Source organism: Amia ocellicauda, chromosome 15, assembly GCF_036373705.1.
Source record: "Amia ocellicauda isolate fAmiCal2 chromosome 15, fAmiCal2.hap1, whole genome shotgun sequence".
In the NCBI taxonomy this organism is placed as follows: Eukaryota; Metazoa; Chordata; class Actinopteri; order Amiiformes; family Amiidae; genus Amia; species Amia ocellicauda.
Window position 1 is genome coordinate 2259818 of NC_089864.1, and position 53464 is coordinate 2313281.

A 53464-nucleotide genomic window follows, 5' to 3' on the forward strand; every position below is an offset into this window, starting at 1 on the left:
GACCATGTTGCAAATTTTTTGTTCTTGCTGAAGGCTGAATATTGCTGCTCTGCCACCAGCATGAGGTCATTGTGCAGTCCTATATATGACATGTAGAATTCACAAATAGATTCACAAATAGATCATGTCAGTTAATATATTGTATTCAAATTGTGCTATATTACTGTATAGTCCTCATACATACACCTTTACAATAATTAATGTATTGTTGTGAATTAAATGCTGTAACAAAAGTAAAGAATGAGTACATTTTTACCTGTTTTCCCGAATAAATGCTTGCACAATTGATGACACTGTGGACCGGTTTACATTAGGCTGTATTCTTCGACCAGCCTCTTCCATTGTCAGACCATGGTTTATGACATGGTCTACAATTGTGGCTCTGATTTCATTAGGGACTCTTATTCTTTGCCTTCTACCTCTTCCTCTATTATGTCTTCCCCTAACACCACCACCACAAATTCTTACACATCTTCTTATTTCTCTTCCACAAGCATATAGTTGCTGTTCAGGGTTGTGATGTTCCTCCATGTTCAAAAATGGTAGTGATTGTGCTGTGGGCAAGCTCCATATATGCTTCCAAACTTGATTGGTTGATTGTTAAGATTGTGATTCCTATTTCATTACTATGTCACCTGGCAGGTAATTTGCCAATTTAGCAGACGTCACAAACATTCCGTGCCATAGATATTTATGGAATATACATGTATGTCTGACAGATTTTGATAATTGAATGGATCATTTTGCATGTCATGGCTCACACGATGAAAGTGTTTAGAAGTTGTGAAGAGTATAACAATTTCACTGAGAATCAACTCATCAGTTTTGATCAGCAATCCATGTGGATGTAGTTATTGTGCAGATTGTCGACAATTGTACTTATTCTTTTGCACACATGTGCCAAAGAGATTTGAACTATAAATAAATAATTATCATTCGAGAATTGAGCCAAAGCGCTTGAGAAAAACTGTAATAAATTACAGTATTTCTCACATTACTATTTTGACTTTATCTTTATAATTATATTGTTCATATTTTTTAAAGTACTGTTTGTGCATTGCCAGTCAGTGGTGCCACTAATTTGGATCCCACTGTATATTCACACAGACAGACACATCTTGTTTATGACAATAACATGCTCATATTCCTCTGGGTCGGAGCTGGCTGGTTTCAATGGTGGCTGAGTTCCTGTCCTCAGCTCTGAGGCTGTTTGTGGCTCCCGAGTTGCAGAGAGCGGGTGGTAAGGGGGCTCAGCTCACAGAGGGTTCTTGACTGGGGACCCCTGAATTCCAGCCCAGCTTTCTGGTTTCATAGGGCTGATGACTGGAACTTTGGAATTGATTTCTCTAGACACCTCCTCAACTTAAAAAAAAAATCTGAATTTCAGGCAATTTACATGGAAAGCGGTCTGTTTACACATTGCTTACCACCCCCGCACCTGTGAAGGATGTCTCTGGATCCTCTCTATCCCCTGAAACAGAAACAGTTCTCAGTGACGTCCAGCAGCAGAATGGGTCCTCAGGCTACAACTGCTGGGAAAGACAATAGCAGCTGTTTCACACCTCTGTCCATTGGCATGCGAACGGTCATGTTCCCATGGTGACGCTCAGAGGGAGGGAGCAAGAGCAGTGTACACCCCCACTGTCTTTTTCAATCATCAATTTTATGTAATATTTGCATAAAAAATAAGACAGATATGTTTTCCTGGGAGAAGGGCACACTTTTGCTTCCTTTACCCCTCACCTCACAGGAGACACTGATATGACCTCTTCATATTTACTGCTCCAGTGTTGGAATTTCTGATTTCAGAAAGCTCAGCCCTCTACTGCGAAGAATGTGTCAGGACCGTGGGAGTGCTGTAAGGTATGGAGGATGAGGGATGGTGGGGTGCACAGGATGGTGTGAGTGACCGTAAAACTTAAATTTCCACCAATTCAAGTAATTATCAGAGATTTTTTGGCCCAAATACGTCCCACTTTTTCAATCTGTCAGTTTTGCAAATCAAAAACAATGCTGGACTCAGATTGAAGCTCGATCCGGCTGTGAGCAGTTTGGATTGTTAATTGCAATTTCTGTAGCTTTCGGTCATGGGGATGATAAGCGCTCCCTGATTATTCACACATCAGTTAATATAGGATGGGCCAACAGGTGCACCATTTAACAATCCACCAGACAATCTTAAAAAATATACAAACGATAATGATTATAAAATATTTTTTGCTGAGCTATGGACCAATTTTCATAGAATGTTGTTTGTTTAAATTCATGTCCTTTTCCCTCATGTATCGAGGGGTGTTTGAACTCATCCGCTGGTCTAATCCCTCTCCACTTGGCACCCAAACCCCACAAGTCAGCCATCTGGGCCATCGTGTTTAAACCCAACGCATTTCCAATGAAAAGTGATCAATCACAACTCCTAGTTAACAACATGTGAAACAGCCTGATCAGATGTATCCTACACACACAAGATGTCAATAAACTGAGCAAGTGTTCACTCTGAGAGCGGCTCTGATCAGAGTGTCTGTGTGTGCCTGACTTGAAAAGTATTGAAAATCTGTGCGTAAATCTCAAACATGCAGTTCATGCAAGATGACCAATGAATATTTCTGAACTAGAAGCGTTCTGCAAGGAAAAGTGGGAAAAAAATCATAAAGCAAGAATAGAAAGACTGTTTGCGGCTACAAGAAATGTTTGGAAGCTGTGATTTCTGCAAAAGGGGGTGTTACTGACTGATAGGGTGCCCAAACTTTTGCACGTCAAATGTACTGTATACTTTTAAGTGGTTAAATTCGGCAAATAAATTGTAACTGTGCATTACATTTTTGCAGAAATAGGTTAAGTTTGTTCGCTGCAGAGGTTGTTCACTTTTCACGCAGAAAATCAACAATACATGTGATTTGGTCAGGGGTGCCCAAACATTTGCATACAACTGTGTGTGTGTGTGCGCGTGTGCGTGTGTGTGTGCGTGTGTGTGTGTGAGAGAGAGAGACTGTCAGGAATGTCTTGTCAGAGTTGTTTCCTGTCCAGAGTTCCTGTCTTAATCCTGGACAGAATTAGATTTTCCCCAGAAGCTGTTAAAGCCCATCACCCCCTCCGGTGGCCCTGTACTGTCTGCAGCTGATGTATCATAGTGAGCGGTACAGGGATGACAAGTCAGCCCCGTCACTCTGATATCATCACTGTGCCACCAGTCAACCCCGTCACTGTGATGTCATCACTGTGCCACCAGTCAACCCCGTCACTGTGATGTCATCCCTGTGCAGCTCACTGTGACACCAGTCAACCTCGTCACTGCACGGTTTACTTCCACTCAATAATAACCAACCCAACCACACATTGATTTTTTTATTAATTTGCTTTAACATATAAAATACAATTTGTAGTCACAAAAGCATTTAAAAAACTGAAACATTGTTTCATTTTATTTTAAAGTTAATGCACAGGTGCATTTGATCACATAGTGATTCTAAACCTTTTTACCAACAAGGTAAAGTTTATTTTATTTTATTTATTAATATTAAAACTACTACAACTATTATTACTACTACTACTAACAACTTACATTTACTTACAGAGGGGGAAAAAAGTATTTGATCCCCTGCTGATTTTGTACGTTTGCCCACTGACAAAGAAATGATCAGTCTATAATTTTAATGGTAGGTGTATTTTAACAGAAAAACGCATTTCAAAAAAGTTAAAAATTGATTTGCATGTTAATGAGGGAAATAAGTATTTGACCCCTTCGACTTAGTACTTGGTGGCAAAACCCTTGTTGGCAATCACAGAGGTCAGACGTTTCTTGTAGTTGGCCACCAGGTTTGCACACATCTCAGGAGGGATTTTGCCCCACTCCTCTTTGCAGATCCTCTCCAAGTCATTAAGGTTTCGAGGCTGACGTTTGGCAACTCGAACCTTCAGCTCCCTCCAGAGATTTTCTATGGGATTAAGGTCTGGAGACTGGCTAGGCCACTCCAGGACCTTAATGTGCTTCTTCTTGAGCCACTCCTTTGTTGCCTTGGCTGTGTGTTTTGGGTCATTGTCATGCTGGAATACCCATCCACGACCCATTTTCAATGCCCTGGCTGAGGGAAGGAGGTTCTCACCCAAGATTTGACGGTACATGGCCCCGTCCATCGTCCCTTTGATGCGGTGCAGTTGTCCTGTCCCCTTAGCAGAAAAACACCCCCAAAGCATAATGTTTCCACCTCCATGTTTGACGGTGGGGATGGTGATTCCTCCTCCTCCAAACTCGGCGAGTTCAGTTGATGCCAAAGAGCTCGATTTTGGTCTCATCTGACCTCAACACTTTCACCCAGTTCTCCTCTGAATCATTCAGATGTTCATTGGCAAACTTCACACGGGCCTGTACATGTGCTTTCTTGAGCAGGGGGACCTTGCGGGCGCTGCAGGATTTCAGTCCTTCACGGCATAGTGTGTTACCAATTGTTTTCTTGGTGACTATGGTCCCAGCTGCCTTGAGTTCATTAACAAGATCCTCCCGTGTAGTTCTGGGCTGATTCCTCACCGTTCTCATGATCATTGAAACTCCACGAGGTGAGATCTTGCATGGAGCCCCAGACCGAGGGAGACTGACAGTTATTTTGTGTTTCTTCCATTTGCCAATAATCGCACCAACTGTTGTCACCTTCTCACCAAGCTGCTTGGCGATGGTCTTGTAGCCCATTCCAGCCTTGTGTAGGTCTACAATCTTGTCCCTGACATCCTTGGACAGCTCTTTGGTCTTGGCCATGGTGGAGAGTTTGGAATCTGATTGATTGATTGCTTCTGTGGACAGGTGTCTTTTATACAGGTAACGAGCTGAGATTAGGAGAGTCCCTTTAAGAGAGAGCTCCTAATCTCAGCTCGTTACCTGTATAAAAGACACCTGGGAGCCAGAAATCTTGCTGATTGATAGGGGATCAAATACTTATTTCCCTCATTAACATTCAAATCAATTTATACCTTTTTTGAAATGAGTTTTTCTGGATTTTTTTGTTGTTATTCTGTCTCTCACTGTTAAAATACACCTACCATTAAAATTATAGACTGATATTTTCTTTGTCAGTGGGCAAACGTACAAAATCAGCAGGGGATCAAATACTTTTTTCCCTCACTGTAAATAATTGACAACTAATCATCTAGTCTTTACAGAATTTGTTATCTACTGAGTGGTGACTTTCTAGATTTTGTCATTGCTTTAATTACCTAGTTACAGGAAAAAGATGAATAAATAAATTAATAAATACATGGTTCCAGTCTGCACAAGGGCTCTTCAGCTCACAGGAGTGGATCAGTCTGTAAACAGGTCTTCCATAGAAGTCTGAAGTTTCGTAGTGAAAGAGTACCTGCACTTGGTCTTCATTCCTCCTCCTCTCCCTCCCTCTTGTCTGGTGTTCGTGCAGCTCTTCGGTGCCTGGTGTTTAACAGGCAGAGACAGACAGTCACACACTGGAAAGCAGGAAACCACAAACACTGAGAGGACTCTTTGAATTTGCTGTAGGATTTGTTATTGTTACCATTGTTGTATGTCTAATCTCCACTTTCACTCTATTGTTTCATTCTCTAGGTATATATGTAAGTAGTTATGTATGTATGCATGTATATTCAGTCAGACTCTGAAAAAGTGCTTTCCAACCTGGTCCTTGAGATACTTCTCCCCCATCAACATCCAATCAGCATTGCACAAAAACAAGGTTATAGATGAGAGGTAAACAGCAGAATTAAATTCTTCTCTCACTCTCCCTGTAGCTGCAAAGTGGAAGCACTGACCTGTCCTGCAGAGGCAGTAGACACATAGAGAGGACAGCAGGACACACAGTGGAGGGATGCAGCCCAGCAGCCCCCAGCACACTGAGCACAGGGGAGGGGTGGGGTGCTGCAGGGAACCATCACTGGACCCTGTTTGTTAAACAAATAAGACCAAATAAACAGCAGACCTTTTGAACTGTGGGCTTCTCTCACCAGTAGCAGCCTGGACCTGCTGTTTACAGTCATAAATATACTATGAGAGGCAGCCATCTTGTTGTGTTCCTAGTTTCAGACAGTCATAACATTCCTGATTTTGTTTTATCTGCCTTAATTGAAGTTAATATTGTCTGTAATTTAAGTCCATTCAGTACAGCTGTTCAGTTGGTGAAAGTAAATAGGTTGAAGGAAAGGTGAATTAGTCAAGGACTAGCAGGATTTCAGTTAAGTGAGTTTTGCCAGGTGGATTCAGTTGAAGCTAGTTAGGTGTGAATTGGGGGTAGGTAGACAAAAGGGTACTTAAAGCTGGTGTTGACAGTTGACAGTTGCACTGTTTCTTGATGATAAAAAAAGTTAAACAGTTGACCAGGGGACAGAGACCAAGATCCCCCCAAAAAAGTAAAAATAGAAGCATGTGGCCACTACAGTGTCAGGTTTGCAGAATGATTGCCTTCCTGGATGAATTCATCCTGGATATGCCTCCCCACACCATCACTGACCAACCGCCAAACCATCATCTTGCTGGATGATATTGCAGGTAGCATAACGTTCACCACAGCAGTTCCAGACTCTTTCACGTCTGTCACATGTGCTCAGTGTGAACCTGCTCTCATCTGTGAAGAGAACGGGGCGCCAATGGCGAACCTGACGATTCTGGTGTTCTCTGGCGAATGCCAATCGAGCTGCACGTTAAGGTCCTGGAGTGGCCTAGCCAGTCTCCAGACCTTAATCCCATAGAAAATCTCTGGAGGGAGCTGAAGGTTCGAGTTGCCAAACGTCAGCCTCGAAACCTTAATAACTTGGAGAGGATCTTCAAAGAGGAGTGGGACAAAATCCCTCCTGAGATGTGTGCAAACCTGGTGGCCAACTACAAGAAACGTCTGACCTCTGTGATTGCCAACAAGGGTTTTGCCACCAAGTACTAAGTCGAAGGGGTCAAATACTTATTTCCCTCATTAACATGCAGGGTTAAACCGCAGGGTTAAACCACACAGTCACAGCTGCCCTGCTGTACAGACAGAGGCTCAGGGGCTGCCCATAGGAGAGAGAGGCGCTCTCCTCACGGCCTGCAGAGAGAGGACAGGGGAGGACTGGGGATCAGACAGAGGCAGAGCCGGGACACTGGGGCACCACTGTGGGGATGTGTGTGTGTGTGTGAGTGTGTGTGTGTAAATGTTTGAGAGTGAGAGAGAGAGAGAGACTGGAAATGTGAGTGAGTGTGTGAATGTGAGTGGGAGAGTATTTGAAGAGTGTGTCAGTGAGTGTTTGAGAGTGAGAGTGTGCGAATGTGCGATTTTGAGGGCAGTCTGTGTTTATTTGAATGTGAGTGTATAAGTCTGTGAATGTGTGTTTGATTGTGAGGGTCTGTGTGTTTACAGCACTGAGACTTCAGTTTAGGAGGCAATGTTATTAAATGAAACGGGGAATACAATCTAATCCGGCAAAACGTCCATAATAATAAAAACAAAACTCATGGAATTTGACTTACTCAAGACCCTGACACGCACTTCCCCAAGGAACATTCTCTGTCCTGCTGCACTGACCCTGAAACACTCGTACAGGTCTTCATCAGAGAGCTGGGTGCTGTGAATGGTCAGGGAGAAGTCGCCCGACTCCACGGCTCCTGCAAACTCCACTCTGCCCTCAAAGCCTGTCCGAGCCTCACATCTCCCAGAGCTGGACTCACACACCAGCCTGCCTGGAGTCTGCCAGTACACCTGGACTGTGTGTGTGTGCGCTGATCCATCACAGGGCAGAGTCACAGAGTCCCCCGCTGTCACTGATACTGTCACTGACACGGCACTGGAGAGAGCTGGGGAGAGAAAGGACGAGAGGAAGAGACAATCAGACCAAAATACAGACAAATATTAATACATTTTCCACAACCTATCCACAATATTCCTATATACCATGATGCTTTAAGTACATTATGGGACGAACTTCTGGCAAAATGTAAACAGTCAGTGGCTAACGCTTTGACATCACACAATGTTCAGAGCACAATAAAACTTTAAAAGGATGGGAAGATGATTCACGCAAAATAATACTTGCATTTCAAAAACAGTCAAGTCACTGTATTCTGGCGACGTGTTCCCAGTGATCAGAAATGCACGGAACATAGAATTTATTTGTGAAAAACAGTTACGTCTAAGTCTTGAATACATTTGAATTGGATGTCAGTGAATGTGTTAGTGAAGACATGGAATAAGATTTATTAAGTAATGGGTGTGTGGCGAAGTGAGACTCAGAAAAAGAGACTGAGAGACTGAGAGACTGAGACCCAGAAGCACAGACACTTCACTCTGACACAAAATACAGAAAGACAACAGATGGATCTGTTTAACTGCCTGTATATCCATCAGTATTTCTGTGTAAATATATCAGGTGTTCATGTCAAAGACGGTAAAATGGGTTTAAGTTCATCATTATTTTGAAAATTAGTAAATAGGGTTTTTATTGGTTTAATTACCTCTTAATTAAGTTATGGACTGATTGATTTGTTTTCCCTGCTGGAAGGTACTGATGGGGAGGTTTTTGATAAGATGCACCTGAATAAATTAAGGGATTGATAAGGAATAAAAAGGGGGAGTGAAGGCACAGCGAGACAAAGCACGGCAGAGGAGAGACAGCCCAGAGCCTGAGGACAACGCACTACAGCCGCTGGGCTGTGGCCGGGCGTAGGGGATAGAGGGCCGGTGTGCAATGCAGAAACAGGGGAAGCAGTGACGGGACGGGCGGCAGAAGAATGGAAGGGGGAGCGCGATGGTCACTCCAGAGAAGGGAGTGGAGTTTTCCTCTTGATGGATGTGTTGCTGGACTTATTGGAAATCTCAGGACTGGTGTCTGTGTTGACGGTCCCGCGGTCTGAACTTGCTGTGGGGAAAAGTAAGTCTCGGAGGTTTCCTTTCCCTCAGATATAAATAAGGATGGCGTAGTCAGGGTTTATAGGTGATTGTGGTGGGATTTCCTCTCTACCCCCACCCCCCGTCACATTGCCGTAGTCATTATTTTTTTTTTAATAAGTTTTTTAATTATGGACAGTGTTCAGTAAAGTTCTTGTAGGGATAATGTACACCTGTTTCATCAATACTATGTCTGGATAATTTGAATTTCCATTGAATTAGAACAATGCTGAATATATATATTTATATTTATGTATTTTACTGATGATTTATTTCTCTGTGGAGGTAACTCACACTAAGGAGAAACTGGTGCTGTACATATAAGAAAAAACAAAACAGGTGAACCTATCTGTACTGTACTGTATCTCAAACTTTTTGAATCACCAAGTATGAAATAATCATTATTATTATGGAAGCATATAGTGGATTTTATTCAAATGCTAATGCAAAATGGAACATGATTATGCAATCTCACAATTAAATAATCATGTATCATATATGCACACATTATTTGGGATAAAATGAAAATGAAATGTCTAACATGAATGCTAATGCAATTGTGAAAAGAGGAAAACAGTAATATTGTTTGTTTTACCGTTTAACTCCAGGAAGAAAATAATAATACAAATCACTATCTTGCATTTACAGAAGTTCCTGGGGAAGACTTTATATATTGATCCTGAGCCCTAACACACACACTGCACAGTAAGCACGCTCAGCAAGAGCCAATCACAGAGCTGCAGCCAAACCACAGCACAAACTCTTGTCAATGCATCTTTTAAATCAGAACCCACCGCAACACAGGGACAAGATGCAGGCACACGGCCACAACAGAGGGCCAGGGCCAGGACAGAGGGACACATTTTTCAGGGACTCCTGTAGAGAACGAGATGAGAGAGTCAGGGGTGTGGATGACTGGAGCGCAGAGCTGGACTGGAGCAGAACCCGCAGTTTAAACAGCCCGGTCCCGAGGGACGGACACTGTGTCTCACTGCAGCACTGAGACGTCCAGCTCATCAATCTTAATCAACATAAAACTGCAACTGCGGGAGTAGACTAATTTGGCCTCCTGTCCACTCCGCTTCCTCCAGAGCCACGAAAAGCAAGAAGCTGCAACTACAGGAGTAAAGTGACATGTTTTGTCCAAAGACATACAATCCGATAAAAATAAAGATTTAAAAGTGATATGCAAATGACCCTATTGGATTTTTTTTTTATATATATATATATAAAGTTGCTAACTTAAAACACAGACTTCAAGAGGAGCAATTGATGTACCCTATATAGAATCAAATAAATATTTAAAAGAACAATGTGTAAATGACTGTTACAGTTTGTGTTACAAACATGTAAAATGTCCGCAACTCGATGTTTTAGATGCACCAGAGTCTTCAAACAGGTCTGCTCAAAGAATTAAATGTAATAAACATTGTATTTAATTTGGTCACTCTTCAAGCTGAGCCAAAACACGGACATATCGCAATGCATTGTGGGTATTACATTTTAATCCAGTCACTATTTTTGTGCTGCTTTAAGCAATGCAAAGCATTCAAGTATTCAAATATTGATAAAGGATTGTTTATCAACAATATAATGAAATTATATTTAATTTTGGCATTAAAAAACTATGATGCTCAGAAGCAAATTCAGTTTGGATGAGAAAAAAAGCTTGTTTTGTTTAACAACTTGTGTATTGTTTTCATTACGGCACGACAAGTTCACTAAATTTTGTAACACAATACCCCGATATTGTTTGAATTCCAACATATGTGTTGTCTGGTATTTTGGCATTCATACAGACTGCTGTCCCTTCAGCTTTAGAGACCAGAACCACTGAGAGCAGAACCTCTGAACACAGACAGTCTAGAACTAGAGCTGTGAGTGTAGAGAGGGAGAAAGAGAGAGACGTTAAAACACACCACTGAATAACAGTAGAAATAAGCTGAATTCAGCAAACATACCTTTTTTTTCAGGTGGATCAAGTGTGGCTGTCTGGGTGATCGAGTCCTACATGAAAATAAATAAAATAAACATACATACAACCACAAGTGCTGTGTAAATACCCATGAGTGGGACATGGACAGCTGACATCGTTACTCTGGCCTGGGCTGGCGAGGCTCGTGTGTGTGTTTCGTTGCTCGCTGTGTTGCTGTGTGGGGTTGTGTCAGCTGGGGAAGTGTGTGCGCAGGTTTGGACACAAGGACACAGTTCTGCTGTTTTGTTCTGAATGCTGAGCTGATGCCAATGAGAAACAGATACACACACAGCCACACATACATACACACACACATACATACATACACACACACATACACACAATCACACACACACACACACACACTATACTGTGTCCTGCTGCAGTTGCCCGTCTCTTTGGACTGCCTGTGTGAAATATCTGCCCATGTGACTGGACTGACTGTTGTCTGTCTGTCTGTCTGGTTCTTATGTTGACTAACAGAGGGGGGTGGGGGGACAGAAATAGAAATACATATAACTGCCAGTTCCCAATGAAAATTACAGGGTAGCTGTAGTGTCACACGGTCAGTGGCTTCACTCACCTGCCTCCTTTACCCGGGCTGGGCACCGGCAGCACAGGGAGAGCGACTGTGCTGGCGGAGTTAAGGACACCGAGACATACCTGTGGAGAGAGAGACCCCATTAGTGCTGCTGCCCCTCACACTCGATACCTTCCCCCCTCTGGACAATTACAGACACACCAGAGCACATCAGCACACATCTCTTATGATTTTAGATATTGTATTAACGTTAACTATAAAGAAAATACTTATTAACGACCCACAGTCATATCTGTAATAGTAATCATACCTCACAAACATTGTATCATGGTAATGAAATAGTAATAAACAAAACTAAAAACTAAAAATCAACATTTCATGATCGTTATGCCCAGGGGCGTCATGAAGCTAAATGCTTTGGGGGGGGCACAGTCAGAAAACAACTTACGATTGTTACAAAAGGCTGGTATTTGATGCTGAAACATATTCGATTGGGGTTTGCTAAGGGTCGGCATCTAACACTGCTGGAGTGGGACTCTCTTATATATTCATCTATTGTTAGTTGAGCTTTTGTCACAATTATACTTGTCTCTGATTCTGATTACTAAAAAAAAAAACTCTTTAAAAATGGTGTGCATACAATATTGTACAAACTATTAGAACAGTTACTGCAACGAGCTTTTAGTCCCACTGAACAGTAACCACCTCCCACCTGTCTGAGCCTCACTGGTGCTGCTTGTGATACTAGAGCTGCTTCAGACCCCGTCTCTCTCAGGGACTCTAACTCTGTCTGCATGGAGCCCTTTCTATTCTCACCTCTTGCCAGTTGATCTTCTGGCTCAATCAAGTCTCTGTTTCTGATCATTAAAAAAAGTCCTTAAAAACTGTTTGCATAATGCCTTGTACAAACTATAGGAAGAATTAAGTCAATGTAATTGCAACTGAAGCTTTTACAAATATCCTCTTTACTTTACCACTAAAGCATGTATTTGGTTGTGTTGCTCTATTTCTGTTTTAACTGTATCACCTAAACAACAATCTCCACCTCCTACCTGTGTGACCCTCACTGGGGCTGCTACTGATACTACAGCTGGTTTAAAGGGAGACTTCAGTTACAGGGGCTTTACAAATAAATGCAATGAATATGCTTTAATATACAGCTCTGGAAAAAAGAAGAGACCACTGCAAAATTATCTCTGGTTTTACTATTTATACATATGTGTTTGGGTAAAATGAACATTTTTGTTTTATTCTGTAAACTACTGACATTTCTCCCAAATTCCAAATAAAAATATGAATGGAATGGAATGGCTGCCATACATGTAGAGAAGCTGAATTAATGAAATTTTACAGTGGTCTCTTATTTTTATTTATTTATTTTTATTTATTTATTTATTTATTTATATTTTTTAAGAAACACCGCCTGCGCCAGGTACACTCAATGACGCGCATGCGCTGATTAAGGGTCTGTTTGCTAAATTGCATACTGTAGCTCTTGTGGCGAGGGATCATCTAAAATAAATCATATTTACTGTAATGTCTCTACATAGGTCAGACATACAAAATAACAGGAGAAAGCAACCCTTGGAACACTGACAACCCAGACCAATACTGTTTAATAGGTAGTAGTATTTTACATTTTACAGATAAAAACATTCAAAATTTTAAAACTTATGATTAAAATTTTTTTTAAATCAATTGCTAAAATCACTTACATTTTTTTTAAATCTCAAAGTGATTAAATTCAAAATAACTGAACATGTGCATAAAAAGAAAGACAAATGTGCTAAAAGCAAACCTGCTAACCAACAAAAAATGTCAAATAGGTAATATCGTTGTACACCAACATTTCACTTCAGTACAGCTCTACACCGTCTTTTCAGCTTCACGAGAACCTTCTCCTCATCTAGTTTGTGGCCAGGGGGGTCTTATGCATACTTTCAGGGGTATGTTACTCAAAACTCCCTTGTAGAGGTAGAGGCAGAGGACCCCAAATGTGTGGCATAGGGGACAACACTTTGAGTGAGAAATACCAGTTCAAATCAATAGTTCCCCAGGATAACACTATTTTACTTTAGAAGGGGACACCTTTCTTCTGTCAATTGGACCTAAAATGGTTCTGGGGACTTTCTTCTCAATATTGGAAACACCCCTTGGAAAGCTAACAGCCCAATCTAAGACACAAAGCTCTGGCACTGGGGACACTATTCCCAGTATTCTGTTCCCAGTCCCACAAATAGCTCCCCAGCATGACACTAGTGTGGGTTTAAAGGGGATCCTTTCTACTATCCAAAGGACCTACAATGGTTGTGGGGACGTTCTTTTAATTAATAAAAAGCCAGCCACTGAACGCTCACACTCCAATTACATTTAGGCATGGGGGACACCCGTTTGTGTGACTATTCCCAGTTTCACAAATTGCTCCCCAACATAAAACTACTGTACTTGAAAAGGAAACCCTTTCTACTGTCAAAGGGAGCAGGAATGGTTTTGGGGACTTTTTTAAAAATATTTGAAAACAAAGGAAAAAATGGATCACATGCCACAGGTTAACAACCAGTCCAGTCAAACCCTAAGAGAGATCAGGATAAATGAGGAGGAGGTACTAAAGGGACTAGCAGAATTAAAAACCAACAAATCACCTGGGCCAGATGGGATATTTCCAACAGTATGTAACCCTCAGAGCCCCACTCCCCCATTTTCATATGTTTACAGTTAACAAAGGTTAAAGGCAGGTATTTTACATAGAATTACTGAGCACCAACTGGAGATTCAGAAAATAACATAAGTAATTGTTTGCCCCAACAAAAGTCTGTACAGATGTCAAAAACGTAAAGAAAACTAAAGGAGCTTATAAGAAATAACTACATTTATTGGAAATATTATACTTTTTAAGTGCTTCAAATACTTGACACAATTTCAAAATCTGACCCAGCTGGGTATGATCTTGTGTAAAAAAATACTATGACTCACATTTGACCTGCAGAACAAACAATACAGCCATTTATATTCGACTACCAACAGCTGCAATAACTACACTGCAGTGTATATACAATCAGACACAGGGAAACATAATTCAGACACCTGTCTTTTGAATAGTGTCACTTTAGTCATCATCACTTGCACAGTTTCTGTCTATGCACATGTCCATGTCTTCTTGCAGTGCACATTATACTGCTGTGAACACACGTGTATGGTTTGCTTGTGAGCAGCCAGGTGTTTCATATTTGTGTCAGGTTGCATTTGTCTACATAGTCTTTGGTTTCCTCGGTTTGGCCGGTGCTGCTCTGCCTGTACGTGCCAACAGTGAGTGACGGGCGTTTGAGCCAATGAGAGGCCGTGCTCGCGTAACATTTGTCAACAGTTAAAGATAGTATTTCAGCGCTGTTTGTTTGGTCTTGTGTTCAAGTCTTTAACTGAATCACGTCTTTGAGTGTCCATCTGTGTGTAAGATGCGTGTGTGTGTAGTCTGTGTGTGTGTAAGATGCGTGTGTGTGGTCTGTGTAAGATGCGTGTGTGTGTGGTCTGTGTGTAAGATGCGTGTGTGTGGTCTGTGTGTAAGATGCGTGTGTGTGGTCTGTGTGTAAGATGCGTGTGTGTGGTCTGTGTAAGATGCGTGTGTGTGGTCTGTGTAAGATGCGTGTGTGTGGTCTGTGTGTAAGATGTGTATGTGTGTGGTCTGTGTGTAAGATGTGTATGTGTGTGGTCTGTGTGTAAGATGTGTGTGTGTGTGGTCTGTGTGTAAGATGCGTGTGTGTGGTCTGTGTAAGATGCGTGTGTGTAGTCTGTGTGTGTGTAAGATGTGTATGTGTGTAGTCTGTGTGTAAGATGCGCTGCTCACAGGCCGCTGTGTCCCACACTGAGCGGCGGCTCAGCGACAGTGACGCCATTTTACACGCCGCCGCAGCAGCAGACTGACCTGGCGTGACCAGTCGGCCTTCATATCCTTGCGTGTCGCAGCGAATCACAATCCACGGTCCTGTCGGTATATTCCGATGATATGAAAATACAGCTACAACAAAATGACATTAAAATATTCGTGTGGACTGTGCTGTTTGTTTCCCGTTTTCTCTTACACCTTCACCGCCACAGCCTGGGGAAAATGGCGCGCTGCGCCTCCGGGTGGCAGACCTGTCACACATCCGCTTCACAACAGCAGAGCCAGACATCAGGGTCATTTGTACTAAAGCACTGAACACACAATCACACACAGGCGAAGCGCAGCTGCACATTGAAATGTATTTCCCGAAAAAGACGACAGAAAACAAAACGGCGGCCCTGTCCTTTTGAACAATCAGCTATTTAGCTCTTTCATCAACCTCCATTACCTATAACATAATTTTGGAAAATTTTGGAATTACTCTGCAAAATATTGCAAAAATTAAAAAGAAGGGGGTTGGATTGCTATGCGTTTGTTCCATCTGATCTGCTATTGTAGTGTTCAGGGGCCGCTCCTGGTGGGGAACCAATTAACCTACTAGTACCAAAATCCACTAATAGGGGATCATTTGAACACAAAGCCTTTCCACCACGACGAGGTGGCGACCCATCGGAAAGGGAAAACTTGAAAGTGTCCGGTCCCTCCTTGGCCTGATCGGGGACTGGCTGGTAGCCTGCTGGATGTGCGATGTGCGAGCTGCAGCTGTTTGTTGAGGGTCCTCTGCAGGGTCCTGTGCATGTGAGTATCGGACACTTCCAGATATTGCTGCCCCCCCTGTCTGTGCTGCTCGCTGTGCACCAGGATTGTTCTGTCCTCTGCAATAAGGATATATCCTCCACCAAGCAATCGCTGCGATCACTGTAATTATCAGTGTTACTATGAGAGCCACAGGCCAGCCAGGGAAGCCAGCAGCTGGAGAGGGGGAAGAGGAAGAAAGAAGAGAAAGATCAGACCCCAGCTCCTCACTTCCACACTGAGAGATGCAGGGACTAGAGCCCACACTGCAGCACTGCTGTCAGCTCTGTGACTGTAGAGACGTTTCTGTAAAGATGAGTTTGGTCACAGTGTGAGTGGGCCCTGTGTGACAGTGTGTGCTGCAGATCAGCCCCGTGTTGTGGCTGGACTCCCCTCAGAGCTGCAGCCCTGTGCATCTCGCAGCCACACACCCTGTCCCCACACACAGGACAACAGCAACGCACTGCACAGGGTTACAGGTCTGGCTTAAAGCAGGAGGCTCTCAGGGTTGTACCTCTCAGTGCTGTATATTGATGCCACTCACACTGTATAGCAGCTACTTCCTACATGCTACAAGAGTCATCAGCTGCGAGAGCAAGTTTCAAAATGAGCAACAGACTCATGTAAAACTAATCTACTGGACTGAGACTCACTCACCTTCCTCAGACACAGACACAGAGACGCTGCTGATGGTGCGGTTGGTCCTTGAGTCCCTCACTGTGTAGTTTCCCTGGTCAGCTGCTGTGAGTGAGTGCAGGGTCAGAGAGCCGCTCTGCACTGACACTCTGTGCTCGTACCCGGGGCCAGGGCGGCTCGCTGCGCCCCTCTCCACAGCGCACACTGAGACAGAGGCTCCCTCTCCTGCAGCAGCAAACAGCACCTCCACTGGCTCTGCAGTGAACAGGGGGAGGGAGAGGGCGGCTCCAGACCGCAGGGTGAGGGAGTCTCTGTGAGCTGAGAGGGACAGAGACACAGGACAGGGAGGTCAATGTCAAGACGCTCAGTCAGTCACGTCCTCAGTGTGCTGGCAGGACCGCAGCTCTCTCTCCATAGGGAGTGTGACAGAGCTGCGGACAGGAGGAGTACCGTCCTGAGAGAGGAACAGCCCTGTGTGTGTGTGTGTGTGTGTGTGTGTGTTGGGGAGGGGGGTCTGGATTCTGTGTCACATTGATGCCAACCATCAGGGACATCTGTCTCTTCAGTGTGAGAGAAGAGCCACACTGAGGACCAGGACTTGTGCTCAACCACACAGAACAGTGCTGCCTGAAGCTGCTCTTGGTGAGCGTGACACTTAGTGATGAAGATATCAGAGTTTATCTGGTATAAAACATTCAGTCAGAGGATAGGTTTGTCATTAAAGGATTCAGGCTCTTCTCTCCAGTAGAGACTGTAAATACAAATACATTTTTCAGGGATTCTTTCCCCACAACTCTGTTCACACAGGTCAGTGAAGAACAGCCCCAGCCCCTGTCCTACCTGTCACAGTGACGTTCACAGTGCTGATGGTCGCTCTGCTCTGGGAGTCCAGCACTGTGTAGGAGCCCTGGTCAGTGAAGGTCAGTGCAGACAGTGTGACCTCCTGCTCCTGCCCTGAGACTCGGGGCCCATAGGCAGGGTCAGGGGTCACGGTGCCGCCCTCTACAGCACACACTAGGAGAGAGGCGCCGGCGCCCGCAGGGTTAAACCACACAGTCACAGCTGCCCTGCTGTACAGACAGAGGCTCAGGGGCTGCCCACAGGAGAGAGAGGCGCTCTCCTCACGGCCTGCAGAGAGAGGACAGGGGAGGACTGGGGATCAGACAGAGGCAGAGCCGGGACACTGGGGCACCACTGTGGGGATGTGTGTGTGTGTGTGTGTGTGTGTGTGTGTAAATGTTTGAGAGTGAGAGAGAGAGAGAGACTGGAAATGTGAGTGAGTGTGTGAATGTGAGTGGGAGAGTATTTGAAGAGTGTGTCAGTGAGTGTTTGAGAGTGAGAGTGTGCGAATGTGCGATTTTGAGGGCAGTCTGTGTTTATTTGAATGTGAGTGTATAAGTCTTTGAATGTGTGTTTGATTGTGAGGGTCTGTGTGTTTACAGCACTGAGACTTCAGTTTAGGAGGCAATGTTATTAAATGAAACGGGGAATACAATCTAATCCGGCAAAACGTCCATAATAATAAAAACAAAACTCATGGAATTTGACTTACTCAAGACCCTGACACGCACTTCCCCAAGGAACGTGCTCTGTCCTGCTGCACTGACCCTGAAACACTCGTACAGGTCTTCATCAGAGAGCTGGGTGCTGTGAATGGTCAGGGAGAAGTCGCCCGACTCCACGGCTCCTGCAAACTCCACTCTGCCCTCAAAGCCTGTCCGAGCCTCACATCTCCCAGAGCTTGACTCACACACCAGCCTGCCTGGAGTTTCCCAGTACACCTGGACTGTGTGTGTGTGTGTGTGTGCGCTGATCCATCACAGGGCAGAGTCACAGAGTCCCCCGCTGTCACTGATACTGTCACTGACACGGCACTGGAGAGAGCTGGGGAGAGAAAGGACGAGAGGAAGAGACAATCAGACCAAAATACAGACAAATATTAATACATTTTCCACAACCTATCCACAATATTCCTATATACCATGATGCTTTAAGTACATTATGGGACGAACTTCTGGCAAAATGTAAACAGTCAGTGGCTAACGCTTTGACATCACACAATGTTCAGAGCACAATAAAACTTTAAAAGGATGGGAAGATGATTCACGCAAAATAATACTTGCATTTCAAAAACAGTCAAGTCACTGTATTCTGGCGACGTGTTCCCAGTGATCAGAAATGCACGGAACATAGAATTTATTTGTGAAAAACAGTTACGTCTAAGTCTTGAATACATTTGAATTGGATGTCAGTGAAGACATGGAATAAGATTTATTAAGTAATGGGTGTGTGGCGAAGTGAGACTCAGAAAAAGAGACTGAGAGACTGAGACCCAGAAGCACAGACACTTCACTCTGACACAAAATACAGAAAGACAACAGATGGATCTGTTTAACTGCCTGTATATCCATCAGTATTTCTGTGTAAATATATCAGGTGTTCATGTCAAAGACGGTAAAATGGGTTTAAGTTCATCATTATTTTGAAAATTAGTAAATAGGGTTTTTATTGGTTTAATTACCTCTTAATTAACTTATGCAATGATTGATTTGTTTTCCCTGCTGGAAGGTACTGATGGGGAGGTTTTTGATAAGATGCACCTGAATAAATTAAGGGATTGATAAGGAATAAAAAGGGGGAGTGAAGGCACAGCGAGACAAAGCACGGCAGAGGAGAGACAGCCCAGAGCCTGAGGACAACGCACTACAGCCGCTGGGCTGTGGCCGGGCGTAGGGGATAGAGGGCCGGTGTGCAATGCAGAAACAGGGGAAGCAGTGACGGGACGGGCGGCAGAAGAATGGAAGGGGGAGCGCGATGGTCACTCCAGAGAAGGGAGTGGAGTTTTCCTCTTGATGGATGTGTTGCTGGACTTATTGGAAATCTCAGGACTGGTGTCTGTGTTGACGGTCCCGCGGTCTGAACTTGCTGTGGGGAAAAGTAAGTCTCGGAGGTTTCCTTTCCCTCAGATATAAATAAGGATGGCGTAGTCAGGGTTTATAGGTGATTGTGGTGGGATTTCCTCTCTACCCCCACCCCCCGTCACATTGCCGTAGTCATTATTTTTATTTTAATAAGTTTTTTAATTATGGACAGTGTTCAGTAAAGTTCTTCTAGGGATAGTGTACACCTGTTTCATCAATACTATGTCTGGATAATTTGAATTTCCATTGAATTAGAACAATGCTGAATATATATATTTATATTTATGTATTTTACTGATGATTTATTTCTCTGTGGAGGTAACTCACACTAAGGAGAAACTGGTGCTGTACATATAAGAAAAAACAAAACAGGTGAACCTATCTGTACTGTACTGTATCTCAAACTTTTTGAATCACCAAGTATGAAATAATCATTATTATTATGGAAGCATATAGTGGATTTTATTCAAATGCTAATGCAAAATGGAACATGATTATGCAATCTCACAATTAAATAATCATGTATCATATATGCACACATTATTTGGGATAAAATGAAAATGAAATGTCTAACATGAATGCTAATGCAATTGTGAAAAGAGGAAAACAGTAATATTGTTTGTTTTACCGTTTAACTCCAGGAAGAAAATAATAATACAAATCACTATCTTGCATTTACAGAAATTCCTGGGGAAGACTTTATATATTGATCCTGAGCTCTAACACACACACTGCACAGTAAGCACGCTCAGCAAGAGCCAATCACAGAGCTGCAGCCAAACCACAGCACAAACTCTTGTCAATGCATCTTTTAAATCAGAACCCACCGCAACACAGGGACAAGATGCAGGCACACGGCCACAACAGAGGGCCAGGGCCAGGACAGAGGGACACATTCTTCAGGGACTCCTGTAGAGAACGAGATGAGAGAGTCAGGGGTGTGGATGACTGGAGCGCAGAGCTGGACTGGAGCAGAACCCGCAGTTTAAACAGCCCGGTCCCGAGGGACGGACACTGTGTCTCACTGCAGCACTGAGACGTCCAGCTCATCAATCTTAATCAACATAAAACTGCAACTGCGGGAGTAGACTAATTTGGCCTCCTGTCCACTCCCCTTCCTCCAGAGCCACGAAAAGCAAGAAGCTGCAACTACAGGAGTAAAGTGACATGTTTTGTCCAAAGACATACAATCCGATAAAAATAAAGATTTAAAAGTGATATGCAAATTACCCTATTGGATTTTTTTTTTTTATATATATAAAGTTGCTAACTTAAAACACAGACTTCAAGAGGAGCAATTGATGTACCCTATATAGAATCAAATAAATATTTAAAAGAACAATGAGTAAATGACTGTTACAGTTTGTGTTACAAACATGTAAAATGTCCGCAACTCGATGTTTTAGATGCATCAGTCTTCAAACAGGTCTGCTCAAACAATTAAATGTAATAAACATTGTATTTAATTTGGTCACTCTTCAAGCTGAGCCAAAACACGGACATATCGCAATGCATTGTGGGTATTACATTTTAATCCAGTCACTATTTTTGCGCTGCTTTAAGCAATGCAAAGCATTCAAGTATTCAAATATTGATAAAGGATTGTTTATCAACAATATAATGAAATTATATTTAATTTTGGCATTAAAAAACTATGATGCTCAGAAGAAAATTCAGTTTGGATGAGAAAAAAAGCTTGTTTTGTTTAACAACTTGTGTATTGTTTTCATTACGGCACGACAAGTTCACTAAATTTTGTAACACAATACCCCGATATTGTTTGAATTCCAACATATGTGTTGTCTGGTATTTTGGCATTCATACAGACTGCTGTCCCTTCAGCTTTAGAGACCAGAACCACTGAGAGCAGAACCTCTGAACACAGACAGTCTAGAACTAGAGCTGTGAGTGTAGAGAGGGAGAAAGAGAGAGACGTTAAAACACACCACTGAATAACAGTAGAAATAAGCTGAATTCAGCAAACATACCTTTTTTTTCAGGTGGATCAAGTGTGGCTGTCTGGGTGATCGAGTCCTACATGAAAATAAATAAAATAAACATACATACAACCACAAGTGCTGTGTAAATACCCATGAGTGGGACATGGACAGCTGACATCGTTACTCTGGCCTGGGCTGGCGAGGCTCGTGTGTGTGTTTCGTTGCTCGCTGTGTTGCTGTGTGGGGTTGTGTCAGCTGGGGAAGTGTGTGCGCAGGTTTGGACACAAGGATACAGTGTGTGTGTGTGTGTGTAGTCTGTGTGTAAGATGCGCTGCTCACAGGCCGCTGTGTCCCACATTGAGCGGCGGCTCAGCGACAGTGACGCCATTTTACACGCCGCCGCAGCAGCAGACTGACCTGGCGTGACCAGTCGGCCTTCATATCCTTGCGTGTCGCAGCGAATCACAATCCACGGTCCTGTCGGTATATTCCGATGATATGAAAATACAGCTACAACAAAATGACATTAAAATATTGGTGTGGACTGTGCTGTTTGTTTCCCATTTTCTCTCACAGCTCTGGGCGGCAGACCTGTCACACCCGCTTCACAACAGCAGAGCCAGACATCAGGGTCATTTGTACTAAAGCACTGAACACACAATCACACACAGGTGAAGCGCAGCTGCACATTGAAATGTATTTCCTGAAAAAGACGACAGAAAGCAAAACGGCGTCCCTGTCCTTTTGAACAATCAGCTATTTAGCTCTTTCATCAACCTCCATTACCTATAACATAATTTTGGAAATTTTTTGAATTAATCTGCAAAATATTGCAAAAATTAAAAAGAAGGGGGTTGGATTGCTATGCGTTTGTTCCATCTGATCTGCTATTGTAGTGTTCAGGGGCCGCTCCTGGTGGGGAACCAATTAACCTACTAGTACCAAAATCCACTAATAGGGGATCATTGGAACACAAAGCCTTTCCACCACGACAAGGTGGCGACCCATCGGAAAGGGAAAACTTGAAAGTGTCCGGTCCCTCCTTGGCCTGATCGGGGACTGGCTGGTAGCCTGCTGGATGTGCGTGGCCCTGTCCTGGGTCACCCTCAATGTCGTTGGAGTCGGGGGAGTTGTTTGAGTCAGGAGCTGCAGCTGTTTGTTGAGGGTCCTCTGCAGGGTCCTGTGCATGTGAGTATCGGACACTTCCAGATATTGCTGCCCCCCCTGTCTGTGCTGCTCGCTGTGCACCAGGATTGTTCTGTCCTCTGCAATAAGGATATATCCTCCACCAAGCAATCGCTGCGATCACTGTAATTATCAGTGTTACTATGAGAGCCACAGGCCAGCCAGGGAAGCCAGCAGCTGGAGAGGGGGAAGAGGAAGAAAGAAGAGAAAGATCAGACCCCAGCTCCTCACTTCCACACTGAGAGATGCAGGGACTAGAGCCCACACTGCAGCACTGCTGTCAGCTCTGTGACTGTAGAGATCTTTCTGTAAAGATGAGTTTGGTCACAGTGTGAGTGGGCCCTGTGTGACAGTGTGTGCTGCAGATCAGCCCCGTGTTGTGGCTGGACTCCCCTCAGAGCTGCAGCCCTGTGCATCTCGCAGCCGCACACCCTGTCCCCACACCACAGGACAACAGCAACGCACTGCACAGGGTTACAGGTCTGGCTTAAAGCAGGAGGCTCTCAGGGTTGTGCCTCTCAGTGCTGTATATTGATGTCACTCACACTGTATAGCAGCTACTTCCTACATGCTACAAGAGTCATCAGCTGCGTGAGCAAGTTTCAAAATGAGCAACAGACTCATGTAAAACTAATCTACTGGACTGAGACTCACTCACCTTCCTCAGACACAGACACAGAGACGCTGCTGATGGTTCGGTTGGTCCCAGACTCCCTCACTGTGTAGTTTCCCTGGTCAGCTGCTGTGAGTGAGCGCAGGGTCAGAGAGCCGCTCTGCACTGACACTCTGTGCTCGTACCCGGGGCCAGGGCGGCTCGCTGCGCCCCTCTCCACAGCGCACACTGAGACAGAGGCTCCCTCTCCTGCAGCAGCAAACAGCACCTCCACTGGCTCTGCAGTGAACAGGCGGAGGGAGAGGGCGGCTCCAGACCGCAGGGTGAGGGAGTCTCTGTGAGCTGAGAGGGACAGAGACACAGGACAGGGAGGTCAATGTCAAGACGCTCAGTCAGTCACGTCCTCAGTGTGCTGGCAGGACCGCAGCTCTCTCTCCATAGGGAGTGTGACAGAGCTGCGGATAGGAGGAGTACCGTCCTGAGAGAGGAACAGCCCTGTGTGTGTGTGTGTGTGTGTGTGTGTGTTGGGGAGGGGGGTCTGGATTCTGTGTCACATTGATGCCAACCATCAGGGACATCTGTCTCTTCAGTGTGAGAGAAGAGCCACACTGAGGACCAGGACTTGTGCTCAACCACACAGAACAGTGCTGCCTGAAGCTGCTCTTGGTGAGCGTGACACTTAGTGATGAAGATATCAGAGTTTATCTGGTATAAAACATTCAGTCAGAGGATAGGTTTGTCATTAGAGGATTCAGGCTCTTCTCTCCAGTAGAGACTGTAAATACAAATACATTTTTCAGGGATTCTTTCCCCACAACTCTGTTCACACAGGTCAGTGAAGAACAGCCCCAGCCCCTGTCCTACCTGTCACAGTGACGTTCACAGTGCTGATGGTCGCTCTGCTCTGGGAGTCCAGCACTGTGTAGGAGCCCTGGTCAGTGAAGGTCAGTGCAGACAGTGTGACCTCCTGCTCCTGCCCTGAGACTCGGGGCCCATAGGCAGGGTCAGGGGTCACGGTGCCGCCCTCTACAGCACACACTGGGAGAGAGGCGCCGGCGCCCGCAGGGTTAAACCACACAGTCACAGCTGCCCTGCTATACAGACGGAGGCTCAGGGGCTGCCCACAGGAGAGAAAGGCGCTCTCCTCACGGCCTGCAGAGAGAGGACAGGGGAGGACTGGGGATCAGACAGAGGCAGAGCCGGGACACTGGGGCACCACTGTGGGGATGTGTGTGTGTGTGTGTGTGTGTGTGTGTGTAAATGTTTGAGAGTGAGAGAGAGAGAGAGACTGGAAATGTGAGTGAGTGTGTGAATGTGAGTGGGAGAGTATTTGAAGAGTGTGTCAGTGAGTGTTTGAGAGTGAGAGTGTGCGAATGTGCGATTTTGAGGGCAGTCTGTGTTTATTTGAATGTGAGTGTATAAGTCTTTGAATGTGTGTTTGATTGTGAGGGTCTGTGTGTTTACAGCACTGAGACTTCAGTTTAGGAGGCAATGTTATTAAATGAAACGGGGAATACAATCTAATCCGGCAAAACGTCCATAATAATAAAAACAAAACTCATGGAATTTGACTTACTCAAGACCCTGACACGCACTTCCCCAAGGAACGTGCTCTGTCCTGCTGCACTGACCCTGAAACACTCGTACAGGTCTTCATCAGAGAGCTGGGTGCTGTGAATGGTCAGGGAGAAGTCGCCCGACTCCACGGCTCCTGCAAACTCCACTCTGCCCTCAAAGCCTGTCCGAGCCTCACATCTCCCAGAGCTTGACTCACACACCAGCCTGCCTGGAGTCTGCCAGTACACCTGGACTGTGTGTGTGTGCGCTGATCCATCACAGGGCAGAGTCACAGAGTCCCCCGCTGTCACTGATACTGTCACTGACACGGCACTGGAGAGAGCTGGGGAGAGAAAGGACGAGAGGAAGAGACAATCAGACCAAAATACAGACAAATATTAATACATTTTCCACAACCTATCCACAATATTCCTATATACCATGATGCTTTAAGTACATTATGGGACGAACTTCTGGCAAAATGTAAACAGTCAGTGGCTAACGCTTTGACATCACACAATGTTCAGAGCACAATAAAACTTTAAAAGGATGGGAAGATGATTCACGCAAAATAATACTTGCATTTCAAAAACAGTCAAGTCACTGTATTCTGGCGACGTGTTCCCAGTGATCAGAAATGCACGGAACATAGAATTTATTTGTGAAAAACAGTTACGTCTAAGTCTTGAATACATTTGAATTGGATGTCAGTGAAGACATGGAATAAGATTTATTAAGTAATGGGTGTGTGGCGAAGTGAGACTCAGAAAAAGAGACTGAGAGACTGAGAGACTGAGACCCAGAAGCACAGACACTTCACTCTGACACAAAATACAGAAAGACAACAGATGGATCTGTTTAACTGCCTGTATATCCATCAGTATTTCTGTGTAAATATATCAGGTGTTCATGTCAAAGACGGTAAAATGGGTTTAAGTTCATCATTATTTTGAAAATTAGTAAATAGGGTTTTTATTGGTTTAATTACCTCTTAATTAAGTTATGGACTGATTGATTTGTTTTCCCTGCTGGAAGGTACTGATGGGGAGGTTTTTGATAAGATGCACCTGAATAAATTAAGGGATTGATAAGGAATAAAAAGGGGGAGTGAAGGCACAGCGAGACAAAGCACGGCAGAGGAGAGACAGCCCAGAGCCTGAGGACAACGCACTACAGCCGCTGGGCTGTGGCCGGGCGTAGGGGATAGAGGGCCGGTGTGCAATGCAGAAACAGGGGAAGCAGTGACGGGACGGGCGGCAGAAGAATGGAAGGGGGAGCGCGATGGTCACTCCAGAGAAGGGAGTGGAGTTTTCCTCTTGATGGATGTGTTGCTGGACTTATTGGAAATCTCAGGACTGGTGTCTGTGTTGACGGTCCCGCGGTCTGAACTTGCTGTGGGGAAAAGTAAGTCTCGGAGGTTTCCTTTCCCTCAGATATAAATAAGGATGGCGTAGTCAGGGTTTATAGGTGATTGTGGTGGGATTTCCTCTCTACCCCCACCCCCCGTCACATTGCCGTAGTCTTTTTTTTTTTTTTAATACGTTTTTTAATTATGGACAGTGTTCAGTAAAGTTCTTGTAGGGATAATGTACACCTGTTTCATCAATACTATGTTTGGATAATTTGAATTTCCATTGAATTAGAACAATGCTGAATATATATATTTATATTTATGTATTTTACTGATGATTTATTTCTCTGTGGAGGTAACTCACACTAAGGAGAAACTGGTGCTGTACATATAAGAAAAAACAAAACAGGTGAACCTATCTGTACTGTACTGTATCTCAAACTTTTTGAATCACCAAGTATGAAATAATCATTATTATTATGGAAGCATATAGTGGATTTTATTCAAATGCTAATGCAAAATGGAACATGATTATGCAATCTCACAATTAAATAATCATGTATCATATATGCACACATTATTTGGGATAAAATGAAAATGAAATGTCTAACATGAATGCTAATGCAATTGTGAAAAGAGGAAAACAGTAATATTGTTTGTTTTACCGTTTAACTCCAGGAAGAAAATAATAATACAAATCACTATCTTGCATTTACAGAAATTCCTGGGGAAGACTTTATATATTGATCCTGAGCTCTAACACACACACTGCACAGTAAGCACGCTCAGCAAGAGCCAATCACAGAGCTGCAGCCAAACCACAGCACAAACTCTTGTCAATGCATCTTTTAAATCAGAACCCACCGCAACACAGGGACATGATGCAGGCACACGGCCACAACAGAGGGCCAGGGCCAGGACAGAGGGACACATTCTTCAGGGACTCCTGTAGAGAACGAGATGAGAGAGTCAGGGGTGTGGATGACTGGAGCGCAGAGCTGGACTGGAGCAGAACCCGCAGTTTAAACAGCCCGGTCCCGAGGGACGGACACTGTGTCTCACTGCAGCACTGAGACGTCCAGCTCATCAATCTTAATCAACATAAAACTGCAACTGCGGGAGTAGACTAATTTGGCCTCCTGTCCACTCCGCTTCCTCCAGAGCCACGAAAAGCAAGAAGCTGCAACTACAGGAGTAAAGTGACATGTTTTGTCCAAAGACATACAATCCGATAAAAATAAAGATTTAAAAGTGATATGCAAATGACCCTATTGGATTTTTTTTTTTTTATATATAAAGTTGCTAACTTAAAACACAGACTTCAAGAGGAGCAATTGATGTACCCTATATAGAATCAAATAAATATTTAAAAGAACAATGTGTAAATGACTGTTACAGCTTGTGTTACAAACATGTAAAATGTCCGCAACTCGATGTTTTAGATGCACCAGAGTCTTCAAACAGGTCTGCTCAAAGAATTAAATGTAATAAACATTGTATTTAATTTGGTCACTCTTCAAGCTGAGCCAAAACATGGACATATCGCAATGCATTGTGGGTATTACATTTTAATCCAGTCACTATTTTTGCGCTGCTTTAAGCAATGCAAAGCATTCAAGTATTCAAATATTGATAAAGGATTGTTTATCAACAATATAATGAAATTATATTTAATTTTGGCATTAAAAAACTATGATGCTCAGAAGCAAATTCAGTTTGGATGAGAAAAAAAGCTTGTTTTGTTTAACAACTTGTGTATTGTTTTCATTACGGCACGACAAGTTCACTAAATTTTGTAACACAATACCCCGATATTGTTTGAATTCCAACATATGTGTTGTCTGGTATTTTGGCATTCATACAGACTGCTGTCCCTTCAGCTTTAGAGACCAGAACCACTGAGAGCAGAACCTCTGAACACAGACAGTCTAGAACTAGAGCTGTGAGTGTAGAGAGGGAGAAAGAGAGAGACGTTAAAACACACCACTGAATAACAGTAGAAATAAGCTGAATTCAGCAAACATACCTTTTTTTTCAGGTGGATCAAGTGTGGCTGTCTGGATGATCGAGTCCTACATGAAAATAAATAAAATAAACATACATACAACCACAAGTGCTGTGTAAATACCCATGAGTGGGACATGGACAGCTGACATCGTTACTCTGGCCTGGGCTGGCGAGGCTCGTGTGTGCGTTTCGTTGCTCGCTGTGTTGCTGTGTGGGGTTGTGTCAGCTGGGGAAGTGTGTGCGCAGGTTTGGACACAAGGAAACAGTTCTGCTGTTTTGTTCTGAATGCTGAGCTGATGCCAATGAGAAACAGATACACACACAGCCACACATACATACACACACACATACACACACACAATCACACACACACACACACACACACACACTATACGGTGTCCTGCTGCAGTTGCCCGTCTCTTTGGACTGCCTGTGTGAAATATCTGCCCATGTGACTGGACTGACTGTTGTCTGTCTGTCTGTCTGGTTCTTATGTTGACTAACAGAGGGGGGTGGGGGGACAGAAATAGAAATACATATAACTGCCAGTTCCCAATGAAAATTACAGGGTAGCTGTAGTGTCACACGGTCAGTGGCTTCACTCACCTGCCTCCTCCTTTACTTGGGCTGGGCACCGGCAGCACAGGGAGAGCGACTGTGCTGGCGGAGTTAAGGACACCGAGACATACCTGTGGAGAGAGAGACCCCATTAGTGCTGCTGCCCCTCACACTCGATACCGTCCCCCTCTGGACAATTACAGACACACCAGAGCACATCAGCACACATCTCTTATGATTTTAGATATTGTATTAACGTTAACTATAAAGAAAATACTTATTAACGACCCACAGTCATATCTGTAATAGTAATTATACCTCACAAACATTGTATCATGGTAATGAAATAGTAATAAACAAAACTAAAAACTAAAAATCAACATTTCATGATCGTTATGCCCAGGGGCGTCATGAAGCTAAATGCTTTGGGGGGGGCACAGTCAGAAAACAACTTACGATTGTTACAAAAGGCTGGTATTTGATGCTGAAACATATTCGATTGGGGTTTGCTAAGGGTCGGCATCTAACACTGCTGGAGTGGGACTCTCTTATATATTCATCTATTGTTAGTTGAGCTTTTGTCACAATTATACTTGTCTCTGATTCTGATTACTAAAAAAAAAACTCTTTAAAAATGGTGTGCATACAATATTGTACAAACTATTAGAACAGTTACTGCAACCGAGCTTTTAGTCCCACTGAACAGTAACCACCTCCCACCTGTCTGAGCCTCACTGGTGCTGCTTGTGATACTAGAGCTGCTTCAGACCCCGTCTCTCTCAGGGACTCTAACTCTGTCTGCATGGAGCCCTTTCTATTCTCACCTCTTGCCAGTTGATCTTCTGGCTCAATCAAGTCTCTGTTTCTGATCATTAAAAAAAGTCCTTAAAAACTGTTTGCATAATGCCTTGTACAAACTATAGGAAGAATTAAGTCAATGTAATTGCAACTGAAGCTTTTACAAATATCCTCTTTACTTTACCACTAAAGCATGTATTTGGTTGTGTTGCTCTATTTCTGTTTTAACTGTATCACCTAAACAACAATCTCCACCTCCTACCTGTGTGACCCTCACTGGGGCTGCTACTGATACTACAGCTGGTTTAAAGGGAGACTTCAGTTACAGGGGCTTTACAAATAAATACAATGAATATGCTTTAATATACAGCTCTGGAAAAAAGAAGAGACCACTGCAAAATTATCTCTGGTTTTACTATTTATACATATGTGTTTGGGTAAAATGAACATTTTTGTTTTATTCTGTAAACTACTGACATTTCTCCCAAATTCCAAATAAAAATATGAATGGAATGGAATGGCTGCCATACATGTAGAGAAGCTGAATTTATGAAATTTTACAGTGGTCTCTTATTTTTTTCCAGAGCTAATTCATTTAAACAACAAATACTGAATGTACAGTTTCTGTCACTAAACCCCACTGTAGTCTGTGAAGGACGTGAATAATTCTGGAGGCAACTGTACCTGTTGGCCTAGTTAGTAGTATTACTAGATGTAACTTTTTTATTGATTCTCTGTTAAGTTGAGGAATTGAAATGCAGGAAAAGCATCTGAACACTTAAATAATAATAAAGTACCAAAAGTAAAATGATTGACACCAATTTATACTGTACACCAGTTACCCAAAAACATTAGCTTCACGGATTTTTTTTTTTTTAATAATTTTGCATTTTTGTAAAAACACGTTTATTGACTTGTGACTTCTTTATAAAACAACGTCTATTTTAATGTACTTAAATATTGTTTTAAGCAGGATTGCATACTTATTAAAAACAGAACATTAGCACAAAAACATGAAATTTCAGAACAAAAACAAAACGGCAGAAACGGGACAATATTCATGTTTCAAACTGCCTCTGAATAAACAAGAAATTAAGAAACGCCGCCTGCGCCAGGTACACTCAATGACGCGCATGCGCTGATTAAGGGTCTGTTTGCTAAATTGCATACTGTAGCTCTTGTGGCGAGGGATCATCTAAAATAAATCATATTTACTGTAATGTCTCTACATAGGTCAGACATACAAAATAACAGGAGAAAGCAACCCTTGGAACGCTGACAACCCAGACCAATACTGTTTATTAGGTAGTAGTATTTTACATTTTACAGATAAAAACATTCAAAATTGTAATACTTATGATTAAAAACAAATTTAAATCAATTGCTAAAATCACTAAAAAAAAATTAAATCTCAAAGTGATTAAATTCAAAATAACTGAACATGTGCATAAAAAGAAAGACAAATGTGCTAAAAGCAAACCTGCTAACCAACAAAAAATGTCAAATAGGTAATATCGTTGTACACCAACATTTCACTTCAGTACAGCTCTACACCGTCTTTTCAGCTTCACGAGAACCTTCTCCTCATCTAGTTTGTGGCCAGGGGGGTCTTATGCATACTTTCAGGGGTATGTTACTCAAAACTCCCTTGTAGAGGTAGAGGCAGAGGACCCCAAATGTGTGGCATAGGGGACAACACTTTGAGTGAGAAATACCAGTTCAAATCAATAGTTCCCCAGGATAACACTATTTTACTTTAGAAGGGGACACCTTTCTTCTGTCAATTGGACCTAAAATGGTTCTGGGGACTTTCTTCTCAATATTGGAAACACCCCTTGGAAAGCTAACAGCCCAATCTAAGACACAAAGCTCTGGCACTGGGGACACTATTCCCAGTATTCTGTTCCCAGTCCCACAAATAGCTCCCCAGCATGACACTAGTGTGGGTTTAAAGGGGATCCTTTCTACTATCCAAAGGACCTACAATGGTTGTGGGGACGTTCTTTTAATTAATAAAAAGCCAGCCACTGAACGCTCACACTCCAATTACATTTAGGCATGGGGGACACCCGTTTGTGTGACTATTCCCAGTTTCACAAATTGCTCCCCAACATAAAACTACTGTACTTGAAAAGGAAACCCTTTCTACTGTCAAAGGGAGCAGGAATGGTTTTGGGGACTTTTTTAAAAATATTTGAAAACAAAGGAAAAAATGGATCACATGCCACAGGTTAACAACCAGTCCAGTCAAACCCTAAGAGAGATCAGGATAAATGAGGAGGAGGTACTAAAGGGACTAGCAGAATTAAAAACCAACAAATCACCTGGGCCAGATGGGATATTTCCAACAGTATGTAACCCTCAGAGCCCCACTCCCCCATTTTCATATGTTTACAGTTAACAAAGGTTAAAGGCAGGTATTTTACATAGAATTACTGAGCACCAACTGGAGATTCAGAAAATAACATAAGTAATTGTTTGCCCCAACAAAAGTCTGTACAGATGTCAAAAACGTAAAGAAAACTAAAGGAGCTTATTAGAAATAACTACATTTATTGGAAATATTATACTTTTTAAGTGCTTCAAATACTTGACACCAAACAATACAATTTCAAAATCTGACCCAGCTGGGTATGATCTTGTGTAAAAAAATACTATGACTCACATTTGACCTGCAGAACAAACAATACAGCCATTTATATTCGACTACCAACAGCTGCAATAACTACACTGCAGTGTATATACAATCAGACACAGGGAAACATAATTCAGACACCTGTCTTTTGAATAGTGTCACTTTAGTCATCATCACTTGCACAGTTTCTGTCTATGCACATGTCCATGTCTTCTTGCAGTGCACATTATACTGCTGTGAACACACGTGTATGGTTTGCTTGTGAGCAGCCAGGTGTTTCATATTTGTGTCAGGTTGCATTTGTCTACATAGTCTTTGGTTTCCTCGGTTTGGCCGGTGCTGCTCTGCCTGTACGTGCCAACAGTGAGTGACGGGCGTTTGAGCCAATGAGAGGCCGTGCTCGCGTAACATTTGTCAACAGTTAAAGATAGTATTTCAGCGCTGTTTGTTTGGTCTTGTGTTCAAGTCTTTAACTGAATCACGTCTTTGAGTGTCCATCTGTGTGTAAGATGCGTGTGTGTGTAGTCTGTGTGTGTGTAAGATGTGTGTGTGTGGTCTGTGTGTAAGATGCGTGTGTGTGTGGTCTGTGTGTAAGATGCGTGTGTGTGGTCTGTGTGTAAGATGCGTGTGTGTGGTCTGTGTAAGATGTGTGTGTGTGTGGTCTGTGTGTAGTCTGTGTGTAAGATGCGTGTGTGTGTAGTCTGTGTGTAAGATGCGTGTGTGTGTGTGTGTAGTCTGTGTGTGTGTAAGATATGTATGTGTGTAGTCTGTGTGTGTGTAAGATGCGTGTGTGTGTGTGTGTGTAGTCTGTGTGTGTGTAAGATATGTATGTGTGTAGTCTGTGTGTGTGTAAGATGCGTGTGTGTGTAGTCTGTGTGTGTGTAAGATATGTATGTGTGTAGTCTGTGTGTGTGTAAGATGCGTGTGTGTGTAGTCTGTGTGTGTGTAAGATGCGTGTGTGTGTAGTCTGTGTGTAAGATGCGTGTGTGTGTAGTCTGTGTGTAAGATGCGTGTGTGTGTAGTCTGTGTGTAAGATGTGTGTGTGTGTAGTCTGTGTGTAAGATGCGTGTGTGTGGTCTGTGTGTAAGATGCGTGTGTGTGTGGTCTGTGTCTAAGATGCGTGTGTGTGTGGTCTGTGTCTAAGATGCGTGTGTGTGTGGTCTGTGTGTAAGATGTGTGTGTGTGTAGTCTGTGTGTAAGATGCGTGTGTGTGGTCTGTGTGTAAGATGCGTGTGTGTGTGGTCTGTGTCTAAGATGCGTGTGTGTGTGGTCTGTGTGTAAGATGTGTGTGTGTGTAGTCTGTGTGTAAGATGCGTTTGTGTGGTCTGTGTGTAAGATGCGTGTGTGTGTGGTCTGTGTGTAAGATGCGTTTGTGTGGTCTGTGTCTAAGATGCGTGTGTGTAGTCTGTGTGTAAGATGTGTATGTGTGTAGTCTGTGTGTAAGATGCGTGTGTGTGGTCTGTGTGTAAGATGCGTGTGTGTGGTCTGTGTAAGATGCGTGTGTGTAGTCTGTGTGTGTGTAAGATGTGTGTGTGTGTAGTCTGTGTGTGTGTAAGATGCGTGTGTGTGGTCTGTGTCTAAGATGCGTGTGTGTGGTCTGTGTGTGTGGTCTGTGTGTAAGATGTGTATGTGTGTAGTCTGTGTGTAAGATGTGCTGCTCACAGGCCGCTGTGTCCCACATTGAGCGGCGGCTCAGCGACAGTGACGCCATTTTACACGCCGCCGCAGCAGCAGACTGACCTGGCGTGACCAGTCGGCCTTCATATCCTTGCGTGTCGCAGCGAATCACAATCCACGGTCCTGTCGGTATATTCCGATGATATGAAAATACAGCTACAACAAAATGACATTAAAATATTCGTGTGGACTGTGCCGTTTGTTTCCCGTTTTCTCTTACACCTTCAGCCTGGGGAAAATGGCGCGCTGCGCATCCGGGCGGCAGACCTGTCACACATCCGCTTCACAACAGCAGAGCCAGACATCAGGGTCATTTGTACTAAAGCACTGAACACACAATCACACACAGGCGAAGCGCAGCTGCACATTGAAATGTATTTCCCGAAAAAGACGACAGAAAACAAAACGGCGTCCCTGTCCTTTTGAACAATCAGCTATTTAGCTCTTTCATCAACCTCCATTACCTATAACATAATTTTGGAAATTTTTTGAATTACTCTGCAAAATATTGCAAAAATTAAAAAGAAGGGGGTTGGATTGCTATGCGTTTGTTCCATCTGATCTGCTATTGTAGTGTTCAGGGGCCGCTCCTGGTGGGGAACCAATTAACCTACTAGTACCAAAATCCACTAATAGGAGACCACTACAAAGTTAAAAGTTTCTCTGGTTTTACTATTTATAGGTATGTGTTTGGGTAAGATTAAGATTTTTAATTCTATAAACTACTGACAACATTTCTGCCAAATTCCAAATAAAAATATTGTAATTTAGAGCATTTACTTGCAGAAAATGACAACTGGTCAAAATTACAGAAAAGATGCAGTGTTGTCAGACCTCAAATAATGCAAAGAAAATAAGTTCATATTCATTTTTAAACAACACAATACTAAGGTTTTAACTTTGGAAGAGTTCAGAAATCAATATCTGGTGGAATAACCCTGAGTTTCAATCACAGCTTTCATGCGTCTTGGCATGCTCTCCACCAGTCTTTCACATTGATGTTGGGTGACTTTATGCCACTCCTGGCGCAACAATTCAAGCAGCTCAGCTTTGTTTGATGGCTTGTGACCATCCATCTTCGTCTTGATCACATTCCAGAGGTTTTCAATGGGGTTCAGGTCTGGAGATTGGGCTGGCCATGACAAGGTCTTGATCTGGTGGTCCTCCATCCACACCTTGATTGACCTGTGTGTGTGGCATGGACCATTGTCCTGCTGGAAAACCCAATCCTCAGAATTGGGGAACATTGTCAGAGCAGAAGGAAGCAAGTTTTCTTCCAGGACAACCTTGTACATGGCTTGATTCATGTGTCCTTCACAAAGACAAATCTGCCCTATTCCAGCCTCGCTGAAGCAACCCCAGATCATCACCGATCCTCCATCAGATTCAACACTGGTTGCGAGACACTGTGTGTTGCAGGCCTCTCCAGGTATCTGTCTAACCATTAGACGACCAGGTGCTGGGCAAAGCTGAAAACTGGACTCACCAGAGAAGATGACCTTACTCCAGTCCTCTACAGTCCAATCCTTATGATCTTTTGCAAACCTCAGCCTGGCTCTTCTTTGCTTTTCATTGATGAAGGGCTTTTTTCTAGCTTTGCACGACTTCAGCCCTGCACCTAGGAGCCTGTTTCTAACTGTCCTTGACGTGCACTTCACCCCAGCTGCCATTTGCCATTCTTTTTGTAGGTCACTTGATGACATCTTACGATTGTTGAGTGACATTCGAATGAGTTGGTAGTCATCCCAGTCAGTGGAGAGTTGTTTTCGCCCTCTGCCGGTCTGTAGCTCTGTTGTCCCCAATGTCTGTTGCTTGACCTTGTTCTTATGAACCGCCGTCTTTGAAATTTTAAGGAAGGAAGCAACCTGACGCTCACTGTATCCCTCTGCCAGTAAAGCCAGAATTGAACCCTTGCTTTCCTGACTCAAAACTTTCCTTTTCAACTCTTTTGGCATGGTTGTAAATTATTTTTTTATTCCAATTACTTTTGAGGTACTACTAGCACTGGTCCTATTGCAAGAGGATAGTGATGACCACAACAGTGGTTTTAATACTTTTCCTCGTTAAAGAAGATTTGGTTCAGGTGATCACCTACTCAGGAATTCAACAGACACTGGAATGGAATGGCTGCCATACATGTAGAGATGCGGATTTACGAAAAATGTGCAGTGGTCTCTCAGTTTTAGTATGTATAAATATATAAAAATATTGCGTCACCGGCACAGCCCCAGCTGGGGATTTTAGGCTCCCCCCCAACTGTGCAGGACCCAGAGACAGACCTGTGGAGAGAGAGACCCCATTAGTGCTGCTGCCCCTCACACTCGATACCTTCCCCCTCTGGGACAATTACCAAACCACAGCCCCCCCACAGGGCTCAGAGGTTTAGTCTTCTCTTCTGCACAGAGAGACAGTCAGTGCACTGACACAGACACACCAGAGCACATCAACACACATCTCTTATGATTATGGACTCTCTCACACACACAGCAGGTCATTGCGGAAGTACTGAAGCGCTTACACTGATCTTGTCTGCAGATAACGGCACAATACAGGCGTGTGGACGTGGGGTAATACTGAATTGTACACATTATACACTGGGTGAGGTTTGCTGCCAGTGATGGTAAGGACTGCCCCTCTGCTGTTCTCCTCCCCACCCCCTGGTCCTTCTCCTCTGTCCCACTCCTGATACGAGTTTGTACATTCAGTCCCAGACTCGAATAACTCGCTTCCCAAATCCTACACAAGACCAGCACAGTGAAACAGAAATACTCCTGAGTGCTGGTGTGTGAGGCGCCCTGTCCCTCAATGGCGCCGCGCATCCCTGCAGCCCCGCCGCCTCTCGCAGCCTCTCCTGCAGCCTCCACACCGCACTGCGCATGCCCGGACGCGTCCGCCACTGGAAACGTGGCATGAGCGGCACTGTGACGCCCCACGAAATACGACCTCCTGATTGGCTGCTGGAGTCAAGTGTTATCGACCAATAGCGGTTCTAGAAAAGTATCCTCGGCTGAGCAAGACCGTTATGTATTTTTCGTGCAGAAAAGCCTGTCTGCCTGCAGCACATGAAGTGCGTTAATGAAACAATCATGATAACGGGTCACAATGAGTTGACTAAACGGTGTTTTTCAGCGAATCATATATACATTATTTCATGATTTGCGCTGGATTACCTGCACCCGCCCCAGCGCTCTTGTTTTGCACAGATTTATCCCCACCCTGTTTTCATCTGGCATCGAAAATGTAATTATATTTTAATCTCAATAACGTAATTTTAATGTCAAAATACAGTTACGTATACAAAATACAACATGACTATGCATAACCGTCAAAAGACATAATGCAACAAATTTAATATAACTGACAGCATAGCACCATGCACAGCATTATAGCTACAGTAAGGACATTTATTGTTTTATTGTTTAAAGTATTTTACATTCAAAAAAATGTAAAACATACACAATTTTAATACTCGATTAAAACTGTTTAAATCCATTTCTAAACTCATTTAAAAACTTTTTAAGCCCTAAAGTGTTTGAAGAAAAAAGGAAATCGCAAATAAATTCTAAGTGAATGTATGCATTAAAGCATAAAAACGATTCAATTCGTGAACAAATGGCAAACTGCCAAAACAACAAAATTGAACAAAACAGTCAAATGCATCAGATCAATCAAAACGTATCTTTACATACCTAGACACTCTACTCTTCTGTGACTCCACACTGTTCCGAAAGTAACCACGTCACAGAGCATGACGTCGTCCCTCCACCGCCCTATAAAAACCCCGCCCACAAGCCCCGCCCACGCTGGCACCGAGGCGCCCCATTGGTCAGCGCTCTGCGCACTAGAGACGCGATGATCAGAGTAGAGAATAGATAGAGAGCTTCACGGCACTTTTGTATGTAAAGAGGTACGCCATCTTGACTAGGATTAGTGCTATGTACGATTCAGCATTCAGGGAGCAGTAACTGTAAATCATTTCCCAAGAAAGGCTTCACAATAATTTGTTACGTGGCCAATCACCTGCAGAAGACACTTGTCAGTAATTCTGTATGTGGCCAATCACCTTCCTCATTTATAAAACTAAGGCAAAAGAAAAAACGAAGAGGAGGGAGGAAACTCCTATTGTGATTCTTTTTTCGAAGAATTGGCGTTGATGTTTGTAAATGGTAGCTAGTGTTGAGGTCGTTAACCGGGAGATGTTCTATTCCATTCACCTAAAAATGTCATAATGTATATTTTTCAAATGATGTGACTATTTTGCCACATATTCAGATTCTAAATCAGTCCTGTAACACTACAACCAAATGAATTAAAGGATGCCATGCGTACATATTCAACGCTAATTGGGATTGAAATTGAAACTATTTCGTCTTCATGTAGAATAACTGAATTTCATAACTTTATGTGATTTGTTGATAGTGAGAACTAATTACTGACATTTTCTCTGTATATTTTTGACAGCAACCAGTTGTGTGTGTTCACAGTACTACACACACACTGACAGGCAATACTACATGAAGTGACACTGTGTGTCACTACACACTACCTGTGTGAAATGAATGATTCTCCCCCCCACCTTTTTTCTTGTATGTTGTTAAGCGAGGGGCTCATCAGGTTCCAGCCTGTTCTCGCTGATGAATGAAACTATCAGGCAGAAACACGCCTATGATCAGATGATGGGCATCATTGATCAATAGCTCTAGATCTAGTCCTGGATCTAATCAGACTTCAGTCAGAGGTAGTGACTCTGGTGGGGATGATGTAAACACAGCTGGTAGTGATCTAATGACAATGATAAATACATGATGAGAGATCACTTATCTGTGAAAAGCTATTCCTTGTTTGCCAGTGGCGTGGTGTTTAGCGCTGCTGCCTCACAGCTCTGGGATCCCATGTTTGAGTCCTGGGTTCGGGGGCCTGTCTGTGTGGAGTTTGCATGTTTTCCCTGTGTCTGTGTGGGTTTCACTGGGCACTCTGGTTATCTCCCACCATCCAAGGACATGTGGGTTAGGTTGATTGGTCTCTAAATTGCCCTGTGTGTCTCTGTGTGTTGCCCAGCGATGGACTGGCGTCCCGTCCTGGGTGTATTCCTGCCTTGCGCCCTATGCCTGCTGGGTTCGGCTCTGGCTTCTCCGTGACCCTCACCAGGATAAGCGGTTTCAAAGATTTATGGATATTCCTCGTTTGCTAGTTTCATGTTTCGCCTATTTGTGCACCCAGTGTTGTGGCATTTTGAGATAATACTCGAAGTCAAAGATTCAGATGATTACTGTTTGCCAGTGTGGCGATGACTGGGCTGACCTCCCCAATATGGCGGCCACATTACTCTCCCTCACACCTCTACCATCGAAGGATGGGAAGATTATATGAATAAGAGGGCCTGGATTCCCTACAGTAGGATTTCTAGCATTATATCATAGAATCCAGTGCAGGTGACAGGCAAGCTATGAACAACATGAAAAGCTCTGAGGCTATCAGTAGCTGCACAGTAGCAAAGACAAGGTACAGCAGCAGCAAACCCTCGCGCCACTCCTCCCTCCTCAGCACCATGACCTGATGGGGTGCAGGATTACCATGGATCGCTGCAGGGGTGTGAGGCTGCAAAAAGGTTAAGAACCACTTTCTAATGGTTACAATTAATCTTCATTGCAGATGTGATGGAGTTATCTTAACCCTGTGAGCAGTAAACACCTACCGACCAGTACGTTAGAGTGCTGTGGTCCTCAGGGAGTTACACATACTGGTACGTGCTGTCCGCTGCCTCGCAGACAGTCTGCAAGCTCACGGCTGCGGGCAAAGAGCACCGAGGCGACTGTGACGTCAGTCACGACTGGATGGATGGTTAGCACTGAAAGCCGAATGATCTGTGAGGGGGTCCAGCCACCCTTTATCACAGGGCTTGCTGCAGTGTTTGCCACTTTTTATATCTTCAACCTACAGTACCAAGATGAGGCGGCTCAGACACGGGAGTTCATTCAGAGGTAAGGCCCCACCCAGGGCAAGAAGCCTGTCGCACCGGCGAAATTCCTCCCCCGAGAGTCCGGACCGAAAGGTTGACATGCGACAGCTGAGAGAGCTGGCTAAAGATTGTGAGGTTTTTAACCCAGCAGACAAGGAAGGAAATGTCGACGCGTATATTAAGGACATTAAGTATGCTTTGCGTTTCTATCCTGATGCTACGGAGAAGGAAAAGGTTCTCCTAATCCGCAAAACCACCTCTCGCCAAGTCCATTCTTGGATGGAGAGGCAAGGGTCCATGGTCTGCGATAGTTTTCCGCGATTGTGCAGAGCATTAATTAGGGACTATTCCAGGTTCATTGACCCGGTGGCAGCAGTGACTGCCACACACCAGATCAAACAGGGTAAATACGAGTCCCCCCGCGATTATTATGAGAAACTTAGGAAAACCTATTTTGCGGGTCAAGATCGACCCGGGGCCGAGGAAGAAGTGAGCTTTAAGGGTTTGTTTGTTGCTAATTTGTTTCCAGCGATTAAGGAAATGATCATATTACATGCAGACGCTATGCATATGAACATGGCCGAAATTCGTAAAATGGCACAAAAACTTGGGAAAGCAAGTACAATAGCGCTTCTGATGGTAAAGACACAAGCACCCGAGTACTGGCAGTGCACTCTGAGTGCCCTGTTTCTCCACTGGAGTTAAAGGGGGCCGGGATGCCCAAGGACAGAACCCGAGACCCCCAGGCTTACAAGGAAAAGTATGAGGAAAAGCAATCTGGTCCTAGCCCAGTAGGGTCAACTCAATCTCTGAGCAAGGCTGCAGGTTCTGAGCTGCTGCAACGTTTAGCTCTGCTCTCGTTGCCCCCTCTTCCCAAAATGGAAATTAGTAGCCAGGGTAAAGGGCCGGACCTGCCACCTGAGCTGGGACTAGCTCCGGAGCCACCCCCTGTCCCCGCTTCTGTGTGTTTGATTGGATGGGAGGAACGGCAGGGGGGTTTCCCTGACACATCAGCTCACTGGTACCTCCCAGTGGGGGAAGCTGCCTGCAAGCAAGCTGAACCTTTGACGATGTTACTGGGTGACCTGACACACAGAGGCAGAGCCAAGCGAGTTTACATAGAAGTGACCATTGAGAATGTGTGGGAGTGTGGAGCCTTGTTGGACACTGGGGCTGAAATTTGTTTAATGTCCGCCACCACATTTGGCGACCTGAAACAAATTATGGAAACCTCAGACCAACAACTGAAAGTGGAAACTTGTAGTGTGAACATTACAAGTTACACAGAGACTAAGGCACAGATCACTCGAAAGGCGTGGTTAGAATTCACTTTTGGGAAGATGAAATTCGTTCACCCAGTCTATATTTCCCAAGCTGAAACCGAGAAGTTGATCATTGGTCAGGATCTTTTGAACAGGTTAGCACCGCTTATCGATTGTAAACGGAACAAGTTGTGGGTTCAAGTGCAACCACCAAAGCAGGTGGAATTGAATGACAGACATGATACAGCCACCAAGGTACTTCGCAATGAGACCATTTTTGTGCATGTCCCTAAAGGGGGCATCACTCACTTCGATGATTTAGCTCTGTACCAGTTAGACTCTGAGCGATATGAAACTGAATTTGAAATTGTAGACGCCTTCCGGGGACACAATTGTAAATTGGACAGCGTTCTTAGCGAAAAGGTAAAAATGGAGGGCACTAAAATCATAGAGTTTGCAATAGACCAAACCGGTTTGCAGACCACCCTCCTAGAGTCACGTGAGAGAAAGCACAGGCTGTCTCACGGCTGGGGGGCTGAGGATATGGTACTCATAACGTTGCTCCCGAGTGGCTGGATCATAACAGGAAGTGTGATATGGATACTAGCCAAACGTCTGCGTGTATTGAACGACAGAGTGCATAACCTCAAGGGAGTACCGGCTTACCATGTAAGCCAACCATTCGAACCCAGGTCCCTACCCACTATAGACATCAGTGAAAGTGATAGTGAAGATCACGTGCCTGAATAACCCTTGAATTCCCAGTCACCTCCCTCTGTTAATCAACTTCCCCCTATTGGTTACCGTCAGTAACCACACTCAATATACTGAGTAATACTAATACCAATTGTTTTTGTTTTTTTGTTTTAATGTACTTGTGTTATAATATGTAACCTGTATATGTGCTAGTATAGGATTGTCAATTTGATTGGAATACATTCTGCTTAAATAATGAACTATTAGTTTGTTTTCTTTGATTTCTCGGGGTCATGAATGGTGAAGTCCACTGTTGAATTCTGTTACATAACTTTGAGATAAATGCTTAACGTCTTATTTTGTCTTGAAGGGGATAACGTCCTAGTCGACCTCAGTCCCATTCAAGAAAGGGGGTATGTAGCGTTATGTTGGGTGTATTTTGATAAGAGCATTTGGGCTCTGAGCTGAAGCACTGATCTAAAGAAGACCTCTCCCCCCCCAAAGTTATCAGATTTCCTAAGCTCATCAGCTTGGAACTGGTTTGCATCAAAGTGACAGTTTTGGGGAGGATGGCACCGAGAAGAGGCCAAATAGTTTGGAATTCTGCTATGAGATGTCTGGAGAAAGGGGCCTGTAGGTGATAAAAACTCTTTGAAGTGGATGAGAGCCGAAATCCCAACATAGAGCTACGAACCCGGGCCAACCGGCATTTCCAAAAGATGGCATGGATTGACATCAGTCATAAATCAAGCCCCCCTCCAATAGGACACTGGGGGCTGAAACCGAAATCCAATCTCAAGAACTCAGGGACCAATCACCTATTGATCTGACAGACTATAAGGAACAGCGGACAGTCAGTCTCTCTCTCTCTCTCACCTGAACCAGTAACTCGCTGCCACAGCTCAACCTGTAGCTCTGTTGCCAGAACCGGAACCAGAAACCAACCAAGTCTTTGCCGGCAACAGAAGAGTTAAACTGGGAGAAGGAGATTGAGCCGTACGAAGAATTCTTTTAAAGGACTTTATTAAATAAAGAACTTTACAGACTGCGCTGCCCGCCTGTGCCCACCTGATCAGTGGAGTTTTACAGCTGGACAATTGACTAAGTCGACTGTATACAAAAGTGTCAGTCATTTAAATAGCTATTGAGTCTTAAGAAACTTGACCCTTGGAACAAACAGGGCCTGCTTTCCTCAAAGACTTTGTCTTCAAGTAACTACAGTGGAAACCCTGCTTGCCAAGAAGATTTTGTGCACAACCTTGGAGCCTTCAAACCAGTGGAAAATCTGGTTGGAAACGACTCTACTTTCGCGAAACCCCAACTTCCAGGTGCATCGACTGAGTGGAAGTTCTTGGACAAAGCCGAACCGGACTGCCTTTGTTCCAACCACACGGACCTCGTGCCGTGTGCTGTTATCTGAGCCCGAAGACAGAGAGGCCTCTCTGCGACGAAGTTCACATAAGTTTAACAGTTTGGAGTTCATGATTCATGACAATTGAGGAATCAATTAGAAATGTTAATCTGTGATTTATAACTGTAGAATGTGTAATATCATTTTGTTTTCTTAAATATAAATGTGTGTTGCATTAAACTGTTTTGTTGATAATTTTAGAAATAAAATCTGTCAACGCCGAGAAATATCTTCTCATTCCTGTTTTACTGTTTAGTCTGAAATTGACACAAGTTAATAGACATTAGATTATTGGTGGCCCTGCCTATCCTTAATCATTGAATAATAATCAGTTAAGGGAAATTGTGGTAACAAGTAATGATAGGATCTTTCTCGGCACCTAAACGTAAATGAGACTGATATATATATAACGAGAAGTTACCTGACATAAATAATAACCTGCGTAGTTATTTAATGTCTGACTAACAATACTAATGAGAGACTCACCTTCGTCTTACTAACCGGTATTGTAGTCAATGTGTTTATAACCTTTTTTGTTTAACGATTTGTGTTATCATATGCGATCCCATGGTCTTTGATTTGGTCACGGAAGTGATTTGTCTTTGATTTGTTGATCTAGAGTTGAATTTTAATTAGTTTTTCCCTTTTGTATATTTAGTGTAGTGCTACATTTAGTCTTTGTTTTGAATACATTTGACAATTTATATCTTTGGAATTGGTGTCTGCGTCCAATTATTACAGAAATTGAGTTCTACAAGATTCCAGGATTCGTGATAAGGTGATACTATAAATTCACTTCTTTAATTTAAATTTATAAGTGTACCTTACGCTACATAATTGGCCTTCTTTAGATCAGTGCTTCAGCTCAGAGCCCAAATGCTCTTATCCAAATACACCCAACATAACGCTACAAAAGTAATACATTGAAGTTTTTAATTTTTTCCATAAAAAGTTTATTTTTGGAATTTTTAAAATACCAAAAAACAAATGCTTACAAATAAGTGTACAAGAGATATCATCAGTTTTGCAAGGAGCACATCCGTGTAGCCCCGCAAAATTACATGGCAAAACAAAAACACAATTGGGCTGCATTGAATAAATACAAAAGCATCCTCAAATGTACTCATTATTTCTGTTGTCATTATTACTATAGTAATATTTAATCATAACAAGAATATCTAAATTGCGCATTTTCATTCTCGTGATAAACTTCTGCCCCCCCTTCCCAATCACTATCATAACTGTGTACAATACTGAACAATGTGCCCAATTAAGTTTACAATACAAAAACATGCTTGATTAAGTTTTATAGTTCTCAGAAAGAGTAAAATGTTAAAAACATCCTCCTCTTAGAGACAGGGTTATGTTTTACAGGTTAACCCGAAGACTTAATCGATAATTGAGCATGCAATATCTAATAGATCGATTAAAATATATATATATTTAGAGTTACTTTTGTTTGACATACAATACAAAATAAGGACCCTCTGTAATATACTCTTACAATGTTTTATTATCAGTCAAAAGTCAAACTAAAACAAAATAAGTAACTTACTGTGTGTTGTCCTTACGAAATGTCCAACTAGATAACATAATTGTAAAGGTCCAAAAATAATCAAAAACTATGTACAGTATATCCAATCCAGTGTCCATTCAAACAGGCGTATTTTAAATGTTTGACAGGAATACAAGCCGATCGACTTGCTCTGGATCCAGGGCTGCTTTACAATGTTTCCTGCTGTAAAAGAGACACATTTAGGGCACAGGGATGTGCCTGACACACACAAGTCTTTTTTGGCCAGTTGAGCAAGATGTGGCTACTTCAGGCCTGATTGCCGAGAGTGGTGTCTCCAGCGTCTCCTGCATCAGTTGTATTTCATAATTCTCCATTTCTTCTTGCTCACAGGTGTTAGTGTCACCAAACAGGTCACCCATTGATAGTCAGCACAGTTTTTCTACTAGCTTCTATATTTTCAGAAGTGCCATGTTCCTTTCCCAAACCAGTTTCTTTTCCAAAACCCTGTATCAGTTCTTTTTGAATGTCTCTGTGCACCTGGCGCTTTTGTTGTTCAAATCAATGTATCAATCGGTGAAAGCGTGGGTCAAATAACGTTTTGTTCAAAAGTATGGATGTTGATCGTCGTTCTTCTTTGTTGTACCTCAAACTCAGATCACTGTAGATTTTGTTTTGCATCTCCTTCATTACAGGAATTTCAGATGATGCAAAGTTCTTAACTTGATTGATCAGGATATGCTGAAGGGGTAAAACCGCTGAAGCTGTGGGGTATTTGTTTGTTGATAATGCAGAGGTTGCCCTTTTGAATGGCTTCAGAGTGTCAACAACCATCCATTCATTAGTGGTTAACTCCAGATGAGAGCTTTTCATTCCCCAAAGATTACAACGGCCACTGCAGCCGTCCCGTCATCTTCCGCCAGCTCCACTGCTGAAGAGTTGGTTGGATCGCACTTAGTATGGATCCTGAGCTTCCCACCGTCGCTCTCAGGAATAAGGAGAAGTTTAATTTGTCTATTCGTGGCTTTGTTCTGCTATTCTGAAGTAGAAGCACTGTAGAACTACACAAATACAAAGTAAATGTAATATTAACAAATACACAACACAAATAGAATAAAAAAAGATTTAAAAGAACAAATTACATTGCTAATTGTTTTCATAAGTGTTAAAAATTTAAAATAGTGTTTCAGTGTTGTTGTTGTTATTAAGTGTTACAAACATGTGCTTTTCAGTGACGTTGTGTGTGGAGGTTCTGTGCCAAAAATAACTACATATTGACTTTGTGCAGCTTTAAAGATGGTCAGTTCGGAGAAGTTTCACTATTCACTTTAGAAACAATTCTATCCCGTCAATTGGTCACAAACTTTTCATCACAAACTTTTCCTCACCAGTGACAATTCATCAACAATAAGGTCACCGACAAAAGACTGTGATCAACAAGTTTTCTGTAAGAAATCACTACTTAAGCTGTGCTAACAACAAATAGTGCAATAATAAGTAACAGATACAGTACATATTCACTTACAAATTACATAAATAAATCCCCAACTGATCAAAGAAACACAGACAGCGCAGATACAAACACGGGCCCACTGTGCGTCTGCTGTACACAAGGCACAGAAACGCTAATACATGCAATGGAAACATGGCTGTAACCTGGATTCACAGCCTCTTATTCACTCAGTCTGCTTCTGCCTCATAGTTAGGGCTGTCAGTCAATTCAAATATTTGATCGGTCAATCAATGGGCATCAGTTGATTAATCAGTAGATTAAATCGAGCACTTATTAACAGTCTTTAAGTGCTTGCGCCACACAGTAATACTTAAATACTAGGTATTGATCTTACAATATAACACTGAACGGGAATGGTTAAAAAAATAAAAAATAAAAAAAAATATATATATATATATATATATATATATATAAATACACTAAATAATTATAATTAGATAACTAAATAATAATCACTTCAGTAAACGGATGTTTTGCTCACAATTGATACCATAAACTACTCACATTGCTTGCAAAGGAAACAGAAAACCTTGACTTTGTCTTCAATGTTTCCTTATGAATTCAGTTTGAATTCAATAATCTAGCATCTAAGCAGGGCAATATTTGTCTTGTGTATTTAATAAGCCTAATCAGCAGCCTAAACTGCAGCTACTCTTCCTGGGGTCCACACAAATGGGGATGGCGATGGGGATGGTTCTGGGTCTAGGCCGGGAAACAGTAAACACTGGCAATTTAAACTATATTAAGAAAAAAAAATTATATATATATTATACACACACACTGATCAGCCATAACATTATGACTACCTGCCTAACATTTTCTCTGGTGACTGCAGGGTGGGGGGTGCCGACGGAGATTGCTCCAGTGAGAGTGGGGTGGGGCTGCCTGATCTGCACCAACGCAGCCCCATACGCCATAAACTGCGATGCACTGTGTGTTCTGACACCTTTCTATCAGAACCAGCATTCACTTTTTTAGCAATTTGAGCTACAGTAGCGCTTCTGTTGGATCGGACCACATGGGCCACACGGGATTGGTGGAGTGCTGCAGAGATGGTTGTTCTGCTGGAAGGTTCTCCTCTCTCCACAGAAACACGCTGGAGTTCTGTCAGAGTGACCATCGGGTTCTTGGTCACCTCCCTCACTAAGGCCCTTCTCCCCCGATCGCTCAGTTTGGCCGGGCGGCCAGCTCTAGGAAGAGTCCTGGTGGTTCCAAACTTCTTCCATTTACGGATGATGGAGGCCACTGTGCTCATTGGGACCTTCAATGCTGCAGAAATTTTTCTGTACCCTTCCCCAGATCTGTGCCTCCATACAATCCTGTCTCGGAGGTCTACAGACAATTCCTTGGACTTCATGGCTATGTTTGTGCTCTGACATGCACTGTTAACTGTGGGACCTTATATAGACAGGTGTGTGCCTTTCCAAATCATGTCCAATCAACTGAATTTACCACAGGTGGACTCCAATCAAGTTGTAGAAACATCTCAAGGATGATCAGTGGAAACAGGATGCACCTGAGCTCAATTTTGAGTGTCACGGCATAGGCTGTGAATAGTTATGTGCTTTTTTGTTTTTAAATACATTTGTAAAGATTTCAAACTTCTTTCACGTTGTCATTAACGGGTACTGTTTGTAGAATTTTGAGGAAAATAATGAATGTAATCCATTTTGGAATAAGGCTGTAACATAACAAAATGTGGAAAAAGTGAAGCGCTGTGAATAGTTTCCAGATGCACTGTATATAGACACTAAAACGGTCACCGGCACAGCCCCAGCTGGGGATTTTAGGCTCCCCCCCAACTGTGCAGGACCCAGAGACAGACCTGTGGAGAGAGAGACCCCATTAGTGCTGCTGCCCCTCACACTCGATACCTTCCCCCTCTGGGACAATTACCAAACCACAGCCCCCCCACAGGGCTCAGAGGTTTAGTCTTCTCTTCTGCACAGAGAGACAGTCAGTGCACTGACACAGACACACCAGAGCACATCAACACACATCTCTTATGATTATGGACTCTCTCACACACACAGCAGGTCATTGTGGAAGTACTGAAGCGCTTACACTGATCTTGTCTGCAGATAACGGCACAATACAGGCGTGTGGACGTGGGGTAATACTGAATTGTACACATTATACACTGGGTGAGGTTTGCTGCCAGTGATGGTAAGGACTGCCCCTCTGCTGTTCTCCTCCCCACCCCCTGGTCCTTCTCCTCTGTCCCACTCCTGATACGAGTTTGTACATTCAGTCCCAGACTCGAATAACTCGCTTCCCAAATCCTACACAAGACCAGCACAGTGAAACAGAAATACTCCTGAGTGCTGGTGTGTGAGGCGCCCTGTCCCTCAATGGCGCCGCGCATCCCTGCAGCCCCGCCGCCTCTCGCAGCCTCTCCTGCAGCCTCCACACCGCACTGCGCATGCCCGGACGCGTCCGCCACTGGAAACGTGGCATGAGCGGCACTGTGACGCCCCACGAAATACGACCTCCTGATTGGCTGCTGGAGTCTGTACAGATGTCAGTCAAGTGTTATCGACCAATAGCGGTTCTAGAAAAGTATTCTCGGCTGAGCAAGACCGTTATGTATTTTTCGTGCAGAAAAGCCTGTCTGCCTGCAGCACACGAAGTGCGTTAATGAAACAATCATGATAACGGGTCACAATGAGTTGACTAAACGGTGTTTTTCAGCGAATCATATATACATTATTTCATGATTTGCGCTGGATTACCTGCACCCGCCCCAGCGCTCTTGTTTTGCACAGATTTATCCCCACCCTGTTTTCATCTGGCATCGAAAATGTAATTATATTTTAATCTCAATAACGTCATTTTAATGTCAAAATACAGTTACGTATACAAAATACAACATGACTATGCATAACCGTCAAAAGACATAATGCAACAAATTTAATATAACTGACAGCATAGCACCATGCACAGCATTATAGCTACAGTAAGGACATTTATTGTTTTATTGTTTAAAGTATTTTACATTCAAAAAAATGTAAAACATACACAATTTTAATACTCGATTAAAATTGTTTAAATCCATTTCTAAACTCATTTAAAAACTTTTTAAGCCCTAAAGTGTTTGAAGAAAAAAGGAAATCGCAAATAAATTCTAAGTGAATGTATGCATTAAAGCATAAAAACGATTCAATTCGTGAACAAATGGCAAACTGCCAAAACAACAAAATTGAACAAAACAGTCAAATGCATCAGATCAATCAAAACGTATCTTTACATACCTAGACACTCTACTCTTCTGTGACTCCACACTGTTCCGAAAGTAACCACGTCACAGAGCATGACGTCGTCCCTCCACCGCCCTATAAAAACCCCGCCCACAAGCCCCGCCCACGCTGGCACCGAGGCGCCCCATTGGTCAGCGCTCTGCGCACTAGAGACGCGATGATCAGAGTAGAGAATAGATAGAGAGCTTCACGGCACTTTTGTATGTAAAGAGGTACGCCATCTTGACTAGGATTAGTGCTATGTACGATTCAGCATTCAGGGAGCAGTAACTGTAAATCATTTCCCAAGAAAGGCTTCACAATAATTTGTTACGTGGCCAATCACCTGCAGAAGACACTTGTCAGTAATTCTGTATGTGGCCAATCACCTTCCTCATTTATAAAACTAAGGCAAAAGAAAAAACGAAGAGGAGGGAGGAAACTCCTATTGTGATTCTTTTTTCGAAGAATTGGCGTTGATGTTTGTAAATGGTAGCTAGTGTTGAGGTCGTTAACCGGGAGATGTTCTATTCCATTCACCTAAAAATGTCATAATGTATATTTTTCAAATGATGTGACTATTTTGACACATATTCAGATTCTAAATCAGTCCTGTAACACTACAACCAAATGAATTAAAGGATGCCATGCGTACATATTCAACGCTAATTGGGATTGAAATTGAAACTATTTCGTCTTCATGTAGAATAACTGAATTTCATAACTTTATGTGATTTGTTGATAGTGAGAACTAATTACTGACATTTTCTCTGTATATTTTTGACAGCAACCAGTTGTGTGTGTTCACAGTACTACACACACACTGACAGGCAATACTACATGAAGTGACACTGTGTGTCACTACACACTACCTGTGTGAAATGAATGATTCTCCCCCCCACCTTTTTTCTTGTATGTTGTTAAGCGAGGGGCTCATCAGGTTCCAGCCTGTTCTCGCTGATGAATGAAACTATCAGGCAGAAACACGCCTATGATCAGATGATGGGCATCATTGATCAATAGCTCTAGATCTAGTCCTGGATCTAATCAGACTTCAGTCAGAGGTAGTGACTCTGGTGGGGATGATGTAAACACAGCTGGTAGTGATCTAATGACAATGATAAATACATGATGAGAGATCACTTATCTGTGAAAAGCTATTCCTTGTTTGCCAGTGGCGTGGTGTTTAGCGCTGCTGCCTCACAGCTCTGGGATCCCATGTTTGAGTCCTGGGTTCGGGGGCCTGTCTGTGTGGAGTTTGCATGTTTTCCCTGTGTCTGTGTGGGTTTCACTGGGCACTCTGGTTATCTCCCACCATCCAAGGACATGTGGGTTAGGTTGATTGGTCTCTAAATTGCCCTGTGTGTCTCTGTGTGTTGCCCAGCGATGGACTGGCGTCCCGTCCTGGGTGTATTCCTGCCTTGCGCCCTATGCCTGCTGGGTTCGGCTCTGGCTTCTCCGTGACCCTCACCAGGATAAGCGGTTTCAAAGATTTATGGATATTCCTCGTTTGCTAGTTTCATGTTTCGCCTATTTGTGCACCCAGTGTTGTGGCATTTTGAGATAATACTCGAAGTCAAAGATTCAGATGATTACTGTTTGCCAGTGTGGCGATGACTGGGCTGACCTCCCCAATATGGCGGCCACATTACTCTCCCTCACACCTCTACCATCGAAGGATGGGAAGATTATATGAATAAGAGGGCCTGGATTCCCTACAGTAGGATTTCTAGCATTATATCATAGAATCCAGTGCAGGTGACAGGCAAGCTATGAACAACATGAAAAGCTCTGAGGCTATCAGTAGCTGCACAGTAGCAAAGACAAGGTACAGCAGCAGCAAACCCTCGCGCCACTCCTCCCTCCTCAGCACCATGACCTGATGGGGTGCAGGATTACCATGGATCGCTGCAGGGGTGTGAGGCTGCAAAAAGGTTAAGAACCACTTTCTAATGGTTACAATTAATCTTCATTGCAGATGTGATGGAGTTATCTTAACCCTGTGAGCAGTAAACACCTACCGACCAGTACGTTAGAGTGCTGTGGTCCTCAGGGAGTTACACATACTGGTACGTGCTGTCCGCTGCCTCGCAGACAGTCTGCAAGCTCACGGCTGCGGGCAAAGAGCACCGAGGCGACTGTGACGTCAGTCACGACTGGATGGATGGTTAGCACTGAAAGCCGAATGATCTGTGAGGGGGTCCAGCCACCCTTTATCACAGGGCTTGCTGCAGTGTTTGCCACTTTTTATATCTTCAACCTACAGTACCAAGATGAGGCGGCTCAGACACGGGAGTTCATTCAGAGGTAAGGCCTCCGGAATATATATTCCTAAAATGGGATTCCAAACTAACCTGAATATGAATATAACCTGAATATAACTTTATAAGTTTTATTGTGCTCATGACTTTGACATAAATCTGATGCATGAAATCTGAAGAGTAATTTTACTTTAAAAAAGGTACTTTCTACTAAAATGTAAATTTTATTCAAAGGATTTATTGTTTTAAACTAAAATACCATTCAAGTGATACTGCTTTAATAATCAGTTGTAATTTCATGTTACATTCTGTGAGTTCTTGCATTCCCCGATCTCGGGCTTGTTTGTTTTAGGTGCTTCATTGGGATTAACCCAGAGGGGAACAAAGGCCGGCCGTAAAAAGATAATGTCCAAAAAAACAGGCAAGATGGTCCAAAAGAAAACGTAGACAGTAAATCAATATGTTGTCACTCTATTAAAAAACCTGATGGATTTTGAGTGGCACTTCATTAAGGTTAGTGTGTCTCTTCGTGTTTGAAATGTTTCTCTGCCCTCCAATCGTTTCGTTTTTCATCCTCTCTCTCTCGTCTATATCTCATGCAGTAAGCAGTCAGCTGGGACACCCGTTTACCAATCAACAGACTGAAGCCATTCATTTTGATATTAATGTATAATTTTTTTGGTTTTGTTTTATTGAACAAAAGGCATAGTTTACATTGGCACGAGACAGGCCATTTTAATAATTTTATTTTTTAACTTTAAAGTGACAATGATTTATCTTTGTTTCAAAAATATATTACCGCATACATTGCTACCTTTTAATATACACTCACCTAAAGGATTATTAGGAACACCATACTAATACTGTGTTTGACCCCCTTTCGCCTTCAGAACTGCCTTAATTCTACGTGGCATTGATTCAACAAGGTGCTGAAAGCATTCTTTAGAAATGTTGGCCCATATTGATAGGATAGCATCCTGCAGTTGATGGAGATTTGTGGGATGCACATCCAGGGCACGAAGCTCCCGTTCCACCACATCCCAAAGATGCTCTATTGGGTTGAGATCTGGTGACTGTGGGGGCCAGTTTAGTACAGTGAACTCATTGTCATGTTCAAGAAAGCATTATCCTGCTGGAAGTAGCCATCAGAGGATGGGTACATGGTGGTCATAAAGGGATGGACATGGTCAGAAACAACGCTCAGGTAGGCCGTGGCATTTAAACGATGCCCAATTGGCACTAAGGGGCCTAAAGTGTGCCAAGAAAACATCCCCCACACCATTACACCACCACCACCAGCCTGCACAGTGGTAACAAGGCATGATGCATCCATGTTCTCATTCTGTTTACGCCAAATTCTGACTCTACCATCTGAATGTCTCAACAGAAATCGAGACTCATCAGACCAGGCAACATTTTTCCAGCCTTCAACTGTCCAATTTTGGTGAGCTTGTGCAAATTGTAGCCTCTTTTCCTATTTGTAGTGGAGATGAGTGGTACCCAGTGGGGTCTTCTGCTGTTGTAGCCCATCCGCCTCAAGGTTGTACGTGTTGTGGCTTCACAAATGCTTTGCTGCATACCTCGGTTGTAACGAGTGGTTATTTCAGTCAAAGTTGCTCTTCTATCAGCATGAATCAGTCGGCCCATTCTCCTCTGACCTCTAGCATCAACAAGGCA

General features: G+C 43.3%; 1 protein-coding gene and 1 long non-coding RNA gene across 3 annotated transcripts; both read right to left on the reverse strand.

The window, feature by feature from the left end:
* Positions 1-12985: 12985 nt before the first annotated feature.
* On the reverse strand, positions 12986-37688 carry LOC136771854 (uncharacterized). 2 transcript variants are annotated; one of them, XR_010822383.1, is made up of 9 exons: positions 37626-37688; positions 34000-36215; positions 28875-28957; positions 21604-21649; positions 20443-20524; positions 18247-18578; positions 17535-17822; positions 16716-17012; positions 12986-16235 (listed from the first exon to the last, which is right to left on the reverse strand). XR_010822383.1 is itself a non-coding variant. In XM_066724400.1 (9 exons), the coding sequence occupies exons 2-9, from the start codon at positions 34021-34023 to the stop codon at positions 22418-22420; spliced, it is 1644 nt and encodes a 547-aa protein (XP_066580497.1). In that variant the 5' UTR covers positions 34024-36215; positions 37626-37688; the 3' UTR covers positions 22248-22417. The 2 variants fall into 2 exon arrangements, 1 of the variants encoding a protein (XP_066580497.1); XM_066724400.1 differs by lacking the exons at positions 12986-16235; positions 16716-17012; positions 17535-17822; ... (1 more) ...; positions 20443-20524; positions 21604-21649 and adding exons at positions 22248-22917; positions 23399-23695; positions 24218-24505; ... (1 more) ...; positions 27126-27207; positions 28288-28333.
* A 6505-nt stretch (positions 37689-44193) lies between these two features.
* Positions 44194-49605, reverse strand: LOC136771610 (uncharacterized). The gene is made up of 2 exons (XR_010822347.1): positions 49542-49605; positions 44194-48115 (listed from the first exon to the last, which is right to left on the reverse strand). It is a non-coding gene; the product is annotated as an uncharacterized LOC136771610 (long non-coding RNA).
* Between the last annotated feature and the right edge of the window lie 3859 nt (positions 49606-53464).

Bases quoted from the DNA above. Each gene is read 5' to 3' on its own strand.
- LOC136771854 (XM_066724400.1), bottom strand. From the start codon at position 34,023: ATGAAGGCCGACTGGTCACGCCAG. The intron at 28,958-33,999 runs GTCAGTCTGCTG...CTCTCTCCACAG, and splicing joins AGGCCGACTGGTCACGCCAG to GTATGTCTCGGTGTCCTTAA. The intron at 23,696-24,217 runs GTAGGACAGGGG...TGTCCCTCTCAG, and splicing joins TGTGAACGTCACTGTGACAG to CTCACAGAGACTCCCTCACC.